Source organism: Podarcis raffonei, chromosome 9 (assembly GCF_027172205.1).
Source record: "Podarcis raffonei isolate rPodRaf1 chromosome 9, rPodRaf1.pri, whole genome shotgun sequence".
In the NCBI taxonomy this organism is placed as follows: domain Eukaryota; kingdom Metazoa; phylum Chordata; class Lepidosauria; order Squamata; family Lacertidae; genus Podarcis; species Podarcis raffonei.
Genome location: NC_070610.1, coordinates 78,505,292 through 78,565,220, shown reverse-complemented (window position 1 = coordinate 78,565,220; position 59,929 = coordinate 78,505,292). Strand labels below are relative to the sequence as shown.

Below are 59,929 nucleotides of genomic sequence, written 5' to 3'. Positions count from 1 at the left end.
TTTGAAGAGCAACTGCAATCAACAAATTACGCTAGTAGGACCACAAGAAGTTTTGTAAGGAGAAATATACCAAGTGTTACAAAGTAGAAAAAGATAGAGATATTGGTTATGAGTTTGAAATGTAAAAGGGAAAGTAAGAAATGCATACCAAGAGATTTGACTGGAAAATTTTGAGACAGGACTGATGGAAGTAAAAAAATTGAAGAAGATGTAAAAGTATGTTTAATCACTGTTGAAAATGGTATGTTAAAAAACTAATAAAAATTATATATATATAAAATGAAATCTGATGAAGTTCAAAATCCAAGACCAATTCTGAAATTTTAAATGAGTGAAAAGGTTCATGGTGGTTTGGTGAAAAATGGGGTGCCTGAAATGATGAGGCTGTGGGTCCCTCTTTAGCTGTGGTTCCTTCCTTGCAGGGGGCTGGACTAGATGACCCTCAGAGTCCCTTCCAACTCTACAATTCTATGATTCCAACTCAGCCTTTAGATGACCACCCTTTCCGCCTTGTCCTACACAACTGGCATGGTCTTCTGGTTGCTGTGACTCCCACCAGATCTCTTCCCACTGCTCACAAGGCGCTTGTGCAGCTCTGTTCAGAGGGTTCTTCCTGTGGAGGAATGTCGGTCTTTGCTCGTAGCTTCCTGTAGGAGAGGCAGAACCGTCCGGCCAGAGGCGTTCCTGGGTTCTGCTCACTCAGCTGTGGAAAGAGCCAAGTGACCAAGTCAGATATATGGAATCTCAGCAATCCAAAGAGGCTCCTGATGTTGATTCCCAGCTCCCAATGTGACCCAGTAGCCTAAGTGAGGAACTGAAGGTGACATGGATTAGGAAACACCTTCTGCCCCACAGGGATTCCTGAATACCAGAGCAGAGTCTTCCCTCAACAACCTCGGCTTGCACCACCCATCACATTACTTACACTTGCCCACGATCAATCAGTTGTTCACACCAGTGTCTCACCTCCACATGACTTCAAGAAAGGAAACTTGTGCCACGTGCAGCCCTGACATTGCAGAGCAACTGATCCTATTCTAAGGCAGAAGTAATCGCCTGTTCCGAGTTTGTGTCCCTATCCAATCCTAGTGCTAGGAGCTTGGATGGAGGCAAGGCAATAGCTTTGAAGAGAGTTGAAACTCTCTGGAAGGTGTGCAGAGGAGGGTGGCCAAGATGATAAAGGGCTTTGGAAACAAAGCCATATGAGGAACAGTCGAGGGAATTGGGTAGGTTTAGACTGAGAAGAGAAGACTGAGAGGTGATATGAAAACCAAGTATCTGAAGGGCTGTCGCATGGAAGAGGGAGCAAGCTTGTTTTCTGCTGCTCCAGAGGGCAGGACCTGAACAGATGGATTAAAGTGACAAGGAAGAAGATTCCTACTAAACATGAGGGAGAATTTGCTGACAGTAAGAACTGCTTGACTGTGGAATGGACTCCCTTAGAAGGTGGTGGACTCTCCTTCACTGGAGCTTTTGGAACAGAGGCTTAATGGCTACCCACCAGGGATTCTTTAGCTGTGGTTCCTGCATTGCAGGGGGTTGGACAAGCTCACGCTTGGAGACTCCTTCTATCTCTACAATTGTGGGATGTGAAACACAAGAGCAGTCAAGTACAACATTCCTAGAGTGAACATGTTTACACATGGGGAAGAATGTTTGTCCAGCCAGCAGGTAAACTTCCTGTTTCCTTCTGGGCTGGGACAGACGTCCTCTGCATGTGACTAGAGGTGGGCGTGGCCTCACCTGTGCAGGTAACGACAAAAGCACAGGGCAGGGCAGCCATCGCTCTCTCTGTGACTACTTTTGTCAAAGAAGCAACATCTGCTTAGCCAAAGATGCTCTCTTGGCCTCCAGCCAAGAGAGGACAAAGGAACTTTCTCCTTATGAGATAGTTTCCAGGTGTATGTTACTTTTCTAAGCTAAGTCTGCCTTCTGAGATCTGATTGTGAACAGAATGTGAGTAAACTCTTTTTATACTTTTATAGAAGACTGTGTCGTGTCTTATCTTTTATGAGGGAAAAACCAGGACAGTTATTATAGAGGCTTTAGCGAGCCTGAGCAAATGCATCCGCTGTGAATTTAAAAGGGGTGAATGTTACTCTGCTAAATTGTGAACTTGTTAACACAAGTTGGAAAGGCTATAATCAAACAATATATCCTCTCCTGCATCCCTGAACATTCCCACAACAATCCAACGATTCTATGAACCTGGACAGTCTCTTCTCTGTTTTCTGGCCCTGCTGCTGCTTCCGCCTTCTTGTTTTTCTGCTGCTTCCACCTTTTGCACTCTTCATTGATCCTGGTAAATACAACACAAGAGGTTGGAGGGGCTGTCTCTTTGGGTGTGGCTGTGCTGCAAACTTAGGAATCTGAGAAGAGCCTGGTTGCTGGATCAACCCTATGCCCAGCATTCTGTGGCCAACCAGATGCCCTCAGAAGGAATCCCACAAGCAGGAGCTGAGGGCAACAGTGGCAACTCTCCCCACTTTCGATTTCTCCTGGCAGCTGGTAGCAAGAAGCATTCCTGCCTCTGACAGAGGAGGGAGAACGTGGCTGCCAACAGCCTTCTCCTCTGCAAGTTTCTCTGCTCCTCTTTAGAAGCCATCCAGGTGGGTCGCTATCGCTACTTACATTGGTTTAATGCAAGTGGAAACATAAGGAGAGGACCTCTCCTTGGACTAGATGATCCTTGTGGTCCCTTCCAACTGTACAATTCTATGATTCTAGCACAGCTTTGGCCAACCTGAAACCCTCCAGATATTTTGGGAGTGCAACTCCTATCAGCCCCAGCCAGCTGGTGTAGTATTTAGGTATCTAGTCAACGTCAGTCAACCAGAAACCTTCCCAAATGGGAAGCAACCAACAGCATGACGTCAACAGCCCTCTTTCACTCTCGTTCCCCAGCCAGTGGTAGCAAATTCAGGAGGCAGCAGGCCATCATGGTGACTAGCAGTGATTGTTAGCTTTCTCTTCTAATCCTTGTAAAAGTTGCAGACCCTCCAAGTGTCCCTATTTTCCAGGGACACTTGCAGATTTACAGAAGCCATCCCGGTTTCTGATTTGATCCCGGGATGCCCCGCTTTTCCTTAGCACGTTCCTATTTTCAACAGAGAAATGTTGGAGGGTATGGAGTTATGCGACCCTCAAGCCAAGGAGATAAATAACTATACAACCTTTAGAAGACATCTGAAGGCAGCCCTGTATAGGGAAGTGGTTTAATGTTTTTATATATATATATAATAATATTTTATTAGGTTTAACAATAATGAAAGTTCACAACAATCAAACAAAAAACAAAACAATAAAGACATGGAGAAAAATATAAAACACAACAATACAAAAATTTCACACTACAAAAAAATACAAACAATTATCCTAACAGGAAAAAAGAAAAAAGTCAATAAGCACACACACAAAAAAGAAAGGAAAAACACAAATCCCACTTTTCTAATTGCTCAACTTCGGTTAACTTATTTTCTTAACTTCCTCACGCCTCCCTTTTTTGTATCCCTCTTAAAAAGTTGGTTCAACAAATTCATCCAATTATTTTATCCTTGATTATTTTACCTCCCAAATTTATAATTTATAATTTTTTATCTATCTTTTTACTAGAACCCCTTCATTTCATTTCAATGTCATCAGCATTCATACATTTTACAATATTTCTGTAAATAATTTTTAAATTTCTTCCAATCTTCTTCCACCGACTCTTCTCCCTGATCTCGAATTCTGCCAGTCATCTCAGCCATTTCCATATAGTCAATTGTGGTTTAATGTTTTATTATGTTTTTATATATGTTGGAAGTTGCCCAAAGTGGTTGGGGCAACCTAGTTGGATGGGCAAGGGTATAAATAATAGATTTATTATTATGGAATAGGTAAAGGTAAAGGGACCCCTGACCATTAGGTCCAGTCGCAAACGACTCTGGGGTTGCGGCGCTCATCTCACTTTACTGGCCAAGGGAGCTGGCGTTTGTCTGCAGACAGCTTCCGGGTCATGTGGCCAGCATGACTAAGCTGCTTCTGGTGAACCAGAGCAGTGCACGGAAAACACCATTTACCTTCCCGCCGGAGCGGTACCTATTTGATCGATGGAAGCGAACACCAGCCAGCCTTACCGGGTCCAATATGTTTGCATCCCAAGCGCCAAGCCACAAAGCAGAGCTGCACAAGTCAAGGCAAAGAATACCCCAGCCAGGATCTTGAATAAGTGGAGGTCTGAGAGCGCTGCAGGCAAACAGAGGTTGGGGTGGGTGGGTGAGAAAACAGCTCAGAAGAGGACACTGAGAACCACCCGTGGTGGGAGGCTTATCAATAAACATACTTCTAGCCTAAGATGTAAAAGCAGTGAAAGGAAGGGCAGAAAAGGATATTGTTTGGAGAACCTGCTTCCTCAAACCTTATTAGGAGTGTGTCAAGAAGGCTTGTGCAGGAAAAAGCCCAGTCTTAAGCTAGCCTGATATTATTGTTTATTAAATTTATATATCGCCCTTCAACCCAAGGTCACAGGGCGGTTTACAACCTAAAACAACTGAAAGGAGGAGCCCTGTCCTTCTCACTGAATCAGGCATCCAGCACTGATAACGCAGGCATGCTTTTCCTCTGAGAATGTGGGTTAATTTCTGGGCATGTGTAAAGTGGGAATGCCTCTACATAAACCTCTGTGATTTACAGGACGGAGGACTCCACTTTTGTGGGTTCTCCACTGGCCGCTGTTGTTCTGACCAAGCAAAACTCTCTCTAGCATCACAGTAGTGTGTTGATTGAAGAAGTCCACCGCAAGCCACTTTACAGTGGAATGGATTCCTTCAGGAGGTTGTGGACTCTCCTCCATTGGAGGTTTTTAAGCAGAGGTTGGATGGCCATCTTTAGCTGAGGTCCAAGGCAGGGGGTTGGACTAGATGGCTCTTGGGGTCCCTTCCAACTCTATGATGTAGGACCTCTTGGATTGGGGATTATGAGCAGAGGTCCAGCTGATGGGTGGGTGGTGACTTCAGCCCTGCTTTCTGCAGGAATCGGCTGAAGAATTGAGTCCTCCAAGTTTGTCAGCTGATAGGCAGTGACTTCACGTCTCCTGTCTGGAAGGATCAACTGTGCATTTGAGTTCCCTAAGAGAAACTCAGTCACACAGCTGATCCAGCCTCATCTCTACCTGCCGCATATCTGACGTCACTTACGATGTCTGTGTTAGAATTCCTGCTCCGTGATTGCAGTCATGGGATTGTTGTCTTTCACATGACGGTATATGTTTTGACTCCACAGAGTGGGAAGTGACGGAGACAGGATGTTTGTGTTCCTGTGTTCCGTGAAAGGGGACTATTGTCCTTTGTTCTTTTTCTCTTTGCTGTCTGATGCTCGAGAGAGAGGGAGCCATGTTGCAGTGCTCCAGGTGTGTTTATATGTAAATAAATGTAGATTAGCCAAAATACTGAGTTTTTCACCTGAAATGCGCAAACTCTGTGGATCCCTAAGTGTGCCGATGTCTGTTGGCATCGGTCACTGTGATGTTCAGACTGAAGAAAGCTTTTGAAGCTCCCGAACGAAAGACCAGGAGGGAGAGAACATGCCAGTTGGGCATGTGTCTCTGCCAGGGTCCTACTCGAGTGTAGGCCAAGCTCCTGGCAGCCTGGTGTGAGGCAGGTAGGTGTGGTTTGGGGGGAAACAGCCTTGCGGGTCAGATTTAGCCCATGGGATGGTGGTGGCCACCCCATAGTGTACTGGTTTTTAGAAAACAAATGGACTCCCCACTCCTCTGAAAACCCCACTCATTTCTCCATTTCTGTCTCCCGCCCCCCCCCCCGCATGAGTTCTGCTCACTTTCCGCACTGAAGTCAACGGTGCTAGTGGTCTTTCCAAATGGGTTGCCGGCCTGGCAGACATAACGCCCTGAATCCTCTGGTGTGACGTCTCGGATCTCCACCTTCAGGCTGTTGTAGGAGGGGAACATGGCGAAGCGCAGGCCGGCTGCGGCATGGGAGCGGTTGGTGTCAGCCAGGAGCTGATCTCCTTTGTACAAGGCCAGCAGGGAGCGGGGATGGCTGTCCACCTTGCAGTCGATGATGCCCACCTTCCCGTTTTGGTTGTCCAGGTAGGCACTGATGGCAGGGGTGCTGGGTGCATCTGAATGGGTAAGAACATAAGAAAAAAAGATAGTCCATCTAATCTGGAGGTGTCAAGAACCGGCTGGATGCAGAGGAGTGCTGGGAGGCTGCAGCTGGGGGAACCCCCTAGGGCAGAGGTTTTCAACCTTTTGGAGTCCATGGCTCTCTTGACCAAATACAGAGGTACCTTGGTTCTCAAAGTTAATCCATTCCGGAAGACCGTTCCAAAACAAAAGCATTCCCAAACCAAGGCGCACTTTCCCATAGAAAGTAATGCAAAATGGATTAATCTGTTCCAGAATTTTAAAAACAACCCCTAAAACAAGTATCTGAAGAAGTGTGCATGCACATGAAAGCTCATACCAAGAACAAACTTAGTTGGTCTCTAAGGTGCTACTGGATATTTAAAAAAAAAAATTTATATGAATTTTACTCTCTCACGAGACCATTGATCCATAAAATGAAAGCAATAAACAATGTACTGCAGTCATACAATCAATCAATCAATCAATTATAGCTGAACTGGGTTCCACACAGTCACAAAAACAAAAAGCCGCAAAAACGCAAAATAAATAGCAAAAACAGACAGACCTCAGTGCAACACTCAAAACGGAAGTGTGGCAATCAAATCAGAAGCGTTAAGACTCAAAACGGAGCAGGTTTGGCTTCTGAAAAAAGTTTGCAAACTGGAACACTTACTTACTTTGAAACAAATTCCTGTTTTGATTTATTCTTTATTTTTCCTGATAGACCACCTAATTCTGCATATTCTGTCAGCTTTTCAATCCAATCTTGTATAGAGGGAATTTTATTACTCTTCCATTTTGCCGCCATTTTCTGATGGGCCTCAGGTGGCGCTGCAGTTTTTCCCAATTCACCCAGAGCCTCTAGGATTCTGCAACCCTGGGAATGCTGTGTCTAGTTCTGGGCACCACAATTTAAGGAGGATATTGACATGTCCTCCTTAAAGCTGGAAGGTGTGCGGAGGAGGGTGACTAGGATGACCAAGGGTCAAAAAAACCAAGCCTTATGAGGAACAGTCGATTGAGTTGGATATGTTTAGCTTGGAAAAAAGGAGACTAAAAGGAGATCATAGAATCATCGAGTTGGAAGGGACCAAAGGATCATCTAGTCCAACCCCCTGAAATGCAGGAATGTGCATTTGTCCCATACAGGGATCGAACTGGCAACCTTGGCATGATCAACATCACACTCTAACCAATCACCCAAACAGATGGTCGCCATCTTCAAATATCTCAAGGGCTGTCACATGGAAGATGGAGCAAGCTTGTCATCTCCTGCTCTGAAGAGTAGAACTCGAACCCATGGCTTCAAGTTACAAGAAAAGAGATTCTGACTAAATATTATATATTAAGTCACTAACATATAACCTAAAATTATCATTTAAAACCTTAATCATTATGATAGCACAGCTTGTTCCCTAAGTTTTATGGCAATTGCACAAAATTTGGCTACCCTTAACGTGATCTCAGGATCCTTGTCCTCTACCAGGGATTTTAGACTTTGAAGTTTGGATTCATTTGGAGATTTTTGCATAGCAGGGGTAATAAATACCGAGCGCATATCCCCGTAGAAATGGCAGCAAAACAAGGCATGAGAGACAGTTTCTACCTCCATCAAGCCACAGGGACAGACTCGTTCCACATATGGTTTACCCTTGAATCTGCAGGTGGCAGCATGTTGAATCTAGCGAGGGTAAATGACCGTCTGTATTTAGGTATTTGTAATTATGGCAAATAATTTGCTGGGGGAAATCCTCTCCCATTATCTTTTATTGCTGGGTGTTTATTCATCTCACTCACATGGCATTAGAGTTCCACATCCCAAATTCCAGCTTTCTCATAACCTACAGCTATCAGGGTATGTGGGGAAAACCCCAAGCCTCTTAGCTTTTCATGCAGTGTAGCTTTCCATTTGGGTGCCAACCCAACAGGGAAAAAGAGTTTTAACCAATAATGGATCTTCAGAATCCATATCTGAGTGCTAACAGGGATTTGCCCGACCTCCAGGCGGACAGCTATGTTAGACACACAAGAAGGGATCCCTAGCAGGCAGCGATAGAACTTAGTTTGGAATGATTCTTAGGGAGCAAGGTTTAAGAACGGCTAAGGGAGCTGGGCATGTTTAGCCTGGAGAAGAGGAGGTTAAGGGGCGATATGATAGCCATGTTCAAATATATAAAAGGATGTCACATAGAGGAGGGAGAAAGGTTGTTTTCTGCTGCTCCAGAGAAGCGGACACGGAGCAATGGATCCAAACTACAAGAAAGAAGATTCCACCTAAACATTAGGAAGAACTTCCTGACAGTAAGAGCTGTTTGACAGTGGAATTTGCTGCCAAGGAGTGTGGTGGAGTCTCCTTCTTTGGAGGTCTTTAAGCAGAGGCTTGACAACCATATGTCAGGAGTGCTCTGATGGTGTTTCCTGCTTGGCAGGGGGTTGGACTCGATGGCCCTTGTGGTCTCTTCCAACTCTATGATTCTATGATTCTAAGAAGCTGCAGATCTGAGAGCCATATGATTCTGACTAAATGTCAGGAAGAACTTTCTGACAGTAGGAGCTGCTCGACGGGCTGAAACAGTCTCCCTCAGGAGATGGTGGACTCTCCTTCCTTGGAGGTTTTTAAGCAGAGGTTGGATGGCCATCTGTCATGGATGCTTGAGCTGAGATTCCTGCACTGCAGCGGGTTGGACTAGATGACCCTGGGTGCCCTTCCAACGGTACAATTCTATGAATCGGAGGTGGGACAGCCCAGTGGGCTGAGCTGGCCCTGTAGCCACCATCACAGATCTCACAAAGACCCACAAACTTACAAAGCACGTTCAAGATGACCAAGGCAGAGGTCACGGTTCCCGTCCTCCCCTCTGCCTGGCAGTGGTATGAGCCAGCATCGTCCCTGGCCACGCCCACCAGGAGGAGGGACCGCTCTGGACCACGCTGGAGCCACTTGCTGTTCTTGTACCACGTGTAGTTCATTTCTCCCACCGCCTGGCTGACAACCACACAGGTCATGTTGGCCATTGCTCCTTCCTGGACATCGGGAGACGGCTCAATCGTGACCCTGGCATCTAAGTAGGGAAAAGAGCAAGACAGAAACCAAAATAATTTGTCCTCTTCTGATTCCTGCATTAGTTACTGCAGGGCTGGATTACTGCAATGCACTCTATGCGAAGCTTCGCTCGTGCCTGATCCAGAAGCTGCAATGGGTGTAGGATATGGTTACCAGATGTCCCCGTTTCCCGGGGAGAGTCCCTGGATTTACAAATCTGTCCCTGGACAAAATCCGTCCCCGGAATGTCCCCGGATTTCATTTAATGTCCCTGGATTTATATTTTAAGGGTTATAGATTTATTAGTAGGGAATGAATGTTGCGTGATGGGTTCAACGGCACAAGACACATCATATGGGGACTTCTGCCGAGGCAAAATGGCAGGCGCCATGGCAGCAAACAGCTCCTGAAGCCAGCCAGAGCCAACTGCACTACCAGGCTGGCTCCAGGCTGCTGAGACTGTCGCTACCACCGCCACTGCCAAGGGGGAACTGGGGACGCCCGGTGTGTCAACTGGGGGAACCGCTGACCTCCCCTTGACCCAAATTGAGCCGGGAGTGAGAGCACCCGGCCAACTGCCCAGCGGCTCTCTGGGGCCAGGAAAACCCCAGAGCCGATGCAGGGAGAATGAGGAGAAGGAGAAGGAGAAGGAAGAGAGAGAAAGAGGAAGGAGAAAAAAGTGGGGAGCCCTGACCTTGCTGCGCCACTGCCGCCGCTGAGGAGGAGAGGTAAGAGAGCACGGACATGTGGCCGAGCCCAGGCCCGACCTGAGCCTACTCCACAGCGGCTAGCGCTCCGAGAGAGCAGGATGGGGCCCAGAGGAAGGCCATGCAACAGAGGAAACCACAGAAGAGAAGATATTACTTCTTCTTTTTGAAAAATAATAATCTTTTTAAAAATAACTTCTCTCTCTCTTAAAAAAAGTGTTCCCGGATTCTTTAAAAAAAATCTTGTAACCTTAGTGTAGGAGGCTGCAGCACCATTGCTGACAGGAGGGGTGCTTTGTAATCACAGAACAGCGGTGCTCAGAGGTCTGTACTGGCTGCCCATCTGCTACTGGGCCAAGTTCAAAGTGTTGCTATTAGTATCTAAAGTCCTTAAGTAAAAGGTAAAAAGGTAAAGGACCCCTGGATGGTTAGGTCCAGTCAAAGGCGACTATGGCGTTGAGGCGCTCATCTCGCTTTCAGGCCAAGAGAGGCAGCGTTTGTCCGGGTCATGGGGCCAGGAGGACTAAACCACTTCTGGCGCAATGGGACACTGTGACGGAAACCAGAGCGCACAGAAATGCCATTTACCTTCCCACCACAACAATACCTATTTATTACTATTATTATGTTTTGTGGCATTTGGTGCATCGTGCGTAAGCCTGTTCCGCCCCTGCCCTATCCTGTTCTGCCCCCTTCTGGGGCCGAAAGTTGCATGCATGTTGGCAGTCGTGCGTCTGCTGTACACACATAAAAGTGTCATTTCCCCACATGGGAAGGGGAGAGGGTAGAGGAGAATCACTCACTCTCCACATTGAAGCGCATGGAAGCGGTGGTCTCTCCATAGGTGTTCTTAGCGGAGCATCGGTACTGCCCGTTGTCTTCGAGGCGGAGATCCTTGATCTCAATTTTCAGGGCGTTGTGGGCTGAGTGGACAACGAGCCGCTGGGTAGGGAGAGTCCCAAAACTGCTGCTGGAAGCCAAGATCACGCCCCCCCTGTACAGGGTGACATCGGACGGCGGGTGGCTCTCAACCGTGCACTCGATGATGGCCTGGCTCCCGGACTGAGTCTCCAGGAAGGAAGTCAGGGAGGGCTTCTTTGGAGCATCTGTGGGGGAGAGATGATGTCACGTGTCAAGATGTTTCTGCACAAGAGATGGTGGCCTGGCGGCAAGGGCCGGATTTAAACCGTGGATACCTGCATTCTTGCATTGCAAGGGAACTGGACTAGCTAAGGTAAAGGTAAAGGTAAACAGCTCAGGGCCACAATACCTCAAGGACTGCCTCTTTCCATATGAACCTACCCGGATCCTGAGATCATCTTCTGAGGCCCTTCTTTGTGTGTCTCTTCCTCGAGAGGTCCGGAGGCTGGCAACACGAGAACAGGGCCTTCTCTGCAGTGGCTCCCCGTCTGTGGAATGCTCTCCCCAGGGAAGTTTGCCTGGTGCCTTCATGATACACCTTTAGGCGCCAGGCAAAAGCATTCCTTTTTAACCAGGCTTATTTACATACTGGGACACAGGTGACACTGTGGGTTAAAGCCTCAGCGCCTAGGACTTGCCGATCGAAAGGTCGGCGGTTCGAATCCCCGCGGCGGGGTGCGCTCCCGTCACTCGGTCCCAGCGTCTGCCAACCTAGCAGTTCGGGTTTTTTTATATAAAATATTTATTAGCATTTTACAATAAACATAGGTTTAAAGAATTAAGAGAATTAAAACAAAAATTAACAAACTAAAAAGAAAACATAGAAAGAAGAAGAAAAAAGATAACAAGAAAAATACAAAAATTACCAAAAAATACATAGAAGAAGAAAAAGAAAGAGAATACAAAATACAAAAGACAAATAACTAAGAAACAATTTAAAAATAAATCCATTTTTCAATATCTTTAGGCTCATTTACTTGTTTCCTTGACCTCCTCACACCTCCCCTTTTTGTATTCCCATTTACAAAATCCTTTCAGCAAATCCTTACCCTCTTTCATTTATCTTTACTCTATATCTTAACCTATTCTAACTATATATTTTCATCCATATATCAATCTATATTTGCATATTCTTATTAACCTTATTACCAAAACCACTTATTTTCAATCCAACATCATTTTAACATTCATTAATTTTACAGTATTTCTGCAGATAGTCTTTAAATTTCTTCCAATCTTCTTCCACCAACTCCTCTCCCTGGTCTCGGATTCTGCCAGTCATTTCCGCCAATTCCATATAGTCCATCACCTTCATCTGCCACTCTTCCAAGGTGGGTAGATCTTGTGTCTTCCAATACTTTGCAATAAGTATTCTTGCTGCTGTTGTTGCATACATAAAAAAAGTTCTATCCTTCTTTGGCATCAATTGGCCGACTATGCCCAGGAGAAAGGCCTCTGGTTTCTTCAGGAAGGTATATTTAAATACCTTTTTCATTTCATTATAGATCATCTCCCAGAAAGCCTTAATCTTTGGGCACGCCCACCAAAGGTGAAAGAATGTACCTTCATTTTCTTTACATTTCCAGCATTTATTATCGGGCAGATGATATATTTTTGCAAGCTTGACTGGTGTCATGTACCACCTGTATACCATTTTCATAATATTCTCTCTTAAGGCATTACATGCCGTAAATTTCATATCTGTGGTCCACAACTGTTCCCAGTCAGCAAACATAATGTTATGTCCAACATCTTGTGCCCATTTAATCATACCAGATTTAACCGTTTCATCCTGAGTGTTCCATTTTAACAGCAAGTTATACATTCTTGAAAGTATCTTTATTTTGGGATCTAGCAGTTCTGTTTCCAATTTTGATTTTTCCACCTGGAAGCCAATTTTTTTGTCCAAATTATAAGCCTCTCTTATTTGATAATAATGAAGCCAGTCTCGCACTTTGTCTTTTAATTTCTCAAAACTCTGCAATTTCAATTTGTCTCCTTCTTGCTCCAAGATTTCCCAATATTTCGGCCACTTGGCCTCCATATTGAGCTTTTTCTGGGCCTTTGCCTCCATCGGTGACAACCACCTTGGGGTTTTATTTTCAAGTAAGTCTTTATATCTTATCCAGACATTAAACAATGCTTTCCTGACAATATGGTTTTTAAATGCTTTATGTGCTTTAACCTTGTCGTACCACAAGTATGCATGCCACCCAAAAACATTATTAAAACCTTCTAGATCCAAAATGTCTGTGTTCTCAAGAAGCAGCCATTCTTTCAACCAGCAGAATGCTGCTGATTCATAATAAAGTTTAAAGTCTGGCAGGGCAAATCCCCCTCTTTCCTTTGCATCAGTTAGTATTTTAAATTTTATTCTGGGCTTCTTGCCCTGCCAGACAAATCTAGAAATGTCTCTCTGCCACTTCTTGAAACAGTCCATTTTGTCCAAAATTTGTAGTGATTGAAACAAAAACAGCATTCTTGGCAATACATTCATCTTTATAGCAGCAATTCGACCCAACATGGAAAGCTTCAAATTTGACCATATTTCTAAGTCCTTTTTCACTTCTAACCAACATTTTTCATAATTGTCTTTAAATAAATTCCCATTTTTAGCTGTCATGTTAATCCCCAGGTATTTCACTTTCTTAACCACTGTTAAACCTGTCTCATTCTGAAACCTCTCTTTCTCAATCGGTGTTAAATTTTTCTCAAGGACTTTAGTTTTTAACTTATTCAACTTAAATCCTGCCACATGACCAAATTCTTGGATCAGTTCTAATACTCTTTTAGTACTAGATTCTGGCTCCTGTAAAGTCAATACTAAGTCATCTGCAAAAGCTTTCAATTTGTATTGTTTAGCTCCGACCTTTATACCTTTGATCAGATGGTCCCTTCTAATCATATTTAACAAAACCTCCAGGACCGAAATAAAAAGCAACCTAGCAGTTCAAAAGCACCTTCGGGTGCAAGTAGATAAATAGGGACCACTTACTAGCGGGAAGGTAAACGGCGTTCTGTGTGCTGCGCTGGCTCGCCAGAAGCAGCTTGTCACGCTGGCCACGTGACCCGGAAGTGTCTGCGGACAGCGCTGGCCCCCGGCCTATAGAGTGAGATGAGCGCACAACCCTAGAGTCTGTCAAGACTGGCCTGTACAGGCAGGGGTACCTTTTCCTTTACCTTATTTACATACTATGCCCTTTTAAAATGTGTTTTTTTGGGGGGCTATTGGTTTGTTGTTTTTATTTTTATTAGATATTTTGTGGCTTTATACCTTAATTTTATTTTGTGAACCGCCCTGAGACCCCCAAGTATAGGGCGGTATATAAATTCAATAAATAATAAAAAAGGACGCCTGCTCGTTTAGATCCAGTCAAAGGCAACTTTGGGGTGCGATGCTCATCTCGCTTTCAGACCGTGGGAGCTGGTGTTTGTCCACAAACAGCTTTCTGGGTCATGTGGCCAGCAGGACTAAACTGTTTCTGGGGCAACGGGACACCTTGACGGAAACCAGAGCGCACAGAAATGCAGTTTACCTTCCTGCCGCAGCGGTACCTATTTATCTACTTGCACTGGCATGCTTTCGAACTGCTAGGTTGGCAGAAGCTGGGATTTTGCTACAGTGGAAAATCTTGAAAACTTTTGAAAAACAAAAGAAGAATTTGATTTGAACTGCCAACCTTCCAATAGGGAAGCCCCAAAGGCTCAGTGGTTTAGACCACAGCTCCACCCTTTGGGCCTCTTCCACTTCTTCAATGATTCTATAATTCTAAGTACTGGGTACGTACTGCAAACCTCAGATTGCTTTGTGGAAAAAGTTTCTAGTCCTCACTGAGAATGGGAGAGAAATTTGTTTTGCATTTTTTTAATGTGACCCCCTCCAATTTGCACTTCACTATGAGACATGAAATGCAGGCAGCATTTTAGATTTGTACTTCTCTGGATTTTGCAGCGCAGCTATCCAACCAAAGATGCGTACTGTATATTAAGGGAAAGTGTTCACAAAAATGGATCAGATTAGGAGACGTGGCTTGCAATAAGGCATACGTTAGATAAAATTGGGTGCTAAATATGTGTACTGTATCAGTAGAAATGTATGAAAACTAACCCAAATGGTTGCAGAAATAGACTGAACTGTACCTAAGGAAGGAAGGAAATAGGCTGACAGGCATTTCCATCCCCAAGTCTTCAAAATGTCTCTCAGGATGCACACAATCTTGTCTCCAAAATGGAAGTCACAATCAAGTGTTTTTTCCCTATGGGGAGAGAGCCCAGATTCCCTCCCCTTCAGATTGTAATCAGCAAGTGCAGAGATTAGCAATAAGAATGCTGAGTTAGTTGTCACTTTAGCTTCTGCCTCCATATTTAAGGCACAAGTCATTCTTCTTTCCTTTTTGATAAGTTTTCAAGATTTTTCACAGTAGAAGAATCCCCCTTTCCCAATTGATGAGCCCTGTGTGTCCATTCCTATAAAGTTCCTCCTGTCCCCCGCTGCACTCAACATTTTATAAGTTGAAAAACTACCCTGGGAGTTTGGGAGGTGTGGAGGAGGAGAAGGAAAGTAGACTCATGATGGTACAGGTGCTAGCCAATCAGCACTGTGCACAGCGACTCACTTTTCCCCGGACAAAATGGGTCATTTTAACAGGCTCCAGTGTGCAGATTGCAAGACCAGCCCCATGGTTTAAGAAACATTTCGTAAGTCCGCGCACAAACCCATTCCAAAAGGGAATTCTTGCTGTACTCACAGAGCACCCTCAGAGCAGCAGGTGGAGACTTCCTGGTCCCCCTCTCATTCTGAACTTGGCAGGAGTAGGAGCCCACGTCACTGGTTGCCACCGCCTGGAAGATGAGGGAGGGGGCCGGGCCCTCAGACAGCCACCTGGAATTCTTGTACCAGGTGTAGACAGCTGTTGATGGGGAGCTTCTGTCTTCACAGACGAGAGAGACCCGATCCCCTTCACGCACCTCTGAGACTGGCTTAATCACAACCCTTGTAGCTGCAAGATGGAGAAGAGGGAAGCTGAAATGAATTGAAGCCACCAGCTCCACCAGGGAATCATCAGCTTCCCCAACCTGTGCTAAGTATCATTGTTTAATGTATATTGACATGGAAAACAAAAATATACTGTGCCTGTATTGAAGCATTCCTTGACATGGTGGGAAAGTAAACAACAAAATTGGCAGCCATGGAATGTAGTGATGGCCACCAACTTCAATGGCTCTCAAAGAGGATTAGACAAAATGAATGGGGGCCAAGTCTACCGATGGCCACTAGCCACAGTCGTTTGTTAGGAGCGTCCTACTCTTGTGTAGGACCCTGGCAGAGACACATGCCTGGCTGGCATGTTCTCTCCCTCCCAGTCAATCTTTCGGGAGCTTCAAAAGCTTTTTTCAGCCCGAACATCACAGCGACTGATGCCAAAAGGCATTAGCACACTTAGGGATCCGCAGAGTATTCGCAGTTTGCGTAACAAACTCAGTAGCACAGCATTATGGCTAATCTACGTTTATTTACATATATTACACTCGGAGCATTCTGCCTTTGCTCCTTCCTCTTTCTCATCAGACAGCAAAGAGAGAAAGAACAAAGGACAATAGTCCCACTTCACGGAACACTGTAATACCAAAACATCCTGTCTCCGTCACTTCCCACCCTGTGGAATGAAAACATACACTGTCATGTGACAGACAACAATCTCATGACTGCAAACACGGAGCAGGAATCTTAACAGGGCTGTGCTCTCCTACCACTATTGAATACACCTGTGACGACCACTTGCTGGAGAATCACAAGCGGGGAGAGGGATGCTGCACTCAGGTAATGACTGGGGGCTTTCCATTGAGACACCTGGTCAGCCACTTTGATAACAAAATGCTAGACTAGATGGGCTCTCTTGGGTCTAACATACTTCCCCAGTTACCTAGAGGAGCTGTTGGGGATTGACTTTCTGGGACCTTCTGCCACTGAGCTACAACCCTTCCCCAAGCACCAGCTGTCTTCACTCACTCGCCACTGTGAAGTCTAAGGAGGCGCTGGTGTTGCCGATGCCATTGCTGGCCACGCACTCGTACATCCCTTCGTCGTCCAGGCTGACATCTTTGATCTCGAGTCTCAAGGAGTTTGGAGAGGCAGCGGCGCTCAGCCTATGGTTTGGCGCCCGGCTGGCTTGGAAAGAGCTGGATGCGAGAACTTCGCTGCCTCGGAGGAGGGAGAGTACAGACCCGGGGTTGCTTTCGACAGAGCACACAATGATGGCCAGCATCCCTTTCTGGGTCTCCAGGAAAGACTTCACCCAAGCGTTCCTGGGGGGATCTTCCAGGAGGGGGAAAGAGGAGAGAAATCAGCAGAATCAGGCGACTGAGTTATGCAGCAGTAACAAAAAGATGTGCGTATGCATTCTGGGTTTAAAATGTAGCCAGGCCATTATTTTTCTCAGTTTTGATCTAAGCAAGTTTTTTGGAAGGATGCATCAGAATGCAGCATAGTGTGATTGCGTCTTATGCATAGTTAACTTGCGAGATTTCGACTGCTCGGAAATTATACAAATTAGAAGCATGATACTTGCATTTTTGGTGAAGGGAGGCAGGGGTAGCGTTAAGGGGTCTTTTGCGGCAGGCCTCAGTTCTCCTGATCCTGACTCTGCCTGCCGCTGTCTCTTGCGCCAGCTACAGGTGGCCTCCCGTCCTTCTGCTCTATGGGCACCCACCACCACAGGGACTGGGCAACAACAGTTTGTAAATTCAGGGACTTACAGAGGACGTTCAGAGTGCCCAAGGAGGAGTTCCGAACCCTCTCCTGGTTCTTCACTGTGCAGTAGTAGGAGCCAGCATCAGCCACCGTAGCGTGGGGAATTGACAGCATATTTGATGCGTCTTCGGCGTACCATCTGTTGTTTTTATACCAGGTGTAGTGCGGATCGCCAGCTGTATTGCTGTCAGCTGCACAGGTGAGGTTCACTGCATTCCCTTCGAGAACATCCGGAGAAGAAATCCAGATTCTTGCAGCTAAGCAGACCAACCATGGAAGGCAGGAAAACAGAGCTCTGTTAATGGGCAGATCTAAAAAAGGAAGGCTGCTCTGCAATGCAGGAATCTCTTTGGCCAACCTGGGGCTCGAACACCCATGACCTTGAGTGTCAGGATTTACAATGTCTCTCTCATACAAGACACAGCAAGCTGGCAGGTTAATTAAAGGTAAAGGGACCCCTGACCATTAGGCCCAGTGGTGGCCAACTCTGGGGTTGCAGCGCTCATCTCGCTTTACTGGCCAAGGGAGCCGGCATACAGCTTCCAGGTCATGTGACCAGCATGACTAAGCCGCTTCTGGGGAACCAGAGCAGCGCACGGAAATGCTGTTTACCTTCCAGCCGGAGCGGTACCTATTGATCTACTTGCACTTTGACGTTCTTTGGAACTGCTAGGTTGGCAGGAGCAGGGACCGAGCAACAGGAGCTCACCGTGTCGCGGGGATTTGAACCACCGACCTTCTGATCGGCAAGCCCTAGGCTCTGTGGTTTAACCCACAGCGCCACCCGTGTCCCTTGGCAGGTTAATTACTCTTAGATTTATTTAGTAATTACACAGTAGCTGCAATCTGAGCTCCACTGGATGAATCAGTTGGTCCCACTGGATGACGCTGTCTGCGCCAGCAGGATATCCTCCACCTCCTGCTGGGCCGACGTTGCCCTAATACCCGGCTCTTCCTCCTGCTCTGAGGAGACTCAGGTGTAGCCAGCCCCTCCTCCTCTTGAGCCAAATCTAACAGTGGCTGTTGCCCTGCAGCCGGCTTCAACAGCTTGCATTCCAGAGCAAGAGCGGCTTACATCACTCTCAATGTGGGAAGGAATCAATTCTCTACTCCCCCAGTCTGCCCTCTTTCCTCTCCGGAGTCCTTGCTGTCGCTCTGGGGAGGAACATCCCTGACACTGAGATTAAGAGTCTCATGCTCTACCAGCTGAGCCACCCTTCACACAATCGCACCCCTTCGCCTACTCACTCTCTGCGATGAACGTCACCGAGGAGCTGGCGTTGCCGTGCACATTGCCAGCAAAGCAGAAGTACTCTCCTTCGTCCTCCATCACCACATGAGAGATCTCCACTCTCAAGCTGTTGTACGAGGCTGATACGCCAAACCGCGGGTTGGGTGCCACCGTGCCAGAGTTGATGGTGGAGGCCAGGAGCTCACCGCCCTTGTAGATGGCCAGCTGGGACTGGGGCTCGCTCTGGGTGCTGCAGTGAATGACAGCCACTTGCCTGCCCTGTGTCTGAAGGAAGGAGGTCACCTGAGGTTTCCGAGGCGGATCTGTGCAGGCAGGAGAGAGACGCTAGGTTTAGGTTCAATGATGGGGACTACCTCCTTTCCAGCTGATTGTTGACTCAGGACAGGCAAATGATTATTACTTTATCCTTTATCGTATTTATAAAACTGTCCTTCCTCAAGAGACCACAGGGAGGCTTGCAACATAAAACACAAAATACTTAATATAATAATAGTAAGGGAGGGGGAGAGACAGAAAAGACCCTCACGTCCTCCCTTTAAAAGGCCATAGATTATGAAAAGATTTTGTCTATAAACTCTCAGGGAGCCACACAACCAGATTTTTGATCACCTGTAGCCAGTGCCATGGAGGAATCCAGTTTGAAATGGCTTGGAGGACCCTTGGAGCTTCATTAACGTGTGACCCAGGAATTTTGGATCCACTCCAAACCGATGCCAACATTTTGGGCTCATTTTGGGCCATTGTGTGTTGCGAATCCCCACCCTCCAGGGTTGGATTTTAGCCGGGATACCTATGGCCCCTGGTTTGAGTATCAGTTACTCCCTTTGAGGGGTGGCACAAAACATAGGGTCTGTGGCACACAAATGCTTTATTGTGTTTTATATATTCTGTAAGCTGCCCAGAGTGGCTGGGGAAACCCAGCCGGATGTGGTGGTGGTGTTATAAATAATACAATTATTTTTATTTTTATTAAAACTCTTGCAAAAGTTTGGCACTGGTTTGGAGTGAATCGGACGATGTAGGGTTTTGTGGAGGGTACCTACGGCCCCTGGTCTGAGTATGAATTACTCTGTTTCAGGGAGTGGCATGAAATGCAGGGTTCGTGGCACAAAACAGCACAAAATGAGCACAAAACGTTGGCATCACTTTGGAGGGGATCCAATTTCCCAGATTTCCAGATTTCAAGGTCGCATGTTTAATAATAATAATAATAATAATAATAATAATAATAATAATAATAATAATTTATTTATTTATTTATTTATATCCCGCCCATCTGGCTGGGTTTCCCCACCCACTCTGGGCGGCTTCCAACAAAATATTAAAATACAGTAATGCATCAGACATTAAAAGCTTCCCTAAACAGGGCTGCCTTCAGATGTCTTCTAAAAGTCTGGTAGTAGTTGTTCTCTTTGACATCTGGTGGGAGGGCGTTCCACAGGGCAGGTGCCACCACCGAGAAGGCCCTCTGCCTGGTTCCCTGTAACTTGGCTTCTCGCAGCGAGGGAACCACCAGAAGGCCCTCGGCGCTGGACCTCATTTTTGTTAATGTTAATATTAATGTTAATGAAGCTTGTCCCTTGAGATTGTGGCATTTCCTCATTGCATGCTTAATGTCTGGCTATCGCCCACCCCAAGCTGAGTGCTGGGAGTCTAATCCAGATTAGGGATGCTGCCGGCAAAAACACCGCCACTTACAAAAGACAGTTATGCTGATGGCTGGAGAGACGCTGGTGCTGGCCTCATCCAGCATGTGGGCTTTGCAGTGGTAGGATCCAGCGTCGCTGCTGGTGATGGCCTTGAAGGTGAGTGTGCTGGCATCGCTCTCTTGGAGGCGCTTGCTGTTTTTGTACCAGGAGAAGGTGGACTCCTTGGGAGCAGACCCCATCACGTCACAGCTCAGGGTGAGCGCCTCTCCTTCCAGCAACTCGGGGGATGGCGAAGCCAGAACTCGGGCAGCTGGATTGGGGAAGAAAGTCAGGCATGGCGCTCTTAATCTCAGGGTCACAGGTTTGAGCCCCAGGTTGGGCCAAAGATTCCAACATTGCAGGGGGTTGGACTAGATGACCCCTGTGGTCCCTTCCAATGGAACAATTCTAGAATTCCGGGAGTTATCTGTTGGGATACTACCAGGGAGACAGAGTCCATCATGACCCCACGTCGTCTCCGTTGCCATCCATCGACCTCCCGTAGACACGCAGTATCATTCAATTAGCGACACGAGCTCCAGAAATAGATTGCCACATTCCAGAGCTGGTGCACGCTCTATCAGCAGATAATACACAGCGAAAGATGCATGCAGGAGAGCATTATTTACAGCTTTATTCAGCATTGGTCAGAACAAAGAAAACATGACTGCCTGCTTCAATGTCTCAGGCACAGAGAGAGAAACGAAAGCAAAGACACAACAGAAACATCCTGTGAACAGGAAATACGCAGGCTGTGACACAAACATCTTGCTCCCTTTTAAGGTGGAACAGAAATATCCTAACATTATCTAGCTATGAGATAATGGAAAGAGAAACAGAAGGGAGGGAACAGCCAGCAGAGATGGAAGAAGAAGAAGAAGAAGAAGAAGAAGAAGAAGAAGAGGAGGAGGAGGAGGAGGAGGAGGAGGAGGAGGAAGAGGAGGAGGAGTTTGGATTTGATATCCCGCTTTATCACTACCCTACAGAGTTTCAAAGTGGCCAACATTCTCCTTTCCCTTCCTCCCCCACAACAAACACTCTGTGAGGTGGGTGGGGCTGAGAGACTTCAGAGAAGTGTGACTGGCCCAAGGTCACCCAGCAGCTGCATGTGGAGGAGCTGGGAAGCGAACCCGGTTCACCAGATTACGAGTCCACCGCTCTTAACCACTACACCACACTGGCTCTCCTACATCACACTGAATGGTGTGGGGGACCCTCCCTCTCCCCAAACTAGGAGGTCTGCCCGTATTAGAGAACAAAGTATGCAGAAGAAGAAGAGTTTGGATTTGATATCCCGCCTTTCACTCCCCTTCAGGAGTCTCAAAGCGGCTCACATTCTCCTTCCCCTTTCTCCCCCACAACAAACACTCCGTGAGGTGAGTGAGGCTGAGAGACTTCAAAGAAGTGTGACTGGCCCAAGGTCACCCAACAGCTGCATGTGGAGGAGCAAGGAAGCGAACCAGATTCACCAGATTACAAGTCTACTGCTCTTAACCACTACGCCACACTTCCTGTTAGCGCCCAGGATGTTGTGGGGGCCAGAAAGAGGGAGGATCTGGAGTAGCCAACTGCCCTCCTTGTGGAAAGGTGTGGATTTTTGCTTGCAACCAGACGACTGAATAAAAAGGACTATAAATGATAAACTGCTCTTTAATTCCCGTCTGTGAAGTTGCCGAAGGGAGGAGAGGACTCTCCACGCCTGGCAATACGGCGGCAACATTGAAATGGACACACGGCTATTATCGACACTACAATCACAGCCTCTCTGCACTCACTCTGCACACGGAAGTACACCAGCCTGGAGGAAGAACCGTAGGTGTTGGTGGCTGTGATGTTGTAGCTGCCTTCGTCCTGTGGCTCGATGTTTCTCATCTCCACCCGCATGGCGTTGGGAGTGGCCGTGATGCTGACCCTCTGGGAGGCTGCGCTGTTCGCTGAGCTGCTAGAAGCCACGACTTCACCCCCTTTATACAGGACCAGTTGGGCTGGAGGGTTGCTGTCCACTGAACACTGGAAGATGGCGACCCGACCTCTTTCCGTCTCCGCAAAGACTGACGCCCAAGGCTTCCCAGGAGGGTCTGGAACCAGAGGACACACACGCAAGAGCATAAGACCCAGGCTTTTAACGAATAAAACAGTGCCAATGTGAAATTATATAATGTGAAATTGCATTATAATTAACAGTGCCATATGTTCTATAGGACTGAAACTTCAGAAGAAACTATAAGAAGTTGGATAATTATATAATGCGAAATTGTATTGTGGCAGGAAACCACCTCCCCAATCATTCAGTTTGTACAAACTTCACACAAACTCACACTCACACACTACATACGCTACGCTTCCGTTATAAATTCATAGAAAATCAAACATACATCGGATTTGCACTGTTCCACTTTTATTTTACTCCATGAAGGAAGGACTACAAAATGGGGAAGGTTTGATACAGGCCAGCCATAATTCCTTGAACATCCCAGCACATCCACAGGAGCCCTGCCCAGTTGCTATGCCAACCCTGATGGTCCCAGACAGAAGACAATCAAGATCACAAAGAACTTGCATATGGGAGTGGATTCAGCATGGACTGGAACAAAGGACAATGATCAGATCTTCCCTCAGGGGGCAGGAAACTGCGACTACCTTTTGTCTTCTGAAAATGACTCATGGGGAGGGGGAGAAGGGAACCAGCCAGGTGACAGGACACTCAGGTTACCACCACAACTCCTCCCTCAACCCCTCCTTACTGTAATGTATGCATGATGTTTCTGGGGGTGGGCTTGGTCTACAGGGTGGGAATTTCAAAAGTTTTTATAAGGCCTTGCACACCATTTTTCTGTGTCTTTCCTCTCTCCTGCAAGTGAGGGGAGCACCCTGTTGCAACAGATCAATAAAGGCCAAGCCTACAGGCTGCTGTTTTGCTCCAAGTAATCCTGGTTGGTGTCTTTGTTTTTGTCCAAGGGAGCCCTCGGATTTTTCCAGTAACAGTATCTATTGCTCCGACTGAGTTGCCCGACAACTGATCAGATAATAGCATTTAATTTATGCAATGAAAATGTATAACTTTGAATAGAGGGTGTTTGGCCAATAGTATGTTTTATAGGACTGAAACTTCAGAAGACACTATAAGAAGTTGGGAAAGATAGAGAAATTTGTAGGCATTGGGTCGGGAGGAGCAAAGATCAGAGGGAGGTCCCACAAGGGCTATCTTTCAAGGTTATAGTATCACCTCAGGGAGGTTCATCTGGCACCTAATACTAATACTAATACTTTCTACCCCGCTCATCTGGCTGGGTCTCCTCAGCCACCTGGGGCGGCTTCCAACAAAGTATTAAAATACAGTGGTCTGTTAAACCTTAAAAGCTTCCCTGAACAGGGCTGCCTTCAGATGTCTTCTAAAAGTCTGGTAGTTGTTCTTCTCTTTGACATCTGGTGGGAGGGTGTTCCACAGGGCAGGTGCCACTACTGAGAGGCCCTCTGCCTGGTTCCCTGCAACCTCACTTCTCGCAGTGAGGGAACCACCAGAAGGACCTCGGAGCTGGACCTCAGTGTCCGGGCTGAACGATGGAGGTGGAGATGCTCCTTCAGCCTTCATTATACATCTTTAGGTGCCAGGCAAAAACTTTCCTCTTCAACCAGGCCTTTGGCTGATGAATATTCTGTGGCCTTTTAAATGTGTTAGTGGGAGTGGAGTTATTGTTTAGTTTAGTCTTAACTATTTATTGTGTGCTTTTATCCTGTATTTTTATCTTGTGAACTCCTCTGAGATCATCGGATGAAGGAGGTATACATATTTAATAAATAATAATAATAATAATAATTTTATATGCACTATAAAACTTGCCTCTCTTCTCTTTCTCAAGGACACGCATAATTTTACAAACATTTATGACGTTGCCTCTTTTTCTAGCATTGCATTTTGTTAGTCTGTAAATCCAAGAGCCATGGCCCAAAGACAGGTGGGGCAGGTTACAGAGGACATGCTGTTTTCCTACGTGGATGTGATATCCTGGATTATCTCATATGAAATAGATCTGAGAGCAGCTGATTAATTTACAGCCATGAAGCCGGCTGACGGGAGGGAATCGCCTTGCCTACTTTTACTATATGTATATGAGATTTTTGTGTGAGAGAGTGTTTGCGGGGAAAGACTTCCGGAAGTCTAATTTGATAGCATCTTGAACATGGGTAGGCAAACTAAGGCCCGGGGGCTGGATCCGGCCCAATCGCCTTCTAAATCCAGCCTGCAGATAGTCCAGGAATCAGCATGTTTTTACATGAGTAGAATGTGTCCTTTTACTTAAAATGCATCTCTAGGTTATTTGATCACTGCAGATGGTGACAGCAGCCACGAAATTAAAAGACGCCTGCTTCTTGGGAGAAGGGCAATGACAGGCCTAGACAGCATCTTGAGAAGTAGAGACGTCACCTTGCCAACAAAGGTCCGTATAGTTAAAGCTCTGGTTTTCCCAGTAGTGATGTATGGAAGTGAGAGCTGGACCATAAAGAAGGCTGATCGCCGAAGAATTGATGCTTTTGAATTATGGTGCTGGAGGAGACTCTTGAGAGTCCCATGGACTGCAAGAAGATCAAACCTCTCCATTCTGAAGGAAATCAGCCCTGAGTGCTCACTGGAAGGACAGGTCCTGAAGCTGAGGCTCCAAGACTTTGGCCACCTCATGAGAAGAGAAGACTCCCTGGAAAAGACCCTGATGTTGGGAAAGATGGAGGGTGCAAGGAGAAGGGGATGACAGAGGACAAGATAGTGAGACAGTGTTCTCGAAGCTACCAGCATGAGTTTGACGAAACTGCGGGAGGCAGTGGAAGACAGGAGTGCCTGGCATGCTCTGGTCCATGGGGTCACAAAGAGTCGGACATGACTAAACGACTAGGTTACTTGTGGGGCCCGCCTGGTGTTTTTACATGATTAGAATGTGTGCTTTTATTTAAAATGCATCCCTGGGTTATTTGTTGGGCATAGAAATGTGTTCATTATTTTAAAAAAAATATAGTCCGGCCCCCCACAAAGTCTGAGGGACAGCGGACCGGCCCCCTGCTGAAAAAGTTTGCTGACCTCTGATCTTGAACAAAAATGCAAAAGGCAGCGACTCTTACACAGCACAGACAGGGTGGCGGCGGTGGAGCTCTTGCTGGCTTTCTCGTTCTCCACTTGGCAGCGATAGTTTCCCGAATCGCCTCTGGACACTTGCTGGAACTCCAGGGAATCCCCATGAACCTCAGGAAGAGGGAGACCATCCTTGTACCAGGTGTAGTTGCTTGAGGTGGTGTTATCACTGCTCACCTCACAGGACAGCTGGACCGCCTCACCTTCACGCACCTCTGAGAACGGGGAGATGGTGATTCTTGCAGCTGGGTAGGAAATAAAACGGGGACAGTTGTCAGTTGCAATTCCTGCATTTAGCTGTGGTTGTGGTTCTTGTGTCCTTGATGTTGGGCACAACCCTGAGATCTTTAGATAAAGGGCAGTATATAAACCGCAGAAATAACTAACAACAACAACAGAAAATGGAAAAAAGAATTTGTGCCAACAAAAAAGGAACGGCAGGATAAATTATTAGATTATACTGAATTGGCCAGATTAACAGAGACAATTAGGGGACAACCTAGACAAGAATTTAAAAAAGAATGGGGGAAATGCAGAGAATACTTTACCAAACAGTGCCACCAAATATACACCTGGACTTGGGACTTCCGGGTTAGCGCCATCGACTAATGGCGGATTCCCTCTGAGCTCCGGAGGGAATCGGCTCTGCAGGATCGGGTCTTGCCGCTGCGGCGACGCGGGGACCCATAAAAATCACAGGCGGTGAAGCCTGTGAACCTGGTGACTCGGCGGGCACCATTTGCGCCCCCCGACCTGCGAAGGAGCCTTTTTAAAGGCTTCGGAACGGGGGACGGGGTGAGCGGCGCGGTGCGGAGAGTCGACTGCTTCTCCTGCAGAGTGAAGCCGCATTGCCATGGTCGGAGAGCGCTGACTTCTTCTTTTGAACAATTGGACTCTAAAAGTAACAACCCGTGAGTACTACGGAAATTGGTACTGTAAAGAAAATTTTGCTTTTAAGAATTAGGCACGATCAGGGAAGGTGTAAAAAGGAAGTCTGCCTCCCCGTCTTGTAAACAAGTTAAAGCAAAGACCTGCTAACTAAGGTCGAGAGAACCTTTTCTTCTTTCCTTCTTTGGTAAAAGACTTTAATTTCACGATTTGGCAGTATAAGAAATTTTGCTGGAGGATAAAGAGCTAATTTTGGGAACCGAAGTGCCACCCTCCCGGACCCGGGAGTGTTCCGCGAGAGAGCCTGTCGATGAGGTACTAAAGAGTTTGACAGCTGTCAAAGTAGCTGTCAAAACGGAAAAAGAGAACTTTGTTTCTGTTGCTTCTGCTGGTTATATATGTTACAATTTTTGTTATAATTTGTTGAAAACAAGGAAGAACTGATACAAACTAGCTGGATTTTTGGACTTGGATTGGAATGAACACTAAGAAACCAAAATCCCTCTAGAGGGGGATTTGGGACATTACAAGAATGGCTGGAGAAGGGAGAATTCAGGCTGAATTGGACAGAGTCTTTGTTCTCTTGGGAAAGTTGCAAGGCCAAATTGATGTTTTGGCTATAAATGTTACAACTCTGTACTCAACTGTAAACAATATCATTGAAACTGATAAGGAGTTGAATCTGGAAGTTTATTCAACTGAACAGAAAGAGAAACTTGACAACTTTGAGAATTTGGAAAAGGAGACATATGTTGTCCCTGAAGAGCTGCAGATGATGAAGGAGGACTTGAGGCCTGACATGATGGTAATGAAGGAAAATAAGAATTTGATGTGGAAAATCTGGCCTGAATTGGAGATTGAAGAAAGGAAAGATCTCCTTATGTGGAGATCCGAAGACCTAAGGATTATAAATTTGCTCAAGGTGGAGGTTGGAGCCTTGGGGACATTTGGACTTGAAAGGAGTAAGAAACAAGATTTGGGTTCCACCTTTAAGTATGGGGGACTGGTTGAAAGAAACATGGATCCTGAAGGGCCAGAGCTTCTCCGAGAGTTGGTGTTTAATTTTAAGGACTATCAAAAAAACCAGCAGAGAGGAATTGAGAGAGAATTAAGAGCCTCGGATGTGAGATCTCCAGGCTAAATAGTAGATTAAGACTGATGGACATTTGTTGGGGAATGGAACCGGGAAAGGGGGAGGTGGGGTTTGGGAATCCAAAGGGTACATAAGTATAATGTGTTTTGCTTTTATTTTTGTTTTTGTAATGTTTATGAAATTTGGGAAATTCGTGGAAGGGAATTTGGGTCGACTTTAGAAAGAATGTTTTAAGAATATGTATTGATGTATAAGTATTGATGTTTAAGTTTGGATAAGGTAAAATTGGGTTTTTTAAAAAAAATGAACTAAATTAAAGGAAAATAAGGTTAGCAAAAATAAATTGAGGAAATGGATGAAAGAGTAAAAGTAAAATAATAACATGTTAATTTATTAGGTTAAGAATTATGGTTAAGGATTTGCTGAATCAATAATTTGAATTGGAATACAAAAAGGGGAGGTATGAGGAGGTCGGGAAAATATGTCAATGAAAGTAAATTTTGGTGAACTTAATGTGTTTTTAATTTTTATGTATCTTTTTTCTGTTTTTTCGTATTTTTTTCTTTTTCTTTTTGACTTTTTATATTCTTACTGTATTAATTTTCAAAATTTTAATAAATATCTTTTTTTTTAAAAAAAAAACCAAATATACACCTGGACTTGTTTCGATTAATTCCTACAGGAGACTTTGTGGTTTTTAAAGTCATAATTAGGAAAAATTGTAATAATCACATATAAAAGAAACAGTATACAAGAAGTAAATAAGGAGGCCATTTACAAGATAAGGGAAATTTTATTTTTATGGTATGTTTTCTTTGCGTAAGGGGATAGGAGTTTAATTTTGATATGTTTTAATTGTCAATGGTGGTGGGTTTGTTTGTATGTATGAGCTGTTGTGGATTATGTTGTAAATAAATTTTAAAAGTTTAAACAACAACAACAATTCCTGCATTGCAAGCAGTTGGGTCCCTTCCAACTCTACAAGTCTGTGATTCAGAGGTGAATGCCTTAAAGGGGAGTAAACCCTAATGGATTAACACAGATACAGCAGCAATCGATCATAGAAGGGACCCTCAAGGGGCATTGAAATATACTCAGAGTCGAGTGTGGATTTCATGCTCTTTATTCAGCTCATAGTAGTGAGGAATAGGAGTTCCCCCAGAATGTCTGCTTTATATACATTATTTACACAATGGGCCGCACGTGATTGGCTAATTCCAGGACTGTAGGCCAATCAGGTTGCGGATTCACTTCCACCAGGAGCTGGATTGGGTGGCTCCTGTGGACCAATCAGACTGCTGCATTCTGGATCCTATTGTTCTAGGACCAATCAGACTGCTGCCTTTTGTATCCTATTCAGCTCAGCACATAACATGCCACTTAAGGACGGCAGGTAGGAAGGAAAGAATATCAGGGTCTGGATGTAATATAAAGCGTAACCTCCATTTTTTTTGGGGGGGAGGTTTTTGACAACTGGACCGCTAGCTTCTCAAATCTCTGTGACTTACTTTCTGCTGTGAAGTCCATGGAGGCTGTGGATTGTCCATAGCGGTTCTGAGCAGAACACAGGTACTCTCCTTCGTCTTCCAGCCTCACGTCCTTGATGGTCACCTTCAGTGTGTTGTATGACTGGATCACGCTCACTCTTGGGTCGGCGGAGGAGTGGGCAATGGTGGTGGACCCGATGAGCGTGTCACCCTTGCGCAGAGTTATCTCGGAGGCTGGTTCGCTGTCAACTGTGCACTGGATGACACCGAGGTGTCCTCCTTGGGTTTCCAGGAAGGACCTCAGCGCCGGCTGCTTGGGGGCATCTTTGGAGTGGAAAACAATCCGTTATAATAATAATAATTTAATAATAATTTATTATTTATACACCCCCCCATCTGGCTGGGTCTCCCCAGTCACCTTGTGCGGCTTCCAACAAAGTATTAAATCCAACCCCCTGCAATGCAGGAATCAACCACAACCCTTTCCTGGAACAAAGCTAAGTGTCCCATCATTGCTCCACTCACCTTCGTGTTAAGTTGTGGGTGAACATATCAGACGACACAGCGATTCTTCAAACAGCTCTTGTTTATTCAGAGGCCAGAACAGAACTGAACTGAAGGGCTCAGTCAGCTTGCTTATATAGAGCTCCAGTACAACGTAACTGTAACAACTTTCTAAAACTATCCAATCAAACTTAACTCTGGCAACGAAGGTGGGATCGATGGACATCAGAGCACAGCCAGATGCAGCCACCCTCTGAACTGAGCTGAATCACTGAGCTGAGTCACTGAACGTCACTTTCGATCCTTCATTTGCATAACTATCTACAGTATCCCCCTGCTGGCCCAGGGTGAGAACTTCAGTACATAACACCTTTCCTCTAGCACCACCCACCAGTGACATGCGGGCCCTATAGGGTTCCCATAAGGCAATGTGGCCCTTGGGTCCCCTACCCCTGCTCTAGACCGCTATGGCTCCAGCCACGTTTTATGAGATGGGTAGGATGGGCTACTCACACAAGACGCGCAGGGTGAGGGCTGGCGATGTGCTGCTGGCTTTCTCGTTCCGAGCAACGCAGTGGAACGTTCCTGCGTCACCGCTGGCCAACGCCGGAAAGACCAGGGAGCTCTCCAGCCCCTCCTGCAGCCACTTGGCATTCTTATACCACGTGTACGTGGTTCCATCTCCCAGCCCCAAGGTGGACATGCAGGTCAGGGTGACTCGCTCGCCTTCGGGTAACTCTTGGGAAGGGCTGGCCACCACCCTAGCAGCTGGGAGAAGAGCAAACAGAGACCATTGATCATAGAATTATAGAATAGAATTTATTATTTATACCCTGGCCCATCTGGCTGGGTTTCCCCAGATACTCTGGGTGGCTTCCAACAAAGTATTAAAATACAGTGGTCTGTTAAACATTAAAAGCTTCAATAAAGAGGGCTGCCTTCAGATGTCTTCTAAAAGTCTGGTAGTTGTTTATTTCCTTGACATCTGCTGGGAGGGCGTTCTACAGGGCGGGCGCCACCACCGAGAAGGCCCTCTGCCTGGTTCCCTGTAGCTTCACTTCTCAAAGGGAGGGAACCGCCAGAAGGCCCTCGGCACTGGACCTCAGTGTCCGGGCAGAACGATGGAGGTGGAGACGCTCCCTCAGGTCTACTGGACCGAGGCCATTTAGGGCTTTAAAGGTCAGCACCAACACTTTGAATTGTGCTCGGAAATGTACTGGGAGCCAATGTAGGTCTTTCAAGACTGGTGTTATGTGGTCTAGGTGGCCTCCCCCAGTCACCAGTCCAGCTGCCACATTCTGGATTAGTTGTAGTTTCCGGGTCACCTTCAAAGGTAGCCCCACAAAAAGTGCATTGCAGTAGTCCAAGTGAGAGATAACCAGAGCATGCACCACTCTAGCGAGACAGTCTGCGGGCAGGGAGGGTCGCATCCAGTGTACCAGATAGAGCTGGGAGACAGCTGCCCTGCATGCAGAATTGACCTGCGCCTCCATGGACAGCTGTGAGTCCAAAATGAGTCCCAGGCTGCGCACCTGGTCCTTCAGGGACACAGTTACCCCATTTAGGACCAGGGAATCCTCCACACCTGCCCGCCTCCTGTCCCCCCAAAACAGTACTTCTGTCTTGTCAGGATTCAACATCATAGAAATGTGGAGTTGGAAGGGACCCCGAGGGTCATCTAGTCCAACCCCCATGCTGTGCAGGAATCACACCCAACTGGTGAGTGGTGTTGACCAAGCAAAGCTAGAAGGGCAAGCCCAAATCAAGTGGAGATACAAAGCGGTTTCATACTGAGCTGAATCACTGGACTTCGCAGCTGAACAGACTCTGGGGTCTCACTCTGCTCTGCTTGAGAGTCTTTTAACTGGAGATGCTATGTTTTGCAATATAAAAACACAAAATGCATAACATAACAATATAAAGAACAATACCCCACCACACATTAAAAAGGCCATAGATTGCTGAACAGCCAAAGGCTTGGTTGATGAAGAATGTTTCTTTCCTGGCACCTAAAGATTGTGGGATGTGAAACACAAGAGCAGTCAAGTACAACATTCCTAGAGTGAACATGTTTACACATGGGGAAGAATGTTTGTCCAGCCAGCAGGTAAACTTCCTGTTTCCTTCTGGGCTGGGACAGACTTCCTCTGCATGTGAATAGAGGTGGGCGTGGCCTCACCTGTGCAGGTAACGACAAAAGCACAGGGCAGGGCAGCCATCTCTCTCTTTCACTACATGAATTGAAGAAGCAACATCTGTTTAGCCAAAGATGCTTCCAGCCAAGAGAGGACAAAGGGACTGTCTCCTTATGAGATAGTGTCCAGGTGTATGTTACTTTTCTAAGCTAAGTCTGCCTTCTGGGATCCGATTGCGAACAGAATGTGAGTAAACTCTTTTTATACTTTTATAGAAGACTGTGTTGTGTCTTATCTTTTATGAGGGAAAAAGGGGAAAATACCAGAACAGTTATTATAGAGGCTTTAGCGAGCCTGAGCAAACGCATCCGCTGCAAGTTTAAAAAGGGGACTGTTACTCTGCTAAATTGTGAACTTGTTAACACAAGTGGGAAAGACTATTATCAGACAATATATCCACTCCTGCATCCCTGAACATTCCCACAAAGATATGTAACTAAAGCGCCAGGTGAGCCTCCCTGGGGAGAGTGTTCCACCAGTGGGGAGCCACTACAGAAAAGGTCCTGTTCTCGTGCTGCCACCCTCTGAACCTTTCGTAGAGCAGACACCCAAAGAAGGGCCTCAGAGGATGATTGCAGGGTCTGGGATTGTTCACATGGGGAGAGGCGGTCCTTGAGGTATTGCCATTTAAGCTTTCATAGGTCAAAACCAGCACTTTGAATTCGACCCAGAAACTAATTCAAACTAATCCAAAGCCAGGATTGGGTTTATATGCTCAAACCGGCTTGCTCTGGAGAGCAACCTGGCTGCCAAATTCTGCACCAGCTGAAGTTTTAGAGGCAGCCACACACACAACCCATTGCAATAATCTTACTTTGAGCACCGAAGAATCTCGCAGTGGTGGCGTTCCCGTACGCGTTGGAGGCCACACACTGGTACTCGCCCTGGTCTTCTGGAACGACCTTCTGGATTTCCAGCTTCAAAGAGTTGCGTGTGGTGCTGATGCTGATCCGCTGGCTGGGAGCCGAGTGTGAGCTGGTGGTCGCGATCAGCCGCTTGTCCCGGTAAAGGCTCAGGGCAGACTGGGGGTTGCTGTCGACGGTGCAGTAGATTATGGCCAACTGCCCTTCCTGGGTCTCCTGGAACAAGGAGAGGGAGGGGGCCCTTGGAGGGTCTGTGCAGGAGAAACAAGATCATTGCATGCACACCTTAGGAGCAGGTACATTTCCAGGTTCGTAGGAGGGCCTCCCCTCCAACTGAACAGAAATGCCCCACTGATCCCAAATTGGCCACTTTCAGTTTCTCTCGTCTTTTATGTCTCCCTTCTTAAATTCAGTTCTCCACATTTCCATGTTAGCTTGCAAAATATTGAATATTGCATATGTGGGTGTGCATTTTCTCCTAACACATATATTCTTGAATGCCATTTACTCTAATATAATGCATTTTTGTATGTCTTTCCCACTAATATGCGCACGACTGCACACACTCTCTGCTAAGGTGTGCATTTTTGACTGAAGAGCTGTTCTGCAAAATTCAAGGAAGTGAGAATTTCAAAGGAGAGCTGCCTTTCAGTTTGCGTTTTCCCCCGGGAAGTACAAGTTAGATAAGTTTGCATTTAAATGAAGACTGAATTTCTACTCTACCCTGAATCACAGCTGCCTAAAGTGGCAGGGAATCCCAGGATCGGCTGCAGAAGTCCCTCGTTTCACAATTCTAAGGCTTCATCCACACTTACTTTTCCTCTGCTCTTTCCATGCAGGGTCCGTGCTTTAAAGCTCCATGTCCAAGCTTCCCTTCTCTGGAGCTTTCCCCCAGAAAAACTGCTCTTTAGAGCTCAGTTGGAACAAACATCAATCTGCGAAAAACCCAAATTGCTGCTGGCTCTGATTTGGCTTTAAAGAGCGGTTTGCATGGGGGAAATCTTCGGAGAAAAATGGGGAGGGAGAAGGACCTTTGGAAATGAAGTGTTAAACCACAGACCTCTGCCCGGAAAGGGTAGGGCGAAAATGAAGTGTGGATAAGCCCTGTGCCTGCTGCTTCCCATTTCAAACTGCCATTTTGCATGTGGATTTCAGGGTTTTAGTAAAAAGCAAACCGAGACCTAAGTTGTCTCCACAAACTTGACACCTTCCCATCCTTGGTTCAGAGGATGGCAGCCTGGGCAAGAGGCACGCAGAGCTCTGTCTTTCCACACCTCAGTGCCACTTCCTGCCCCACAGAAGCCAACACCAGACAATAATCTGCCTAATTGTAGGAGTGCCTGAAGGAGTGTCTCCACCCCCATCGTTCTGCCCGGACACTGAGGTCCAGCTCCGAGGGCCTTCTGGCAGTTTCCTCACTTTGAGAAGCCAAGTTATAGGGAACCAGGCCTTCTTGGTAGTGGCACCCGCCCTGTGGAACGCCCTCCCACCAGATGTCAAAGAGAACAACAACTACCAGACTTTTAGAAGACATCTGAAGGCAGCCCTGTTTAGAGAAGCTTTTAATGTTTAATAGGTTATTGTATTTTAATACTCTGTTGGAAGCCGCCCAGAGAGGCTGGGGAAACCCAGCCAGATGGGCGGGGTGTAAATAATAAATTCTATTCTATTCTAATTGTAGGGCTGGCCCTGCAGATCATCTAAGGGTAGGTTTTGACCTACCCTTGGAATATCATATAGGAGCCAGTGTGGTGTTGCAGATGGACTAGGACCTGGGAGAACAGGGTACAAGTCCCCACTCAGTTTGCCAGGGGCCAGACCCAGGACTGTCTTCTGCATGCCTGGGACTGGGCAACCTGGGGAGAAGGGGGTGCCAGGCAGATCTTTGCACCCTGGTGCCGTATATGCTTGAGGGTGGAACCGGACAGCCAGCTGCCTCAGCGTCTCGCTGGCTTGGTTGCCCCCGAACTCGCTGCGCAGAGCCACCTGCAGCAGAACTCACTGCGGCACATCTGCGCATGCATGGGTTGTGATTCAGCGCTTCTGCGCATGCGTGTGACATCATTTTACACGAGCGGTGAAACCCGGAAGTAATCCTTTCCGGTACATCTGGGTCACAGCGGGACGTATCCTGAAAGAACGTAACATGAAACAGACGTGACATGAGGTATGACTGTTCAGTGGTACCTCGGGTTAAGCACTTAATTCGTTCCGGAGGTCCGTTCTTAACCTGAAACTCTTCTTAACCTGAAGCACCGCTTTAGCTAATGGGGCCTCCTGCTGCTGCCACGCCACCAGAGCACAATTTCTGTTCTCATCCTGAAGCGAAGTTCTTAACCCGAGGTAATATTTCTGGGTTAGCGGAGTCTGTAACCTGAAGCGTCTGTAACCCGAGGTACCACTGTACTGAGAATGCTTATTAGATGGATTTCCCCTAAATTGATTTCTGAACTTTGAATTTTATTGTCATTCATGTTTTTATACTGTATTTTATGCTGCTTTTACATTTAAGTGTTTTAAATTTGTTGTTAGCCGCCCTGAGCCTGGTTTTTGAACTGGGAAGGGTGGGGTATAAATAACATTTTATTATTATTATTATTATTATTATTATTATTATTATTATGAGAAGGCCCTCTGCCTGGTTCCCTATAACCTCACTTCTGGCAGTGAGGGAAGCGCCAGAAGGCCCTCGGAGCTGGACCTCAGTGTCTGGGCTGAACGATGGTGGTGGAGATGCTCCTTCAGGTCTACTGTATATATATCTGCAGATGCCCCAGACGCTGAGCCACAACTCGCCTATTTGCTGACCATTAGCCATGCTGGCTGGGGCTGATAATGGGGGTTGGAATTCAGCCACCCCTGAGAAACCACAGGTTCCCCATCCCTGATACGAAGTGTGCTCTGAACATGAAGCGCAAGAGGGAACGTCAGGAAACTCACAGAAGACACTCAGGCCAATAGCTTGGGATGTCTCACTCCCTTTGTCATTCTGCACCTTGCAGGAGTAATAGCCAGTGTCTCCCACCGAAACCTCATGGAAGACCAGGATGCGGGCGCTGCCTTCCTTGATCCAGATGTTATTCTTGTACCAGCTGTAGTGGATCTCCTGCTTGTCTTCTCCAGGGACGTCGCAGGTCAGCGTGACCGTCTCCCCTTCCCTGACACTGGAAGAAGGGCTGGTGGACAGCACAGCAGCTGGAAGATTAGGGGAGAAGGAAGCGTGAGAAAAAGCTAGTTTCGGTAATGCCACACTTGGAATGACCCCAGAATCTTGCAATACAACCTGCAGTTTTATATGAGTATGTACTTAAAGCAGACGGATAAATGAGTAAGTTAAGTTAATTTGGAATATGCAGAAAATTAAAAAAAAAAAAGGAACTGCAGAAAGAGGGGGGAGGAAGTTGAGTTTCAAAATGTTGAAATGATTGTAAAGTTATTGAAATGTATAAAATTGAAAATCAGAAATAAAAATGGAATGACCCCGGAATTAATGGTGCTGGTCACACTTCCCCTCTTTCACTGGGTGACATGCCTAATCAAGGGACAGCAAAGACCTTTGTAGCTCTATTTACCATGTTCTATTCAAAATCACTATTTCCCAGTAGTGATGTATGGAAGTGAGAGCTAGACCATAAAGAAGGCTGATCGCCGAAGAATTGATGCTTTTGAATTATGGTGCTGGAGGAGACTCTTGAGAGTCCCATGGACTGCAAGAAGATCAAACCGATCTATTCTGAAGGAAATCAGCCCTGAGCGCTCACTGGAAGGACAGATCATGAAGCTGAGGCTCCAAGACTTTGACCACCTCAGGAGGAGAGAAGACTCCCTGGAGAAGACCCTGATGTTGGGAAAGATGGAGGGCACAAGGAGAAGGGGACGACAGAGGGAGAGATGGTGGGACAGTTTTCTCAAAGCTACCAGCATGAGTTTGACCAAACTGCAGGAGGCAGTGGAAGACAGGAGTGCCTGGCATGCTCTGGTCCGTGGGGTCACGAAGAGTCGGACATGACTAAATCACTAAACAACAACAACAAAATTCAAAATGAGGTCATTTGGGCAGATTAAATAACCTTTTCCTGGATTTGGTTTGGTGCCTCATGCCAACCATCTTGGGAAAGGTTCCACTTCCACCTCCAAGCCCAGTCCGCCTGGGGGGAGTCTAAGTAGCAGGAGAGGACCCCTCCCACCACTCCTCCTGTGCCTCTATGGACAGCTGTGAGTCCAGAATGACTCCCAGGCTGCGCACCTGGTCTTTCAGGGGCACAGTTACCCATCCTGCTGTTCTCCAGATGTTGCGGGACTCAAAATCCCATCATCCCAGGCCAGTGGCCATGCTGGCTGAGGCTGATGGAAGTTGTAATCTGAAACAATGACAGGCTGGCGTAGCAGATTCTACTTAAACCTTGTAGCACATTTGTAATGATTTGTAAGATTCAGATTATTTCTCTTTAGCCACAGGGCAGTTCTCCATTTGCATGGGTACCATTCAAAACTCCCAAAATAATTTCAGACATAAGCAAGAGATTAAGAAGAAGCAACAGCTTGACAATTGAAAGCAGAGTCCATATGGGATGGAGCCCACTTACCCTCCCCCACACATGCCATCTGCTTAATCTCCTGGTTTTAGATCACACCTGCACCACTTAAAGCAAAGAATCCTTGTTAAGAGATTCTGGGAACCGTAGCTCTTTAAGGGGTAAACTACATTTCTCACAATCCTTTGCTTTAAATGAAGATGCATGTAACTGGCTCATAAATGAATAAATATGTACACAGATTCGTACACCAAAGTCCCTCTCCTTGGTACTCACAGAAAACATAGAGGGTTACCCCTTCAGCCACGCCAGTGCCCATAGAGTTTTCTGCCTCACAGTGGTACAGGCCGTAATCCTCACGGGCAGCACTGCTGATGGCTTTAAGCGGCTCGCTTCCGCAGGAGACGCCATCTTTGAACCACCTGTAGGCAGTGACTTCGGGGTTGCTGCTGTCCACAGTGCATGTCAGGGATGCCTCATCGCCCACTCGGATGTTCTTGGAGGAGGGATTGAGCGACACTTTTACGCCTTTGGGGGGATCTATGAGCAAGTGGAAGACTTTGAGACAAAGAACAGGAATGGCAGTGGCTCGCTGAGCGCAACATCCGTTTTCTTGAGCGCTGAATCCATCATAGGGAAATGAAGGCTGTCTTTTCATAAGAAGATAAGAAGGTCAGGCCAACAGAATATCTAGTCCAGCCACCTGTTCTCACAGTGGCTGACCACATGCCTCTTCTGGGAAACCCAGTAGAGCAGGATTCGAACACAAGAGCAACATTTCCCCCTCCTGTGGCTTCCGAGAACTAGGATTCAGAAGCATTGCAGCCTTCAAGTGTGGAGGCAGTGCATAGCCATCCAGGCTAGTAGCCATCAAGTCTTCTTCTCCATGAACTTGCCTAATCCTCTTTTAAAGCCATCTAGGTTGGTGGCCATCACTGTCTTTTCATTATTAGGGTGCTGTATTATTATTATTAATTACAGTGGTACCTCTGGTTATGAACTTAATTCGTTCCGGAGGTCCGTTCTTAACCTGAAACAGTTCTTAACCTGAGGTACCACTTTAGCTAATGGGGCCTCCTGCTGCTGCCACGCCACCGTAGCACAATTTCTGTTCTCATCCTGAGGTAAAGTTCTTAACCCCAGGTACTACTTCCAGGTTAGCGGAGTCTGTAACCCAAAGTGTTTGTAACCCGAGGTGTTTGTAACCTGAGGTACCACTGTACTGTCATACCTCGAGTTACAGATGCTTCAGGTTGCGTTTTTTTGGGTTGTGGACCTTCGAAACCCAGAAGTACCGGAATGAGTTACTTCTGGATTTTGGCAGCTGTGCATGCGCAGAAGCACTAAATCATGCTTTGCACTTGCGCAGAAGCACCAAATATCAACCCGCGCGTACGCAGATGCACAGATGCAGTTTGCGAACGTGCATCCTGCATGGATCACATTCGCAACCCGAGCGTCCACTGTAATTAAATATAAATACTGCCATTCATTGGAAGATCACAGGACACGTTACAGCATAACCATGCAAGATGGGATCACAAAACGCAAGAAGCCCAAGAACTCTGCTCCCACAAACACATCCTTATTATTCATTAAATTTCTTTGAAAGCTACCTGGACTAGAAAGGCAGGGCATAAATGATTGCTGCTGGCACCCACCTGTCTCAAGAGACAATGGAGTATGCCCCAGGGGTGAAGTCAAACTGCTGTCCTAGCAGCACTCAAGTGACTTCTCTGGGGAGCAAGCCTGGGCAGTGTGTCTGGAGGTTCTGGGCTGCCCAGACGACAAGACCACCCCCCCAGCCTCTCTGGTGTGGTCCAAAGGAAAGCAGAGCAAGACGTTTGGCACCAGCTTGGCTGAAGGAGTTGCCAGAAGGAGGAGTACAAGATGCCATCCAATCGTCTTAGGGACTCCACTTCTAATTTGTGTAGGGGTTTACTCCTGAGCCTTTTCTTCTCCCAAAGATGTCCCTCAGGGTAGCTGAGGTTTAGGATCAGAGTTCCCTTCTCCTAGAGGGGCTACCTTCCCAGTTGAGGAGCCTCGAATTCTTGCCTGTTGGAGACACTCATGGTCTTGTCTGCTCCGTCCGCCAGAGCCTGTCTTCGCATGCAGGGGAAGCCCCTAACTCACTTATTAACAACAATAACAACAACCGTTCTGTCCCAACTTTCTACACAGGACTTAGACGTACAGTGGTACCTCAAGTTAAGTACTTAATTCGTTCTGGAGGTCTGTTCTTAACCTGAAACTGTTCTTAACCTGAAGCACCACTTTAGCTAATGGGGCCTCCTGCTGCCGCTGCGCCACCGGTTCACGATTTCTGTTCTCATCCTGAAGCAAAGTTCTCAACCCAAGGTATCATTTCTGGGTTAGCGGAGTCTGTAACCTGAAGTGTCTGTAACCCGAGGTACCACTGCACAGTCATACCTCGGGTTGAAGTTGCTTCAGGTTGAGCGTTTTCGTGTTGCGCTCTGCGGTGACCTGGAAGTAACAGAACGCGTTACTTCTGGGTTTTGCCGCTCGCACATGCGCAGACGCTCAAAATGACGCCACGCGCATGCGCAGAAGCAGCGAATAGCGACCTGTGCACGCGCAGACGCGGGTTGCGTTCGCTTCAGGATGCGAACGGGGCTCTGGAACAGATCCTGTTCGCATCCAGAGGTACCACTGTAGAAGTAATTTATTTGTTGTCACTGATAACTGCCCCTCCTGGCCGCTCCATCCTCCTCACATGGATAAACTCACGTTTCACGTTGAGTGTGATTCTTCCCGTGGCCACCTGCTCCCCAACAGACACCTCGCAGCTCAGTTCCCGGTTGTGGTCCTTCCAGGACAAAGAAGTGGTCAGGGTTTGCTTCCTGAGTGATGCTGCTGTGTCCAGCTGCAGTGTCTTGGACACAAGCGAGGTCATCGTGTCGTAGCCAAGCCATCTCATGGAGATGCTGTCATAGGGACAGGTGTAGGGGCTGGAGCAGCTGAGGGACACCTCCATCCCTTCTCGTAGGTCGTCCGGGGAGGCAATGGTGGGGATGTCGACCGAGTCTAAGGAGAAAAGGCAAAAGGATGGGCTTAGCTGAGCAGAATCTTCTGAATTAGGAAGGATCAACTCTTTGCTCGTCTGAAGATCACAGGACAGTTCACAACATAAAAATACAAAATAAGAACATAAAATACACCATAAAACACAAACGAACCAACAATTCCATATTCACACAGATATAGATGGCTGATTAATTGTCACTTGATTAGTTGTAGATAGAAAGAGGGGAAGAGGGACACATAATTATTGGGGTGGGGGGGAAACATATGGGTGTGATTTTCAGGTGGGATAAATTACACACCAGAAAATTCAGGTTGTGCTATTAAACCTGATTTGGCATTTTGCAAAAAGGAAAGTGACTGGGAAATGAACTGGAAAGTGTAGGAAAGTGTTGTGATAACTTTTGCTTGACACAACATGGGCTAACCTCCCCGCAGATCAGAAAGGCTGCTCATTAAATAGCCAACTTTGTCTAACCAGCCAATCTGGTTCCAGCCAATGAGGGTGAATGTCCAATAAACACATACCCTCCAACATTTGAAAATAGGGACATTCTGTTCCATGGTGTTGGTGGAGGTGTTGGTGATGGTGGTGATGATGATACCCCTTCCATCTAGTTGGGTTGCCCCAGCACACTGGGTGGCTTCCAACGTATATAAAAACATTTTTTTAAAAACTTCCCTATACAGGGCTGCCTTCAGATGTCTTCTAAAGGTTGTACAGTTACTTATCTCCTTGGCTTGGAGGGTAATTCCATACCCTCCAACACTTTTCTGATAAAAATAGGGACATCCTAAGGAAAAGCGTGCCAACAAAGGTCTGTATAGTTAAAGCTATGGTTTTCCCAGTAGTGATGTATGGAATTGAGAGCTGGACCATAAAGAAGGCTGATCGCCGAAGAATGGATGTTTTTGAATTCTGGTGCTGGAGGAGACTCTTGAGAGTCACATGGACTGCAAGAAGATCAAACTTCTCCATTCTGAAGGAAATCAGCCCTGAGTGCTCACTGGAAGGACAGATCCTGAAGCTGAGGCTCCAAGACTTTGGCCACCTCATGAGAAGACTCCCTGGAAAAGACCCTGTTGCTGGGAAAGATGGAGGGCACAAGGAGAAGGGGACGACAGAGGACGAGATGGTGGGACAGTGTTCTCGAAGCTACCAGCATGAGTTTGACCAAACTGCGGGAGGTATTGGAAGACAGGAGGGCCTGGTGTGCTCTGGTCCATGGGGTCACGAAGAGTCGGACACGACTAAACGACTAAACAACAACAACAAAGGAAAAGCAGGACATTCTGGGATCAAATCAGAAACCAGGACGGCTTCCGTAAATCCAGGATTGTCCCTTGGAGTGTTTATAAACAGGTTGTTTGGAAGGTGACCTAAGGAAGACATCACAGGCTAAAAGCAGTTAGAAATGCACAAGCAGAAGTGAAGCTCAGCTCTTATATCCTCTGTTTTTGAATATGGGACACAGGCTTTCCATTGCAAATATGCTTAAGTTTCAGATTTCAGCTTTAATTAGCTGCTCTCAAGTTTTTTTTTTTTGGTTTTTTTTTTTTTTGGAGGAACAGCCTGAGAAATGCCTGGGCTAGGCCTCGGACGTGAGGTCTCCAGGCTAAATAAATAACATAAAGACTGATGGACATTGGTTGGGGACTGGAACCGGGAAAAAGGGCGGGTGGAGGTTGGGAATCCAAAGGGTACATAAGGATAATTTGTTTTTCTTTTCATTTTTAATTAGTGGTAAGGAAATTGGGTAAATCGTGGAAGGGAAATTTTGGTCGACTTTAGGAAAAAGGTTTAAGAACAATTAATGAGGTATAAGTATTGATGTGTGTTTTTAAAAAGGTAAAATTGGTTTCTTCTTTTTTAAATTAATTGAAAATAAGATTGTAAAAAATAAATGGAGGAAATGGAAAAAAGAAGCAAAGTAAAATAATGGTATGTTAGAATAAATGTATAAATTAAGGTAAAGAAATAAGTTAAGGACTTGCTGAACTGATAATTTAAATTGGAATACAAGAAGGGGAGGTGTGAGGAGGTCTGAGAAATAAGGTTAAGAACAATAAGTATGAATAATTTTATGTGTTTCTTTTCTATTTTTTCTTTTTTTGTTGTTTAATTTTGTTATGTATTTTTGTATCTTTCTTTTGTTTTGTTTATTTTTTGCTCTTGTTTAATTCTTGAAAATGCTAATAAATATTTAATAAAAAAAAAAAAAAGAGAAATGCCTGGGCTAAAGATAGGAATGAGGAACCAAGCAGAGCGCCTGTGTTCTGGGTGTACACTGGGCTGGGAGGACAAATTTGTGCATAAACTTGGTGAATGGTTATCACTGAGGGGAAGCTGACGATGGGAAGAGAATCAGCTGGAAGGAGACACCCCAACCTGGTTAAACAAAAGGGAATAGAAAGGGATGGTCTGTTTTGCTTAATGTATGTAGGGTTTGGTGTCAGTGTTGCTTGTGCAGGTTCTCTGCTGTTCACTTGTGTTCCTCTAGTGGTGAGAGAGGTTGGGGTTGGCCTAGGGTGTGGTTGTTTGTTTGTGGTTGGCTGTGGTGGTCTTTGTTTTCATGTGTGAGTGGGGTGGGTGGGTGTTTTGGATCAGGTTAGCCATCTTGATTTGTATGCTGTTGGTGGATTTTTGTTGTTGTCTTGTTGGGCTGTGTATGTGATGAAGGGGAGCCATACCGGGGTGAATGTGTCTTCTTCTGTTTGTCCCTGTGTCAGTTTCAGTTTATTATTCAGTTTATTTTTCTAGTAGGGCTGTTTCCCATACTATTTGGTACCATTGGTCCATGCTTACTCCTGACAGGTCTCTCCAGTGTCTGGTTATGGTGTTTCTGGCTGCTGAAAGTAGGAACATCGCCACCTGACCCCACCCATCTTCCCCCACTCCATCCCTTTTCTTCCTAATGTCTCAACAAACGAAACTGATTTGTATAAATGTTACATGGATAAAATACGAGAGACATTACACATACTTCTGTATATCAAGAAAATCTTTAATAAAACAAAAAAAGAAAGAAAGAAAGAAAGAAAGAAAGAAAGAAAGAAAGAAAGAAAGAAAGAAAGAAAAGAAAGGGATGGTCTGAATGGGGAGGGAGATAAGAAGCACCACTAGATCAGGGGTAGCCAACATAGTGCCCGCGGGCGCCAGGCTGCCTGCCTGCACTTCCTCTGCTGCCCATGAAAGGCATCACACTGCCGTCAAAAATCCACAACGTGCAATGGACTGTTTCATTTTCCTGCTCCTACGACCCTCCTCAACAATGTCCACGTTTCTTTAACTGCCGAGTCTGGACACCCAACCTCCCTTCCATTCTAAACAGACGATTGAACACAAACATGTCGGAAGTGTGGGATGTAATCCTCTGGAGCAGTCAAGTACAACATTTCCTTGTTTGCCTAGAGTGAACATGCCGGGGAACGTTGGTCCAGCCAGTTGAACTTCCTGTTACACCTGGCTGGAGCACCCTTCCTTTTGCATGTGACTAGTAGGTGGGCGTGACCTTTCCAGACCTGGTAAAAAGCCAAGTCACGTAGCCACCTCCCTCTCTCTTCCTTCTTTTTCATCCTGCTTGCTTCCTGCTTCACCTGGTTATCACCTATATGGGGTAAACCTGTTTGTACATACAGTATTTGTAACTTTAAGCCTAAAGCCTGCCTTCAGGGATCACCTGATTGTGAGTCAAACTTCTTTTTGTTACTTATGAATAAGACTGTTGTGTCTTGATTCTTTTAGGAGGGATCAAAGGGCTCTTACCAGGAATAATAGAACATACAGTGGTATGTCTGGTTACGAACACTTCAGGTTACGAGCTCCTCTAACCCGGAAGCAGCTGCTCCTGTTTTTGCCCCAAACTTTGCCCCAGGTTGCAAATGGAAATCATGCGCCAGAGGCCCCATTAGCGAAAGCTCGCCTCAGGATAAGAACGGTTTCAGCTTAAGAACGGACCTCTGGAACGAATTAAGTTCGTAACCAGAGGTACCACTGTATTTCTGTTAAATCTTGCACCTTTAGTCAGGAAGCTGCTTGGGGATCTGCTAGTGGTTTCTGGCTTTGCATCGTGCCATTCAGAGTTGTATTTAGTACTGGGAGATGTAAGATAGAGTGATAATTGTATTTTAAAATGGGGGTTCAGAGTTTTTAGGGGTTTTTGAATGTCTTATGTAGATTTTTCAGTTTCATTGTTCTTTGTGGGACAATGACAATAAAGATATCGTATCGTATTGTATCATCCCCAGTACAGTGGTACCTTGGTTTAAGAACAGCTTAGTTTATGAACAACTTGGATTAAGAACGCTGCAAACCCGGAAGTAGCTGTTTTGGTTTGTGAACTTTGCCTTGGAAGCAGAACATGTTTCGCTTCCTGTTGAGTGTGTTCCATTTGTAAATTGAGTCCCCCGCTGCTATGGGAAAGCACGCCTTGGTTTAAGAACGCTTTGGCTTAAGAACGGACTTCCGGAACGAATTAAATTCGTAACTAGAGGTACCACTGTATTTCAGTCTGGGCAAGCCAGTTTGAATTGCTTATTGTCTCTCTAACGAGTCTGCAACCAGCTTCCTGCTGAGTAATAGGGAAATGCAGTCTGCTAAGTGAAGAAACTTGCTAACACGAGTTAGGAAGGATAATATTAATCAATATGTCCCACAGGAAGAGACCTGCAGCAGGGTCAGGCCAACAGCCCACCTAGTCACAGAGGCCACCCAGATTTCTATGGGAAGCCTGGCAGCAAGATCTGAGCACAACAGATCTCTCCCCGCTTTTGATCAGACTGTGCTTATAGAATTGAAAAGTTGGAAGGGGCTCTGAGAGTCATCTAATGCAATTCCTTGCAATGAGCCAGGCTTGCTCTTTTGTTCACTTTTGGGAAGGTTTGTTGCCATCCCTAGTGGCGAGGGTATCTGTGTGCGTCTCACATGTGTGCTGCATGCAGTGTGGGTGTACACACTCACACACAGATATATTGGCTGTGTCCATTCCTGGCAGGTGGCCCTGACCATCAATACGACCCTCATGTTGGAAAAGAATTTGGCCAACTGTGCTTTAGGTCAAAGCAGTCCAGCCAATCACAGCGAGGTCCTTCAGCCTGCCCTGCCTCTCTGTGACCTCAGAGCAGCTCAGCCAACCACAATCAGCGAACAGCCTTCACTCCATCGGAAATCGCTGATGATAATGGCCTGCAGGTGGCTCAGTTGGTTAGAGCGTGGTGCTAATAAAGCCAAGGTCATGGGTTTGATCCCTGTGGGGGCAAACCACATATTCCTGCACTGCAGTTTGTTGGACTAGATGTCTCTATGATTCTATAAACGGCTTGGTTAAACAGCAGAGGGGGTTTTCCAGCTTGATACAGTGGTGCGCAGCCTTTCCTAATTTAGTAGCTTCCATTCAGTTGTTTTAAGACAGGCTTTGCCCTCCAGATGTTTTGCACTCCAGCTCCCTGTCTGATGGGAGTTGTAGTCCAAAACATCTGGAAGGCAGCAGGATGAAGAAGGCTGGCTTAAGCTCTGAGGACGGGTAGGCTTAGCAAAAACAGTCGAGAAATCGGGATGCATCACAAAGCAGACTTTTGTGGGCAGGGAGTGTCTGGTTACTTACCGGTGACGGTTAAAACAACCCCCTTTTGATCGGACCAGCGGTTCCCCTCGCTGATTTCGAACCGGAAGGTGTACTTGCCGGCATCTGCGGTTGTCACACCCCTCAGAAGCAAGGTGCAATTGCGCTGGAGGGGGTCTCCCAGCAGCTCTGTGCGTCCTTGAAACCGGCCCTCAACGCTACCAGGAGTTGCTGAGTGGTAAACCAAAGCCTTCTGCCCTGCGTTATCTTTGTACCAAATGGCTGTGATGCCATTTTGGACAGCGACGTCGCTGGGGTAGCTGAAGGTGCACGGGATGACGACGCAGGAGTCTTTGACGCTCCACAAACGTTCGGGGGTCGTGACAGCCCAGGAACCAAAGGCTGCAATAGGAATTATTATTATTTATTTATATCTCACCTTTTGCCCTGAAAGGACTTGTTACTGAAGGGGGAAGGAATGGGTTCTGTGCAGTCAGTCTGAAACGGGACCCAAAATCCTCATTGTTCCTCCTCCAAGGGAGCATTTCTAAAATGCATTAACTTGAGCTCTTGAGTCAATGTATAAACAGAAAGCCAGCTGTATAAACAAGTGCTCAAAGCCCTCTCCTTTATCAGTCCGTGACGGCAATGGATGGCCTTGCCAGTTCCAGTGGAGCAGGGATGGCACGTCTGGGTCTTATCTTACTTCCTGACCACAGTGACGCACAGACCTTGTCAGCCCCCCGGGAACGGCGCCAGGAGGACTCTTAGAATTGGTGACCTTCTTACCCCAAGATAAGGAATACAGGAACACCCTTTTATGGTCAAGAGCACAGGAACAGGAACACCCTTTTATAGTTAAGAGTACACGAGCAGGAACATCTGTGATGTCAACTTACGTGTATAAGCATACGTGTCTGGATTCCTGGGGAAGGGGGGAGAGGGTGCCTAGAGGATATATATACTGCATGAAATCTCTCATTTCTTTGGACTTGCTGTGAACTGACCACGCAAGTGCCTTCTGCTATCCGGAGAGCAGAATAAACTCTTTCTCTGAATCAACCTTGGTGTCATTTGACTCCTTCCTCCCTGTTCTGGGAGCAACGCTCACCCTACCAATCGGTAAAGACTAATAAGGCTACATTTCAGCAATCAGGTTTAGTATTTAGCAAACATACCTTGGGCGACATAACTGGAGAATGCAAAAAGGAAGAAGGGCAAAGGCATAGCCGGTGGGAGCAGCTGATTCAAGGGCAAATTCCTGGAGGGGAAATCAAAGCAAAGTTCACAGTTAGATTCAAGACCTCCCCAAAAGATGAGCACACCTTTGACCAAATGGGCCACGGAATGTGGAATGCCTGTGGCCCACCAGATGCTGTTGGACTACAACTCCCATCATTCCCTGCAATTGGGGCTGGTGGGAGCTGGGGTCTATGAGCATCTCGAAGCCTTCAGGTTCCCTGTCCCTGTTTCAGGGGGAGACACCAAACGCTGAACCTGGGACCTTCTTTGTGCAATGCATGTGCTCGATCTCTGAGCTATGCGGTCTCTCAATGTGCTGAATAATAATAATAATAATATATTATTATTTATTATTTATACCCCACCCATCTGGCTGGGTTTTCCCGGCCACTCTGGACGGCTTCCAACAAAATATTAAAATACATTAGTCTATTAAACATTAAAAGCTTCCATAAACAGGGCTGCCTTCAGATGTCTTCTAAAAGTCTGGTAGTTGTTTTTCTCTTTGACATCTGGTGGGAGGGCGTTCCACAGGGCGGGTGCCACTACCGAGAAGGCCCTCTGCCTGGTTCCTTTTAACTTGGCTTCTCACAGCAAGGGAACCGCCAAAAGGCCCTCAGCGCTGGATCTCAGTGTCTGGGCAGAATGATGGGGGGTGGAGACGCTCCTTCAGGTATACTGGACTGAGGCTGTTTAGGGCTTTCAAGGTCGGCGCCAACACTTTGAATTGTGCTCGGAAATGTACTGGGATCCAGTATAGGTCTTTCAAGACAGGTGCTATGTGGTCTCGGCGGCCACTCCCAGTCACCTGTCCAGCTGCCGCATTCTGGATTAGTTGTAGTTTCCGGGTCACCTTCAAAGGTAGCCCAACGGAGAGCGCATGGCAGTATTCTGGTGCTAGAGGAGACTCTTGAGAGTCCCATGGACTGCAAGAAGATCAAACTAATCCATTCTGAAGGAAATCAGCCCTGAGTGCTCACTGGAAGGACAGATCCTGAAGCTGAGGCTTCAATCCTTTGGCCACCTCATGAGAAGAGAAGACTCCCTGGAAAAGACCCTGATGTTGGGAAAGATGGAGGGCACAAGGAGAAGGGGACGATGGAGGACGAGATGGTGGGACAGTGTTCTCGAAGCTACAAACATGAGTTTGACCAAAATGCGGGAAGCAGTGGAAGACAGGAGTGCCTGGCGTGCTCTGGTCCAGGGGGTCACGAAGAGTCAGACACGACTAAACGACTAAGCAACAACAGTGCACACCCCAGAAATGATCTCTTTCAGCTTCTGCCTTCTGGAAGAAGGTCCAGGGTTATAAAGACTAGGACTAGCTGCCTGAGAAACAGTTTTTATCCAAATGTGATTTGGGTTTTAAACGCAGTGTAAGGAGTCTCTATGGGAATATATTGTATTTAATTATGGGGTATCAGAGTTTTTAGGGGGCTAACCAGGTTGGGATGGCTGGGGTAGCAGGTTTGTTGGTTTTTGAATGTCTTATGCAGATTTTTCAATTTCGTTGTTCTGAATGGGACAGTGACAATAAAGATTATCGTATCATATTGTATCTAGGCAGTGGTTTCGACTAGATGACTCTAGTCCAACACTACAATTCTAGGATTCCAACTGTTGCCACATAGCTCTGTTGGCTCCCACGGTGGCATATTAAAAACTAATGAATAATGTTTGACCTGGGCCTGACTCGCAGAAGTGCAAAACTATTCCTCCTCCTGTTACGGTTTCAGTGATGCACTACGGGCTGGGAAGGTCTATCAAAACCCAGCGACATCTGGGAATTTGCCTGAGCATCCCACTCAGACCTCCAGATAGCAAGTGGACCAGGGCGTTTTTTCAGCTGGAACTTGCTGGACCTCTCAGGTGGGTGCCATTGCAATTATAAGAGAACAAGGGAGGCATTCGTGGTGAGTTCTAGCCCCTCTTTCTCTAGAAAAATAGCACTGGGGACATCTATCAGGGAGAAGAGGAAGTGGAGTGTTGCTCTCCGTCTCCCGTTTGAAACGTCCCGTCTGTTTCCTGAACTCAGCTCTTGGCAGCAGCTTCCAAATGAGTTTCGTTTCTTCTCATCAGCCTCACCCATCTGACCTCAGAGCCCAAGTTCCTCTGCTCACGGCAACAGGGCCTAACCAAGGCATGCAGTGGGGCTGTCTCTGATGGGCTCTGAAATCCAAAATCCGGATCAATGTCTTCAGTTTCCTTTGAGCAACCAACAGCCAATGGCCATTAACATCTGTGCACACACAGACACACACACACACACACAAGTGCCTTTTCCTTGCAGAAGTCTATCTCTGGTCCTAAAAGGATTGACGCTGGAAGGCAATTGCTGAAGCCCTACACTGGGAAATCAGGGTTCACATCTCAGGAGAGTTTTTGATGTTGTTCAAATGGATTTATTTATTCTGACATGTGTTTATTACTTATTTATTTAAAAGTAGCTATTTCATTTTTTAAAATCAAAGTGGCTTACAACAGAAATGCATAAAACCATACAGTAAAACACACACACACACACACACACACACACACACACACACACACACGTTAAAAACAGACCTCAATTAACCATTATGGAAAGATGTATTCTTAATTGGCTGTCGGAATAGAAAAAAAATCAGCAAGCGTTTCAGTGTTAAAACAGAAGGTGCCTGCTAAATCTTTGTTGGCAGAATATATCACACTTTTCCTACAAGGAGTTCAAGGTCACATTCATGGTTCTCTCCCCTTCCCATCCCATTTTTATCATCACAACAACCCTGTGAGGTGAGTTAGGCCAAGAAACTCTGTCTGATCCCTGGCCACCCAGTGAACTTTATGGTTGAGTGGAGATTTGAACCCTTATCTCCCAGGTCCTAGCCTGACCCTTTAACCACTAAAGAATACAAGCTCTCTAATACTGTATTTTTAAAATGAAAAATAGTGCTTGCTGCCAGGGAGGGGTGGTGTGGAACAATAACTTCTCCCCCAGCTACCCTAATCCAGAACCCTGAAAACTGGTTTCTCTCTGTGTGTCTGGATTTCCTCCCCCCTTCGGAAGGATAGAAGTGGAAAGTGTTGGACGTGGACCAGAAGGAGACCTTCATGAGTCTCCCAGCTTTGTTTTGAAGCACCAAGCGGCCTTGCTGCACTCTCTCTCAGCCCATCCTACTTTAGCGAGTCCAAAAGGCTGCTTTGTGATCTCGTGGGAGGAAAATGGGATGTGGGTGATATGGGATCAAGTCCTTCTTGCCTATCCATCATTCAACCTTTAAAATGTTTTTCCATTTCCACTTGGGAATTTTATAGCGTCCAATGGAACATACCAAGCTTTGATTGAGCCGAGTAGATTGACATGGCTCTCTCTGTGTGTGTGTGTGAGAGAGAGAGAGAGAGAGAGAGAGAGAGAGAGACGGAGAGGGAGAGAGAGAGAGAGAGAGGGAGGGAGGGAGGGAGGGAGGGAGGGAGAGGTGTGCAGCCTGGGAGCCTGAGCACAAGATGCAGGGGCTCGCAGCATTAACACCCAGCTCTACCTCTCTTTCAAATCAGAACCAGTGAAGGCGGTGAAGGTCCTGTGTGAGTGCCTGGAGGCAGTTGGAGGATGGATGGGAGCTAACAGATTGAGCTTGAATCCTGACAAGACAGAAGAAGTGTTTTGGGGGGATGGGGGGCAGGTGGGGGGCTCCTTGGTATAGGGTAACTGCGCCCCTGAAGGACCAGGTGCGCAGCCTGGGAGTCATTTTGGACTCACAGCTGTCCATGGAGGCTCAGGTCAATTCTGTGTCCAGGGCAGCTGTCTCCCAGCTCCATCTGGTACGCAGGCTGACACCCTCCCTGCCCGCAGACTGTCTCGCCAGAGTGGTGCATGCTCTAGTTATCTCCTGCTTGGACTACTGCAATGCGCTCTACATGGGGCTACCTTTGAAGGTGACCCGGAAACTGCAACTAATCCAGAAGCGGCAGCCAGACTGGTGACTGGGAGCGGCCGCCGGGACCACATAACACCAGTCCTGAAATACCTACATTGGCTCTCAGTATGTTTCCAAGCACAATTCAAAGTTTTGGTGCTGACCTTGAAAACCCTAAACAGTCTTGGCCCAGTAGACCTGAAGGAGCATCTCCACCCCCATCGTTCAGCCCGGACACTGAGGTCCAGCTCCGAGGGCCTTCTGGCGGTTCCATCACTGCGAGAGGCCAAGTTACAGGGAACCAGGCAGAGGGCCTTCTTGGTGGTGGCACCCGTCCTGTGGAACGCCCTCCCACCAGATGTCAAAGAGAACAACAACTACCAGACTTTTAGGAGACATCTGAAGGCAGCCCTCTTTAGGGAAGCTTTTAATGTTTGATGTATTACGGTGTTTTAATACTCTGTTGGAAGCCGCCCAGAGTGGCTGGGGAATCCCAGCCAGATGGGCAGGGTATAAATAATAAATTCTATTCTATTCTGGGGAAAGCCTGCAAGCAGGATTCGAGCACAAGAGCAACTCTCTCCTCCTGGTGTTTCCAGCCACTGGCATTCACTACCACCAACCATGGAGGCAGCGCATAGGCATCCTGGCTAGTAGCCATGGATAGCCCTCTCCTCATTAAATTGTCTAATCCTCTTTTAAAGCCATCCAAGTTGGGGGCCGCCCCTGGCTCCTATGCACAGGTGCTGAGTTGAGCCCAACATTGCGCAGGGGGGTGAGGTCACGTCTCCCAATGCAGCGCAACCCAGGGCGACATCTCTCCAAGGTTGGTGCCAGAATAATGCCAGTGGCAAGAAATTGGAAAAAATGAAATCTTATCAACGATCACAGAGTGGCAAATTCTTATGATAGAATACCTGCAACTAGCAAAATCGACTGGAAAAATTAGAGGGATGTCAAACCAAAAGGTATTTAGGGAGTGGGAAATATTTAAAGAATACTTGAAAATGTACAGTACGGACAATTAGATGCTTGCAGAAATAGAGTGTTACTGATAACCAAGAATTATCTAAAATATAATAGTGGATTTTATATATCTATATACAAAATAAAATAATATGAATCTGTGCAAGGAATACAGATAATATAAGTAGTATAATGAGAATTATTGGAAGTTACTATTTTAATTTGTTATGTAAGTGTAATATATTGTATTTGTTTATGTTTGTTTTTCTATCTTTTCTTACTCTATTGTTTTTTCCCCATTTGTATCGTCTTTTGTATTATATGTTATGTATATTTGTGTATGTGAAAATTAATAAAGATTTTCTATTTTAAAAAAATTGGTGGGGGGCTTAGCCTTGTCCCAGCAGATATTGGGGGGAGGGGGTTGTAGAGGCCTCAGCCCCATGGGGTTGGCGTGCCTGTATGGGAGCAAGTGCCATAATTCAACTCTGTGCTGCATGAATAAGTTGTTGTGATGATGGTGATGGTGATTTGTATACTGCCCTTTACCCACAGCTCTCAGAGAAGGTGCTTACAACACAAAATCACAATGCAGAAACACAAAAAACATAATAAAAACAAACACAACCCAAGAATTCCCTTTTCTCCAACACATTTTAAAAGGGCACTGGATGTCAATCAGCCCAAGACCTGGCTCATGAGGAACGCTTTTGCCTGGCGCCTAAAGGTGTATAATGAAGGTGCCAGGCGAACTTCCCTGGGAAGAGCAATCCACAAACAGGGAGCCACTGCAGAAAAGGCCCTGTTCTTGTGTTATCTGTCCCAAATCTTCCACTCCTCAGTTTCACTGGATGTCTGCAAGTGTTATGAGACGGAGAAAAGCTTTTCCCAATCCACTTTCTCTACGCCATGCATAATTCTATAAACTTCCATCATGTAACCTCTTACTCTAAACTAAAATGTCCCAAATGCTGCAATCTTCCTTCGTAGAGGAGCTGCTTCATAGCCTTTTCCAAACCTTTTCCAACTCTGCATACTCTCAAATAATCAGTAATGCTCAAGGCGGCTACCAATTGCAAAATAAGCACAACAACAACAACAACCAGTAACATGATTGAAATGGGTCTGGCTTGCCTTTTCCCAGAGAGCAGCTCCTCCTGCAACAGATCTCCGCGGTCCTTTGGAACTCTCTGCCACACACAATGGAGCGATGCTGTTTCTGGGCTTCTAAACGGGATGCTGGACCTCAAGGACAAAGCGGTCCAGGAGAATGCAGAACTTCTGGCCTGGGACAGCTTTATCTGCCTCCCGTTTTGGGAAGTCCCCCATTGTGTCAGCTGTTCTCATTCTGGGCCCAATCACTTAAAACGCTCATCGTTCAGCGCTGATGAGACATCTTGGGAGGGAGGGAGGAGGAGGAGGAGGAAGAAGAAGAAGGGAACAGCCTTCTGGGTTCAGTGCTGGGCACTGCAGTTCAAGATGGATGTGGGTGACAAGTTGGAAAGAATCCAGAGAGCAGCAAGAATGATAAACAGCTTCTCAAGTCAAACCCTGGGAGGAACAACAGAAGGAACTGCAAGGAAACTAGGAGTTTTGGGGTTATGCAATTCCACAGAATCTGGTCTCAGCTGGCTGCTATCACACACACAGAGTTAGGGATGTACTTAAGTTACAGATTAAACATAATCCTCCCTTCTACGGGGGCTTCGTTGACCAGATAAGAAGGACCCTGCAGCCACATCGGGCCAAAGGGTCATCCTGTTTCCCACGGCAGACCCACCAAATGGGAAGCATGCAAACATGAAGGCAAGACACCATCCTCTTCATGGCTTTGCAGAAGATTCTGCTGAGAGATAAGGTGCTTAGACCAAGTCACACCGCTGGCCCACTCAGCTAGTATTCCCAAGCTTGGGCCTGTGTCCCTAGGCTTACGGTGTATTGAAATCAATTTCTGTTGCTGGTTTTTGTTGTTCATATGTTCCTTGGGTTCTTCTCCTTGTCCTACTTTGAACTTCCTTTAACAGTGTAATGCAGAAATAAAACCTATTGCCTCAGTTTCTCAAGTGCTGCAGCGGCAGAGCATCTTTTTGTTGTTGTTGGTTTTTTGTTAGAGCATATATTAATTTTCCAATAAGAAAAGGAGGAGTTTGGATTTGATCTCCCGCTTTATCACTACCCGAAGGAGTCTCAAAGCGGCTAACAATCTCCTTTTCCCTTCCTCCCCCACAACAAACACTCTATGAGGTGAGTAAGGCTGAGAGACTTCAGAGAAGTGTGACTGGCCCAAGGTCACCCAGCAGCTGTATGTGGAGGAGCGGGGACGCGAACCCGGTTCCCCAGATTACAAGTCTATCGCTCTTAACCACTACACCACACTGGCTCTAACATGTCAAATCCGATAAAAATAAAAAACTAAAATAAAAAAGAGTCCAATTGTCTTCCAAATTATATCTTAATTTTACAACAATTTTACAACTTCCCAAGGTCGGAATTCCGAAGCATTTTCCCTCCCACAGGGTAATACAATAATTTGAATCTGTGTGTGAAAAAATAGTAGAAATAATAATACAATGAGTCTAATCGGAAGTCAAATGTGTTGATTTTCTTTTCTTTTTTTCTTTCCCCCTTCTTTCTTTTTTCCTCCCCCCCCCCCGAATCCCTCCTCTTTTTCTTCTTCCTTTTTTCTTTTCTTTTTTGTGTCTGCCTCCTTTCTTGGTCTTTCTCTTTTTGATTTGTTACGAAGGAGATAAAGAGATAAAAGTGCAATATGGAAACTTCCAGTAAGTCAAAAGTGATGTTGTGTAATTTTTCTGTTACTATTTATATATTGTTCAAATCAGTGAATTGTAATGAATTGATGTAACAATTACTGTGGATTTTTTCCTTTGTTACTGTTGAATTCTAAATAAAGTATTATTCTTCTCTCAAAAAAAAGAGAAAGGAATCCCTCCCAAGGGATGGCCACCAACCTGGATAGTTTGGAAGAGGATTGTCTAAATTCATGGAGGAGGACAGCAGCTGGCCAGTGCAATTTTTTAAAAAGAAAAAGAGGTGCCAGAACTCACCGTGAACACCTCCCTCTTTCTCTTAGAATGGCAATGGCACCCACCTGAGAGGTGCCAGAACTGAGTTCCAGCAAGTTACTCCTGGAAAAAAACCCTGCTACTAGGCATGATGGCAGTGGAGGCAGCAGTGTTTCAGAATGCTAGTTGCTGGCAACCACAGGATAATAATAATAATAATAATAATAATAATAATAATAATAATAATAATAATAATAATTTATTTATACCTGGCCCATCTGGCTGGGCTTCCCTAGCCACTCTGGGCGGCTTTCAACAAAATATTAAAATACAGTAATGCATCAAACATTAAAAGCTTCCCTAAAGAGGGCTGCCTTCAGATGTCTTCTAAAAGTCTGGTAGTTGTTCTCTTTGACATCTGGTGGGAGGGTGTTCCACAGGGTGGGTGCCACTACCAAGAAGGCCCTCTGTTTGGTTCCCTGTAGCTTTGCTTCTGGCAGTGAGGGAACTGCCAGAAGACCCTCGGCACTGGACCTCAATGACCGGGCAGAATGATGGAGGTGGAGATGCTGCTTCAGGTATACTGGACCCCATATGATGTGTCTTGTGCTGTTGAACCAATCACGCAACAGTCATTCCCTACTAATAAATCTACAACACTTAAAATATAAATCTGGGGACATTAAATGAAATCCGAGGACATTCAGGAGGTGGATTTTGTCCGGGGACAGATTTGTAAATCCGGGGACTGTCCCCGGGAAACAGGGACGTCTGGCAAGCATAGTCAAAGAACCAAAACTGATCTCAAGGTTCCGCCCATTTTTTCTGCCATTCAGCTCTTTGGTCTCTGTGTTTTGCTGGACTCGGTGCATTCTTTCACTTTCTTCCAGAGGAAGTGGATGTTGCATTATCAGGAAAAGAAACTGAGCAGATTATCAGATCTTCACACTTCCCACGTGCAGGAACTGGGTGCTCTTTTGACCCGCTGCTGGTTTCAGCAAGGTCAGCGCGTGAAGCCAGCTGAGTCAGCCTCCCCCCTACATGTCCCCCCCCAGCCTGCAGCAGCATGTGATACGAATGAACCAGAGCAGGAAGTCACAAGTGGCAGGAGAGGAGAGGAAGTGTCGGTGGAAGCATCAGCACCAACCTCCAGAAAGCCGGTCCTCTCCAGGTGCCCATGGGAGTTGTAGTCCAACGCACCTGGAGGGCACTAGATCGGGGAAGGCTGCTGCCCCCCTGCAAACCAGGGGGTTGGACTAGATGAATTTTATGGGTACCTTCCAATTCTGCAGCTCCATGATTTATAAACTGCAGGAAGCTGGCAGGGAGAATGAAGGAATGAAACTCACTCTCTCCCCCACCATCACTTGGAAACTCTTTGCATTCCTCTCTGATAAGGGGCAAGGTGTGTTTTCTGTACAGGCATCTCCAGAATCTAAGGGCATTCTCTCTTCCAGGAGAGCATTCTGAACTTTGGAACTGAAAGCATCATATATATATTGTTGTTGTTGTTTAGTCGTTTAGTCGTGTCCGCCTCTTCGTGACCCCATGGACCAGAGCATGCCAGGCACTCCTGTCTTCCACTGCCTCCCGCAGTTTGGTCAAACTCATGCTGGTAGCTTCGAGAACACTGTTCAACCATCTCTGTCGTCCCCTTCTCCTTGTGCCCTCAATCTTTCCCAACATCAGGGTCTCTTCCAGGGAGTCTTCTCTTCTCATGAGGTGGCCAAAGTCTTGGAGCCTCAGCTTCAGGATCTGTCCTTCCAGTGAGCACTCAGGGCTGATTTCCTTCAGAATGGAGAGGTTTGATCTTCTTGCAGTCCATGGGACTCTCAAGAGTCTCCTTCAGCACCATAATTCAAAAGCATCCATTCTTCGGCGATCAGCCTTCTTTATGGCCCAGCTCTCACTTCCATACATCACTACTGGGAAAACTGTAGCTTTAACTATACGGACCTTTGCTGGCAAGGTGATGTCTCTGCTTTTTAAGATGCTGTCTAGGTTTGTCATTGCTTTTCTCCCAAGAAGCAGGCGTCTTTTAATTTCGTGACTGCTGTCACCATCTGCAGTGACAGAGATTTGTTTACCAGTTTGCAATCCTAATAACAATAATTGGATTTTGGGGGGGGGGCGCTCCTGTAGGAGGAGGGTGGTGCTCTTTGGCACCCCTTTATCAGCTGGCATCTCCTTAGAGGCAACCAAGGCTCCTCCAGCAACGTCCGAGAGGGGAGGGGACCTTCCCAAGCCAGGCTTGCAAGGGAGGCTCGGCTGCCAGGGAAAATATTTACCCACTGTCAGTGAGAGGACATAACTCAGCAGCCAGGAATCTGTGAGGTCAGCGAGACCCTTCCAGCCCAGAGGTGGGTCAGCAGAGCTGAATTCCTCCTCCTGCTTCTCCGTCAAAAGGCTCAAGGCACACCCCTAGGAAGGCAATGGGATATTGCTCATACATATGTTTCCAGGAGTGTGTTCAGAGCTTTATGCTACCCCAATCTCTGGGCAGTGAGAGACTCCAGGGGTTCCCAACACTTACCCAAGGTTTGGTTTCCTTGCAATGGAGCTCAGCAGAGTCTGCAGTGTCTTTATGATTTATGGTTTTATTTACATACATATAAAACCCGAGCACAAGTTGGAGGGGCTCGCAGAATTTACACCCAGCTCTACCTCTCTTTCAAATCAGAACCAGTGAAGGCGGTGAAGGTCCTGTGTGAGTGTCTGGAGAGGGTTGGAGGATGGTTGACGGCTAACATATTGAGCTTGAATCCTGGCAAGACAGAAGAAGTGTTGTGGGGGGACAGGGGGTGGGGGGGCTCCCTGGTCCTGAATAGGGTAACTGTGCCCCTGAAGGACCAGGTGCGCAGCCTGGGAGTCATTCTGGACTCACAGCTGTCCATGGAGGTGCAGGTCAATTCTGTGACCAGGGCAGCTGTCTCCCAGCTCCATCTGGTACACAGGATGAGACCCTTCCTGCCCGTGGACTGTCTCACCAGAGTGGTGCATGCTCTAGTTATCTCCTGCTTGGACTACTGCAATGCGCTCTACGTGGGGCTACCTTTGAAGGTGACCCAGAAACTACAACTAATCCAGAATGTGGCAGCTAGACTGGTGACTGGGAGTGGCCGCCGGGACCACATAACTCTGGTCCTTGAAAGACCTACACTGACTCCCAGGACATTTCCGAGCACAATTCAAAGTGTTGGTGCTCACCTTTAAAGCCCTAAACAGCCTCGGCCCAGTATACCTGAAGGAGGATCTCCAGCCCCATCATTCTGCCCGGACACTGAGGTCCAGCGCCGAGGGCCTTCTGGCAGTTCCCTCACTGCGAGAAGCCAAGTTACAGGGAACCAGGCAGAGGGCCTTCTCAGTGGTGGCACCCGCCCTGTGGAACGCCCTCCCATCAGATGTCAAAGCGATAAACATCTACCTGACATTCAGAAGACATCTGAAGGCAGCCCTGTTCAGGGAAGTTTTTAATGTGTGACATTTTGATGTATTTTTAATCTTTGTTGGAAGCCACCCAGAGTGGCTGGGCAAACCCAGCCAGATGGGTGGGGTACAAATAATAAATTATTATTATTATTATTATTATTATTATTATTATTATTATTATGCCAACCGTTCCTTCCCAGTGGGCATTCTTTTCTTATGTCTTGGTTTTCAAATTCCCTCCTCTTCCATCATGCAACATTTTGCTCAGTCCACCCTGGGGTGTTTCTTATTCTGTCTCGTCCCCCACTCTTAGCTTCTTACGAAAGTTGCCCCCCCCCCAATGCAAACCTGTAGAATCCCCCAATCACACCAATCCCCTGCTCTCATTTATCAATGGCCCTGTTTTGGCTCCGTGTCTATCGGAACTCACCACCCGTGCTCACTATTAAAGGGAGTGCTAGCAACTAATACATTTGTGCAAATGTCAAGTATTTATTAAAACCACATGGGGAAGAAGGGGAAGAGAAAATTCTCTGAAAGCAGAAAGTCCCGGGTTCAGGTCTTGGTGTCTGCCACTAAAGAAGAACACTGGGGCCAGCGCTGAGAACTGGCTCCATCTGTGATCTTCGAAAGATGCTGCCAGTCAAGGCATCTGGACTGGATGGGCCGAAGATCTGACTCGGCAGGGGACAGCTTTTTCTGTTCATGATTGTTCACCTCCTGCAGACAGGTTGCTGGACTAAATGGGCCAGGCCATTCAAGGCTGTGGCCATGACTGCCTCTAGTGGGAGTGAGTTCCATAGTTCAATTATGCACTGCATGAAGAAGTCATTTCTTTATCTGTCCTGAAACTTTCAGTGTTCAGCTTCACTGGATGTCTGCGAGTTCTGGCATGGTGAGAGAGGAAGAATAGCCTTTTTTCTATCCTTGATCTATTGGAGGTTTTTAAGCAGAGTTTGGATGGCCATTACTCAGAGGTGCATTAGCTGTGATTCCTACATTGCAGGGGGCTGGAACGGATGACCTTCAGGGTCCCTTCCAGCTCTACAATTCTAGGATTCTATGACATAAATAATAATAATAATAAAATAATAATAATAATAATAATAATAATAATAATAATAATAATAATAATAATTATTTATTATTTATACCCCGCCCATCTGGCTGGGCTTCCCCAGCCACTCTGGGCAGGTTCCAAAAAAATATTAAAATACTGTAATATATCAAACATTAAAAGCTTCCCTAAAGAGGGCTGCCTTCAGATGCCTTCTAAAAGTCTGGTAGTTGTTGTTGTCTTTGACATCTGGTGGGAGGGCGTTCCACAGGGCAGTAGCCACCACCGAGAAGGCCCTCTGCCTGGTTCCCTGTAACCTCACTTCTTGCAGTGAGGGAACGGCCAGAAGGCCCTTGGAGCTGGACCTCAGTGTCCGGGCTGAACGATGGGGGTGGAGACGCTCCTTCAGGTATACTGGACTGAGGCCGTTTAGGGATTTAAAGGTCAGCACCAACACATATATCCATGCCGTGCATGATTTTGTGAACTTCTGTTGCCTCGTGTCCTTTGCTTCAGGCATCCAAGCATCTAGCAGGGGGT

The 59,929-nt window shown here is 46.5% G+C and overlaps 1 protein-coding gene and 1 long non-coding RNA gene across 2 annotated transcripts; one reads left to right on the top strand and one right to left on the bottom strand.

Annotated features, from left to right (window-relative positions):
• Positions 1-293: 293 nt before the first annotated feature.
• Positions 294-53,416, bottom strand: SIGLEC1 (sialic acid binding Ig like lectin 1). Its single transcript, XM_053402197.1, has 22 exons — positions 53,015-53,416; positions 46,958-47,040; positions 45,822-46,181; positions 39,925-40,221; positions 37,453-37,716; positions 35,582-35,836; positions 32,593-32,892; positions 30,097-30,351; positions 29,101-29,403; positions 25,602-25,856; positions 22,265-22,567; positions 20,500-20,760; positions 18,798-19,103; positions 17,555-17,806; positions 16,809-17,114; positions 15,547-15,798; positions 10,681-10,983; positions 8,935-9,189; positions 5,818-6,120; positions 4,119-4,227; positions 2,209-2,299; positions 294-703 (listed from the first exon to the last, which is right to left on the bottom strand). Exons 2-22 carry the CDS (start codon positions 47,004-47,006, stop codon positions 575-577), a joined length of 5,208 nt encoding a protein of 1,735 aa, XP_053258172.1. The 5' UTR covers positions 47,007-47,040; positions 53,015-53,416; the 3' UTR covers positions 294-574.
• On the top strand, positions 31,802-35,836 carry LOC128420575 (uncharacterized). Its single transcript, XR_008332066.1, has 2 exons — positions 31,802-31,964; positions 35,644-35,836. It is a non-coding gene; the product is annotated as an uncharacterized LOC128420575 (long non-coding RNA).
• Positions 53,417-59,929: the final 6,513 nt, after the last annotated feature.

Excerpts from the sequence above, each read along its gene's own strand:
- SIGLEC1 (XM_053402197.1), bottom strand. The coding sequence starts at position 47,006 with ATGCCTTTGCCCTTCTTCCTTTTTGCATTCTCCAGTTATGTCGCCCAA. Across the intron at positions 40,222-45,821 it reads GGTTGTTTTAACCGTCACCG|ACTCGGTCGACATCCCCACC; the intron begins GTAAGTAACCAG and ends TTTTCTCCTTAG. Across the intron at positions 10,984-15,546 it reads TGCTGCTCTGAGGGTGCTCT|ATGCTCCAAAGAAGCCCTCC; the intron begins GTGAGTACAGCA and ends TCTCCCCCACAG.